Here is a 72089-nt window from a genome sequence, read left to right on the forward strand (position 1 = left end):
ACCTCATAAGGGCGCAGGTTCTAGTCCAGTCATTATTTAAAGTTTGGTTTGACTTGAGACTTTCCAACAGATCAGATCAGTTTCCGATGTCCAATTGTTTTGTCTACACACAGTCCGATCATTTCTCTGTTCAAAAGTTAAGCAGAAGTATTGCCTATGTCTGTGAAGGTCAAAACAGTTACTGGGAGTAATATGTATTAGTCTGTTTATTGGCTACCAGCTGATGTTGGGATAGCCAAGAATACGATTGAGTAACTGGAGCAAAGAGACCAACTACTAGTACACTACTAGTGTATAGTATTCCTATGGGTGTCACATCAAACAGAGAAACAAGACTACAAGTCTATAATTACTAGAATGTGGCATTTACCCGACAAAACATCAGGTGATATCTTTCCTCTTTGTTTTATCAGCATATTAAATCCTTTGGGAATGATTACTTTGGCATGTAATATTTTTTCAGGACAATTGTTCATTACAGATGTGGCGTTATACCACGGGTACGGAGCACGCGCTGGCAATGTTCTGCACCGGCATTTTGTTCATGCCACACTACCCGATGAACGGACTTGCACAAGTCGCTGCTCCTGTGGCCTTGTCTACTGTAACGCCCACGATGCGGCTATATCTCCCACGTGTCGAGGCACGACTTAGAGGCATTACCGCATGGTGTTTTAGTCGCAAGTGGGGTAATCTTCACACAATCCCATGTACTGAATAAGAAAGGGATAAAGAGTTGGCTTACAATCGCCACTTCACACAATACATAAATAATTCATACATCATCCAAATACACTCAAGGAGCGACTACGGTCACATCCGAAAGAAAAGGAAGATAAACCCCAAATTCTAGATCCTCGGTCATCCCAACTGGGCTCCACTACTGATCATCAGGAAAAGAACATAGCAACGACCCAGATCCTCGTCGAACTCCCACTTGAGTTCGGTAGCATCACCTGCACTGGTATCATCGGCACCTGCAACTATTTGGAAGTATCCGTTAGTCACGAGGACTCAGCAATCTCACACCGGCTAGATCAAGACTATTTAAGCTTATGGGTAGGATAAGGTAATGAGGTGCAGCAAGCGCTAAGCAAAAATGGTGTCTAACATATGCAAATAAGAGCGAGAAGAGAAGCAAAGCAATGGTGGAGAAGCTAGAAGTGATCAATAAGTGATCCTGACACTACTTACGTTCAAACATAACACAACACCGTTTTCACTTCCCGGACTCCATCGAGAAGAGACCATCACGGCTACACACGCGGTCGATGTATTTTAATTAAGTCAAGTGTCAAGTTCTCTACAACCGGATACTAAAAAAGTCACATCTGCCACATAACCGCGGTCACGGCTTTCAAAAGTTTATACCCTGCAGGGGTGTCCCAACTTAGCCCATTACAAGCTCCCACGATCAACAAAGGATATTCCTTCTCCCGAAAAGACCCGAACAGTCTCGGAATCCCAGTTACAAGACATTTCGACAATGGTAAAACAAGACCAGCAAGACCGCCCGGCTTTGCCGACAAGTCCCAATAGGAGCTGCACATATCTCATTCTCACGGCACACCGGATGAACACTACGTACGACAACCAAAGATACCCCAAGTTGCCTAGGGGCGGCACCGCAAGTGGCTCTGTTTTGGACCAACACTCAAAGGAGCACTGGCCCGGGGGGTTAAAATAAAGATGCCCCTGGGGCTCGCGAAAACCCAAGGGGAAGTTAAAGGTTGTTCGGCAAATGTAAAACCAAGGATGGGCCTTGCTGGAGGAGTTTTATTCAAAGTGAACTATCAAGGGGGGCCCCATAACCCCAACCGCGTTAGGAACGCAAAATCAAGGAACATAACATCAGTATGGCGGAAACTAGGGCGGCAAGAGTGGAACAAAACACCAGGCAAAAGGCCAAGCCTTCCACCCTTTACCAAGTATATAGATGCATTAATTTAAATAAGGGATAATGTGATATCCCAACATATCCATGTTCCAACATGGAACAAACTTCAACTTCACCTGCAACTAGTAACGCTATAAGAGGGGCTGAGAAAAAGCGGTAACATAGCCAAACAACGATTTGCTAGGAGGGTGGGTTAGAGGCTTTGTATGGCAATATGGGAGGCATGTTAAACAAGTGGTAGGTAGCGCGACATAGCGAGAGAACGAACAACTTGCAAGCAAAGATAGATGTGATATCGAGGGTATGGTCATCTTGCCTAAGATCCCGCAAGGAAGAAGAACGAGTCCATGAAGAAGACAAACGGACGTAGTCGAACAGATCCTCAAAACACCAGAACGAAACAGAAGCTAACGAGAGAAGCAACCCAGAAAGAAGCAAGCAACATAGTAAACACCCATCACATAAACAAGGCATGATGCACAACTAAGTATGATGCATGTCCGGTTTAATGAGGCATGGCATGGTAATATGCACAAACGACACGCCAAGTTAAGTGGAGCTCAATATGCGACGAGTTGCATATTGAAGAAACACCACATTCGATTATTTAGTTCTATCCCGTTTATGTACCCAACAATATTAAATGTTATTAAACATGGCAAGAGGTGAGGCAAAAGTAAACTACACATTTTAGGCAATTTTAAGTCAGGCCGGAAACAACAAATAACCATTCCGGTAAATCCTCACATGACATTAGTAATTTATGCAAACAACAATTTCAAACATTTTAAAGGTTGTTATCATGATGCAGATGACATATGCAAGTGATATGCAATTTTATGAAGATGGTAACATGAGCAAGATAAGAGCATTTGTCGCCATGACGAAATGAAAGGGTGCCACGGCGACGACAACGGGAATGATGCAACGGCAACATTCCGATGATTCGGTAATTCGTGGAAATGCCGGTGCAAAAGAACAAGTGTGCGGATGTGCGGAACATGCTAGAGATGGTGGGGTGATCCCGATTACCGGGTTCCCACAGGATGATGGCACGGAAATGGATAACACGCAAGTGATACATCATGCGCGGCGAGCAACAGATACATGCAACAATCCGATACACACATCACATGCATACGGTCCACGGGTGGTCGTCTTCGCGTTATACCTTCAAAGCGGATCGCGTTCGTAGTGGAAGTAGTGGAAGTAGACGTTCTCACGATGGTAGTGGAAGTAGTGGTACCGTCGGTCCTCGACAGTAGTGGTACACGTTTTTATGTAGATGTTCGGGTCATCGTGGAGGTACTTGGTGCAACACAGGTCCAAATCTGAGATCATAGCCGCGTAGTCGAACTGGTCGAAAAACGGGTCTCGCCGGAGACTTGAAGCATCTGGGTTCTTCGGGTTTGTAGTTGTACTTGGCGTTCGGTGCGGTACTTGGCGTTCCACGGGATCTTTGGGGCTCGAGCGTGTAGGCGAACGACGGTGAGGCTGTTGGTCTTGCATCAACGGCAACCGACAGTGAAAGGCGCACAAAACATGGCGTTCGGTGCGGTACTTGGCGTTCCACGGGATCTTTGGGGCTCGAGCGTGTAGGCGAACGACGGTGAGGCTGTTGGTCTTGCATCAACGGCAACCGACAGTGAAAGGCGCACAAAACAGCACTAGGAGGCTGCAGAGGTGGTCGACCTCAAGCGGTTTAGGGCGCGATCAACGGGGACGGTCGTTCTCTCGATGGAAGCAGAGGAGGCGGCGCCAGGGGTTTGCGACGGGGCCGGCAGGCGCGGGAAACAGCGGGTCGGCGAGGTGGCGAGCGGATCCCGGCGGATCGAGCGGTCGCCGGACCTAGCGTTTCCCGATGGCGGCGATCTCCGGGGTGCTTTGGTGGTTCCCCACGGGGTAGAACAGAGAGAGTGAGAGAGTTAAATGAGAGAGATACAGGAGAAGGAAAAGGAGCAGCGGCGCGTCGATGGGACCTGCTGGCGAGGCGTTCATCTCCTCGAACACGACAAGGAGGATGCGCCTGTAGCTGAAGACGACAGGAGGAGGGCAGGCAGGCATCGTTTCCCCGCAACAGCGGGGCGACGAAGCAAAGAGGAGCTCTAAGGCTAGCGATGGAAGGTGCGCGGCGGGGGGGAGGGGGGTTGCGGTCGTCGGCCTCCTGGCGAGGTGAAGGCGGCGACGCGGGCAGGAGGGAGGCTGCAGGGGCGCCTGGTCGCTGGGGTTACGGCTCGGGATAAGCGGCGATGAGGATGCCGGGGAAGCGGCAGATGACAATGGCGGACCTCCGAGACGAGGCGGCAGCTGCGAGGCGTCGAGGAGGCAAAGGGGAACGGGATGAAGCAGAGCAGCGTGGGGATCGGCCGTGAGGCACGCACTCGTTGTCTCCTGGCGGTGCGAGGGGAAAACGAGAGGGAGGAGGGGATCTTGTAGGGTTAGCTTTAGGTCGGGGACGGCTGGGCCTAAGAGGGCTGGCCTGGCTATGGGCTAAACACATGGGCCTAAATGGCCTAGTGGACTACGCTGGAAGAATGGCCCAGCCTCGGTTAAGAGAAAAAAAAGGTCTCTTCTACTAATTATAGAAAAAGACAGAGAAGCTAATATTTATTTGGGAGAGCCAAATAAATAGGAATTGAACTAACATTTGGCATGTGGTTACTTTGATATATCAAAGCCCCACAACTAGAGGATGAGTATTTGGAGAAGAAGAAGGATTTAAAAGATTTAAAAACAAGAGGGAATTAAGATGCAAGTATGTTATGGTTAATTCCACATCAATGGAATAATTAATAGTAGCTCCCTAAAATATTGGGAAAATATGTTTTAAAGAGAAATCACCATAGTGAATATCCCTCGATTTAAATGAATCAAAGATCCATACAATTTAATTGGTTGAGTTTTTAAAAGGGGTGCAAGTTGACATGATGCAAAGATGAATGCAACAGACAAAACAAATCACCCGACGAAACTCAGAAAATATGGAAGGCATCTGAAGCGTCGGTCTTGAGGCATCACAACTCTCCAGCTCTACAAGAGGATCTCGTCTCGAGATTTAGGATGGCACCGGAGAGAAACGGAAGAGGAAGAGAAGAGGTAAAACTAAATTGCTTCTTTGACAAATGAGTGAAACCAAAGAACCTTGCGAGGTTGAACAAATTGAAAGAAAGAATACAACGAAGATGAACAAAGTTGAATACACTCCGTTAGAAAAGAGGAACAAGGAACATTACTAGAACCTTGTAGGTTGAAAGACATAACAAAAAGGGTTGCAATGGACAAGAAGTACATGTAAGCACTCCCGTTGAAACGAGAAGTACAAGGAATGATATAGATCAATTACGACAACACTCCGGTTGGAAATGGAAGGCAATAATATGAACTTGGCAAAATTAAAGCACATGGATGAGACTCCGGTTAGAAGAGGAATGATAGACACAACACTCCGGTTAAAAGAAGATAAAGAAGTAATAAGAATGATATAATTTGGACAGCACTCTGACTGTAAATAGAAGGAATTGAACATGAACTTGACAAGATGAGAGGATGCTTGATTAAATCAACAACACACTATCTCCGGAACTATTGAAAGAATGGCACAAAGGGTAAGAAAGATTTCAGACAACACTCCGTTGAGAAGGGAGCCAAAACTTGACAAGATGAGAAAACTTAAATGGAGGACAATGAAGAGATGAAAAACTTCTTCACCGAGATGGGAGGGAGAAGATTGGATCATTGATAAGCACCAAAATAGCAACATTCCCAATGGAAGGCTTTAGGTGAAATCTATACCAAGATACTCCAACAAAATAATTAATGGATTTAATTATGTCATTCCTCACAACTTCTGAATCATGAAACATGAAGCAAATTGTCAAGAGTGACATAACACCACCTCAAAAGATAATGTAGGAAGAATTGCACTTCGGTTGCAAATTGAAGAATGCTTAAACTCCTCAAGACAAAACATGTGTTGAGCAACATGTTTATTTTAGAGTATAGCCTGGCGGATCTTAACTCTGAGAGAAAACTTGAAGAATGATTGAAGAATGAAAAGAATCCTTGACGAACCACCATGTAGAGCTTCCATGAAGAACTCCGGTAAGAAAAGATGAAGCATCTCGAACCGAGGAATGTGACATGATGAACAATTGTGGAACCGAGAATTGATATCATGAACGAACTCCAGAAGAAAGGAATTAAATCATCTCGAGGAAAAAAGAATAAGAATTATATCATGCTTACCGTTCATCAACTTAAATTTATAAACAAGCAACGGAATTGGCATGTCACTTATTCTTCTTGAAAGATTAAGGATAGATATAGCGCAAACTTGAGAAGGTCTTGATGAAACCACCGATGGGATTGGAAAGAACGAATGAATTGATATGATAACCAAGGAAGAGAACTCTTGAACAAACCACCATAAGAATTGAAAATGGACAAAGAAAAGTGAACGAATCACCTGGAAGAATTGGAAATAAATGAAAATACTTGAGGGAATTTAGATACATGAGAACGAAGAGATCATATACTGATTAGAGGATGTTTGAATGATGCACCGGCCGGTAGAATTGGGGAATGAGAGCTGAATGTTGAGAACGAATAAATCTTCTGAAATGATGGCCTCCGGAGAATCAAACTGAAAAGACTCATGAATTGCTCCGGATGGGTGAAAGAATTCCTGATGATCGGAATAATTTGAGAGGATGTCATGAAGCTAGAACCATGAATCTTCAAGAGAACGGACCAAGATTTAAGAGAAACTCTTCTTCGGTCTTCAAATGTTGCGAATGATGACGAGAAACACCACCAAAAATTGTTGAAATACTCTGGGAGAATGAAAAGCGAAGACGTTGAGCCAACAATGAATATAACTGGAATCGATCTAGGAAAAGCATCCGACTGATGAAATTCATTCTTACGTCAAACTTCAAAATAATTTGAGAACAACTCCGGAAAAATTAGAAGAGTCAGGTAAGATCCTAGGAAAAGACATGTGGGTTAGGGCCCACTCAAAAGATACACCATTGAACGATTTAAAAGAGAGATTGCACCAGTTGAATTAGATGACTAAAAAGAGATAACACCCTCCAGATAGCTTGAACGGATCTTGAATGAAAAGACGAGCCTTCTGAGATATCTTCAGCACTCCAGAACAAATGAATGGTGAGAAGTGGATGATTAAGAGGTGCATCAGCATGAGAAAACCTTTGAAACGAGTAAAAGATATGATCGACAAAGATTGAATTGAATCCATCGGAGAAGAAAATGAGTGAAGAGTGATGAACTTGAAACTCCCTTAGCATCTTCATAAGAAACACCGTGGAAAGCATTGAAAGAAAAGACTGAAGAGACTTCTCACAAATAAAAGGATACATGATTAAGAAATCTGAATCCTTGAAGAAAAGGGTGGGAGCGTGGGAAAAACAAAGACAACTTGGGACGGATGAAACAAATACCAATGAGAAAACTAAGATTGGATCTTGCAAATGGGAAAATGATAGGATCATCTTGAAGAGAATCGCACCAGTTGGAAATAGAATTGAGATGACAATCTCGATAAATAAGAAGGGTTAGTATTCACATAGGAATATGAGAACACCACTTAGGAAAGGTATGGAATCAACACTTGACATCGAAGCAACTCGAATACCACAACTCAAAACAAAACAAAGGATTGGCTTGCAAACTAAACCGGAAACAAACATATGATGGAGATTTACCCAATCCCATATCATGCATTTGTCCGAAAGATATTCTAGGAGCTACTTGAATTCCCACCTATAAACTCCCGAAACTTTCTGGTTATGCAATCCGGTGTTGGGGATATAGGGGAAGCATAATATCTCACGCAAACTAAAAATCCATACATCCAGCTGTATCCATCCTTCAACACATAACCAAAAACCTTCGGAAATCATGTACCTCAACATTCGAAAAGCATCTGTTATACGAGTTATGACAATACTCCCAAACTCCCGCCCAAGTACTGGGTGGCGTCGAGGTTATCTCACCAACAACTGCATAAAAGAGATTTTCGATGTCGACGAACTCAGGTATTCCAGAACTGCAACGATAAAATTGTGACGACAACACCTCGGAGCTCAACTCCCCGGGACACTGCCACAACCCCTAAATGTCAGGAGGCACTAAGAACAATGTTCTCGTCACAAGAATATCAAAACGATTCCAAGATACCCGCGTGATCTTAAAAACATTTCGTGAAATTTTGAGGAGAGAAAAGTCAAAACTTCTACGTCAAGAGGCCTGACCAGAGCGGCGAAGGGACTGAGGAGTAATAAGAATCCTACTCTCCGATATATATAATCCTAAGACTCAAAGCATTTTTGTTCTAGACTCAACAACGTCAACGGTTCGATCAAGCAGGGGGCTCCTAAGTCGGGGATGGCTCTGATTACCAACTTGTAATGCCCACGATGCGGCTATATCTCCCATGTGTTGAGGCACGACTTAGAGGCATAACCGCATGGTGGTTTTGTCGCAAGTAGGTAATCTTCACACAATCCCATGTACTGAATAAGAAAGGGATAAAGAGTTGGCTTATAATCGCCACTTCACACAATACATAAATAATTCATGCATCATCCAAATACACTGAAAGACCGACTACGGTCGAATCCGACAGAAAAGGAAGATAAACCCCAAATGCTAGATCCCCGATCATCCCAACTGGGCTCCACTACTGATCATCAGGAAAAGAAACATAGCAACGACCCAGATCCTCGTCGAACTCCCACTTGAGTTCGGTGGCATCACATGCACTGGTATCATCGGCACCTGCAACTGTTTGAAAGTATCCATGAGTCACCAGGACTCAGCAATCTCACACCCGCGAGATCAAGACTATTTAAGCTTATGGGTAGGATAAGGTAATGAGGTGGAGCTGCAGCAAGCGCTAAGCAAAAATGGTGGCTAACATACGCAAATAAGAGCAAGAAGAGAAGCAACGCAATGGTCGAGAAGCTACAAGTGATCAAGAGGTGATCCTGAGACTAGTTACGTTCAAACATAACACAAGACTGTGTTCACTTCCCGGACTCCGCCGAGAAGAGACCATCACGGCTACACACGCAGTTGATGTATTTTAATTAAGTCAGGTGCCAAGTTCTCTACAACCGGATATTAACAAATTCCCATCTGCCAGATAACCGTGGGCATGGCTTTCGAAAGATTATACCCTGCAGGGGTGTCCCAACTTAGCCCATTACAAGCTCTCACGATCAACGAAGGATATTCCTTCTCCCGGAAAGACCCGATCAGTCTCGGAATCCTGGTTACAAGACATTTCGACAATGGTAAAACAAGACCAGCAAGACCGCCCGACTGTGCCGACAAATCCCTATAGGAGCTGAACATATCTCATTCTCAGGGCACACCGGATGAACACTACGTACGGCAACCGAAGATACCCCACGTTGCCTAGGGGAGGCACCGCAAGTGGCTCTGTTTTGGACCAACACTCAGAGGAGCACTGTCCCGGGGGGGTTAAAATAAAGATGGCCCTCGGGCTCGCGAAAACCCAAGGGAAAGTTATAGGTTGTTAGGCAAATGTAAAACTAAGGTTGGGCCTTGCTGGAGGAGTTTTACTCAACGCGGACTGTCAAGGGGGCCCCATAACACCAACCGCATTAGGAACGCAAAATCAAGGAACATAACACTGGTATTACGGAAACTAGGGCTGCAAGACTGGAACAAAACACCAGGAAAAAGGCCGAGCCTTCCACCCTTTACCAAGTATATAGATGCATTAATTTAAATAAGAGATAATGTGATAACCCAACATATCCATGTTCCAACATGGAACAAACTTCAACTTCACCTGCAACTAGCAACACTATAAGATGGGCTGAGCAAAAGCGGTAACATAGCCAAACAACGGTTTGCTAGGAGGGTGGGTTAGAGGCTTGGCATGGCAATTTTGGAGGCATGTTAAACAAGTGGTAGGTAGCGCGACATAGTGATAGAACGAACAACTAGCAAGCAAAGATAGAAGTGATATCGAGGGTATGGTCATCTTGCCTGAGATCCCGCAAGGAAGAAGAACGAGTCCATGAAGAAGAGAAACAAACATAGTCGAACGGATCCTCTCAACTCCGGAACGAAACCGAAGCTAACGAGAGAAGCAACCCGGAAAGAAGCAAGCAACATAGTAAACACCCATCACATAAACATGGCATGATGCATGTCCGGTTTAATGAGGCATGGCATGGCAATATACACAAACAACACTACAAGTTAAGTGGAGCTCAATATGCAACGAGTTGCATATTGACAAAACACCACATTTGATTATTTAGTTCTCTCCCGTTTATGTACCCAACAATATTAAATGTTATTAAACATGGCAAGAGGTGAGGCAAAAGTAAACTACACATTTTAGGCAATTTTAAGTGAGGCCGAAAACAACATATAACCATTCTGGTAAATCCAGACATGACATTAGTAATTTAAGCAAACAACAATCAAACATTTTAAATGTTGTTATCATGATGCGGATGACATATGCAAGTGATATCAATTTTATGAAAATGTTAACATGAGCAAGATAAGAGCATTTGTCGCCATGATAAAATGAAAGGGTGCCACAGCGACGACAACGGGAATGATGCAACGGCAACATTCCGATGATCTGGCAATTTGTGGAAATCCCGGTGCAAAAGAACAAGTGTGCGGATGTGCGGAACATGCTAGAGATGGTGGGGTGATCCCCGTTACCGGGTTCCCATGGGATGACGGCACCGAAGCGGATAACGCGCAAGTGATACATCGGGCGCAGTGAGCAACAGATACATCCAACCATCTGATACACACATCACATGCATACAGTCCACAGGTGGTCGTCTTGGCGTTATACCTTCAAAGAGGATCGAGTTTGTAGTGGAAGTAGTGGAAGTAGATGTTCTCGCGACGGTAGTGGAAGTAGTGGTACAATCAGTCCTCGACGGTAGTGGTACACGTTTTTCTGTAGATGTTCGGGTCATCGTGGAGGTAGTTGGCGCAAGACAGTTCCAAATCTGAGGTCATAGCCGCGTAGTCGAACTTGACCAAAAACGGGTCTCGCCGGGGACTTGAAGCATCTGGGTTCTTCGGGTTTGTAGTTGTACTTGGCGTTAGGTGCGGTACTTGGCGTTCCACGGGATCTCCGAGGCTCGGGCGTATAGGCGAACGACGGTGAGGCTGTTGGTCTTGCGTCAACGGCAACCGACGGTGAAAGGCGCACAAAACAGCACTATGATGTAGGGTAGAACCCTAATCGCCCGATCTTTCACGAAAGGAGCGAGATCCCGCAATGAACACGAAGAACACGAGGAGGGAAACGAGGGAAATCACAAGGGGAAACACAAGAGGAACACTCAAACTAACAAGAACAAGTCATAAAGTGCTAGATCCTCGGGTACATAGGGTTCACACGGTACACAGTCAACCAAGGACGACACACGGGTAGCCTGTCTTCTCCGTGAGGAGGTCTTGATGTTCTTCCCTAAAGGGGGGTCTTGAATCCGCTTGAAGGATCTTCTCCGGTGGAGGCTCGAATCTCCATGGAGAAGGTATCCAAGTGGATGGGCGTAGCTCTATCTATCAAATGAGCTAAACCAACGCTAACCCTAACTAGGAGGATGAGAGGGAGTATATATAGTCTAAGCCCACGAAGGGGTAAGTGAGAGGGGGGATACATGGGCCGTTGGCCCGTTCTCTACGCATAGGCAGGGCGGTAGTACCGGAAATCGGGCGGTAGTACCGCTTAAGTGGTAGTGCCGCTTGGACAGGCGGTAGTACCGGGCCCGGGTCATGCGAACACAGGAATTTGTCGGGCTGAGCGGCAGTGGAGCAGGCGTTCGGCGGTAGTACCGCTTGCGGGCCTTCAGCGGTAGTACCGCTTGGTGTGGGCGGTAGTACCGCTCGGGCTGTAGTAGCTGGCTCTCCTTCCCTCGCTCCCGCGCGCACTTGGCCTTGGCCCGTAGGCTCTCCATGATCTCCTCGGAAGGACCTGAGTATGCACAAGGTCCGCGCTTGAGGTAGCATCCGTGTCTTACATGCGGAAAGGGAAGATACGGAAAGGAGCAAGTTCACTTTGTGTCCAATGGCGTATGCTTGAGGTCTCAACATATGGGCACTAGGGGCTTGGGGAGAAGTCGTAGTGTACATGGGGATGATCATAGGATGCTCCGCATCATCTCCCCTCCCTTGGGAAAGATCCGACCTCGGATCGAAAACCTCATCATCGTGGAAACGGTTGTCGTGGACGGACTTGTAGTTGGACGAAGTGGAAGACATGGCGCAATCCAAGTACTCCGAGGTGTCTCCGGAGTGGTACACATGCAAAAAGAGCAAACACAAACGACACTTGGAAATACAATGGTTAGCGCACACAAGGTGTCCATCATGTAAGAATGAGTCTGTGCAACAAGATTGATCATGACAAGGTGCATGATGCCTATCCAAAATATATGGAGAGGTATGCAAAGCATTCATGGGAGCGAAAGCATTCATTATGCACACAATTGTGTTGTGAAAATGATAAATGCAACCACGGTACAAAATGATGTCATAGAGAGATGGTGTATCAAAAGCATGAACATGGTAATTGGTGCTCAGTGTGACTATGTGATCATGCAATTGATGGTGGGCAGTATGATCATGATGTATGAATATGCCTTCAAGAAAGATCACGAGAAATTTGCTAAGGAAATGCACAAGCTCATATATCACGGATGACATCGAAATACAAGATGCAACAAGGCAATCATAATGTGAGACAATCCATGCATAAGATGCAAATTTGTTATGGGTGGTATTGTACCATAGCTCAATGTCGTGGTAGAAGTGTTGGTTCGAAGGTTCATCCAATAAGTCTGAGCGCTCCGCAATGTGAAGGTCCATAGAGCCAATCTCCCATGCCGCTCCTCCGTTTGTGAGATGTATCATGTAGACAACAAGAAGGAGACAACAATGAAAGAGTGACCCATCCAATATGTGTAATTGAGGATGGCTCAACGGGAATGAGTTCACCTTTAGGAGATTTTCATGAATGTTGGTGTTGCACATCGTGTACGCCTTCACATGACCAAATTGTGTCATGACGGTATCTCCTTGTGAATCCTTCAACATGAAAGAACATGACAAACACTCGGAAAAACAAATGAGGTTATCAGAGATGCAAAACCTATCATTCGTGTGGTAAAATACCCAACAAGTGGATGCATCATGCTCATCATAAGAAAGGACAAGGGAGCATTTCATAGTACAGAGGCATATGATGTGAGAACAACCAAATAGAATAAGCGCAATCAAGCAAGCATGCATCACAAGTAAAGTGTCCAAGTCTCCAAGATCAATAATCATAGATGCAACAATTGGAGGCAAGCGACAATGAACAAAATATATCATGTGAGAGGCATGAATATATACGTCATCAACCCAAGAAATCAAGTAATAATGGAACATGGGTGATGCGACAAAGCAAGCAATCATATGAATCAAGGCAAGCAAGCTAGTAGTGCAAAGATGCAACATACTAGAAGGAATCATGTCAAGTATGTCATGTGTGCAAATGGTAGTCATGAATAATGCACAAGACATAGCACAAGCATGAAGGCAAGATATGAGCAAAATAGCATCAATAGCATGAGGCACATGATAAACATGGCAATAGCAACAAGGATCTCCACCAAGCATGCAAATACACATAGGAGTAGCATAATGATGAATCATGGGTAGATGCAAGCAAAGGTCACAATTGCATGGCAAAGGCATAGAAGCAAGCATAGCATGCAAAGTGAACACAGTAAAATAAGCATGAAGCGATAAGAGGTATATAGCCCATAGCCTTGTGAGAGACAAGTAGAATAGATGTGCGTAGTCGTTGTGTGAAGAGAATGGTGGTAAGGATAGTCCACGGGATCCCAAATCGTCGTTGCTCTCAAGAGCTCTTTTCGTCAACTCTTGGGATTGAGAGGTTGACGAGTATACGTGAGTACCTACACAAAACAAAGACAAAGGGAAAATTGTGTGTGCGTGGTATATGTACACATCAGCCATCATGATGCGCACATGCTTGTGTTCGTTAGCACAAAATATCCAATGCTCAAATAAATGAGATGCATGATATAGAAACATGTCATCCATCATGATAGGTTTGTTGTGAAGTATAGCATAATGGAGACTCAAATTGTGTAATGCATCATGGGAAATGTCTAGAGCATTGTTATGCGTGGAATGCATATGGTGCAAGCAATTATGGGAATCATGCCAAGTATGGAATGCACCAAAATCTCCTGATATGTATGAGGAAACTATGGGGGTCTCCTCATGAGCATTAATGGAAACATCACATGGAGAATATTGACAACATCCAAAACAATGCATATTTGGAACAATGTGATCATGGCATGGCATAGTAGATGAATTGCACAAATCATGTAAAGGAAGCATGGCAATATCATCACATGAAAAACAAAAGCCAATGACCATCATCTCGTCATCTATGCCATAAGTGCAAATGGGATTGATTTTAGTGGGGCATGCATAATTACTATGTTGAGATTGAAATGATGCAATATGTGAGATCTCACTCATAGCATATGACAAGTTCAATGGATTGTCAAACATGATGTGACCAATAGAATTTTCACATGATATCCTATGGAGCATAGCATCACAACTAGGCAAATCAACATGCTCATCATCATATTCATCATAAATTGGTAAGTCATGACATGAAGAAGTCGCACTAGCATGAAGCATGGGAATAGGTGGATCAACATCATGCAAGCAATCATTGGTGAGATAGTCCACTAGTGGGACAAGAGAAGCACCATCGCCTATGTTACCTTCGGAGCATCGGTCATGTGTTGTAGGTGAGGTGTCGTAGACCAAGTCATGGTCATCTTCATCGTAATGGAACCATGTGGGTGGTGCAGCTTATTCCACCATGGCCATCGTTGTCTCCATTGGAGGTATGGACTCGTCGAGGATAGGTGTGTCATCATGTAGGAGACCTAGCACCAAAGAAGAAAACACACTCGATGTAGAGGTTAAGTCGTTAGAAATCATAGTGGCCTCAGGTGTCGTGTCAACTACCTCACTCACTAAGTGTTGTGGCTCACTCACTCCCTCTTGGATGCTCTTACTCATATGGTTGGTGGAGTCACTCAAATGGCTCTCAACCTCGCATAGGATGTGTGGCATGCTCTCGTATGTGGGCCTAGTGGTGGTAACACTCATCCTCTCATAAGAAATGCACTCAATGTCACATATGGTGGAGTCACTCATATCACTCATGGTGGGGTGTCTCTCCTCACATGGGAATTGGGGCATCTCGTCATATGTGGGTGTCGGAGAGATGTAGGTGCAAATGTCTCCATGCTCAATCATGTCGTAGTCATAGCCATGGATGAAGGCCGAAGATGGCACATCATCACTCTCCTCTAAGACCAAAGATAAAGTCTCATGTGTGGTCTCGTAGCTTGACTCGGAGTATGAGTCCAATATGGGCGCTGTCTTCATGTTGTTGAAGAGTTTCGTGCTTGTCACCGTGGTCGAAGGGGATGGCCCTTGCTCGACCTTCTTGCCGCCGTCTTGTTATTGTAGGAGGTCCATATGATATGGCACCTCGTAGCTCATCTCCATGACCGAAGGGAATGTCCCATGCTCGGCCATCTTCCTTGGAGGGCTTCCGAAGATGGAAGTGCCTCCCTCGCTCGTAGGTGGTAGCCTCATTGGTGAAGATGCCGATGTAGGAGAACTCATGGGAAGTAGGCGAAGATGCCGTACTTCCGAAGGCGAAGATGTCTTGATGGTACTTGGAGAAGATGCCGAAGTGGTTGTTGTAGCCGCAGCGTGCTCTTGGTGGTGCTTGTCTCGCGGTCTTCTCTTGTGGTCATGGAGTTTGGACTTGGCGTGAAGTAGGGCTTGTTGGGACTTGTAGGTAGGTGCATCTCGAGCATATTCATGTTGATGGTGTCGTTGCCGTGCTTGAGCTCGATGGCGTTCGTCGTTGTCGTGCACATGATGCTTGGAGGTGACATGTGGACGACTTGCGCTTGTGTCGCTTGGGCGCTCCGAAGATGATTGTGCTCGCCGCCGCCTTGAGGATGATGAAGGGGAAGAACGTTTGGCCAACAAAGTTCGAATCTCCTCCATCCTTTCATGTTGCTCCTCCTTGTGCGCGGAAAACTTGTTGTCGATGTAGTCCCGTTTCCTCACTTCGGAGTGGCGAATGTCGATGGAGAGGTTCTCGATGCACTCTCGCAATCTTGATTGTGCGCCTTGCATTTGTCATTGTAGATCGAAGATTGACACTTTGGTGATGTAGTTGTTCACGCCGTCGTTGTTGTCGAAGACCGGAGATGAAATGCCTTGCCTATCCATCACTCCAAGAGAAAAATGTGAGTGGTAGAAAGGAAAGAATGGATACCAAATGTACCCTGACCAAAGTTGAAAGTGGATCAATGATCACTCCAATGTGGACAAGGAAATAGCACAATTGGTACCAATTCTTGTTGGTTTCTCACACCTACACAAATAAGGCTTATGGCGGAGCTCGGTGAGGATATTGGCACAAAAATTTGATGCGAAATGTTAGCTAGAGTCAATAATGTTGAAAGAGATTCACAAATTTGCAAATGAAACAAGTAGACCAATAGCTATATGTGGCACATGGAAACACACACAGATAGATAAATGGGGTCGTGCAACCAAGGAATGAGGTCAAAATGTGGAATCCATGGAAAATGCTCTTGTTGCACAACTCTAGAGAGACGCTAGCATGATTGCTCAATATGCGGATACGACACTTGTGCACAACCTATAGGAGACAAAAATGCAACGAATTCTATCCCAAGTATGCTATGTATATTATGTTCCGGTGGTATGATCCAAGATGATCGGATATGACAATCTTATGCAATGTGGTATGATGCTATGGCACTTTATTACAAGCTCTTTGTTCACTCTTTTTCTTTGCTTAAAAGATTATTCTTTTTTTATATGTATGGCCACTTTGCGAAATGCACAAACCAAGATAGCTATTGTGTATATGCGGGAACAAACTTGAGGCACACGAGATGATATGATACCAATATGATATGGTATGTATGCAATGGAAGGTGTAGACCACTTATGTGCACAAGTAATGTTGCCGGCAATACTCAAATGGCTAGTCTCGATAGGCAAGTGACGCAAAATGGGCTAGGGGTTAACAATGCAATGGCAAGGGAGTATACAATGGAGGGATACCACGATACCAAGATGATATGGAGGTTACCGTCCGAGGCGATGATGAGTGGCGGTGATCTTGATGGAGATACCAAGATGATGGAGACTCGTCCCTAAGTAGCTGAAACACCTTAGGAAACGGAAAACCGCGAACTCAAAATATCAAATGTCAAATGGTGGTAGCGGGATGCGGTGGTGGTTGCGGAAGCTCAATGGGATTGTGGAAATGCAATTATGGGATTTGAGACGCAATGCGTAAGTGGAGGGTAAGGTGGTGGACTATACACGGTGTCGGAGTTGGAAGCACGGTCCCTAAGTAGCCGAAACACCTTAGGAGACACAACTCACAACACAAAGAAAATTGGGGTAAGTTGAGGGTAGCGGGAGTGTATGGTGGGCAAGCCTATGCGGAAGTCGTGGTGGTGGTGGTTGTTGATGAAGAAGCAACCATCCCTAAGTAGCCTAAACACCTTAGGATACTCGAATCACAACTCAAGCAACCACATAAGCGATGGGGAACAAAATTGGTTAGGTTGCGGAAGTCGGTGGTGGTGTAGCGGAGGATGTGGTGGAAGCCCTAGGCAAAGATGCCAAAGTTCCAAAAACTTGATGGAGTCAAATGGTGTTTAAACCTATGTATATGGATGGGGGATGTCAATAGCTACTCAATGAGCTAAAGAACACGAAAATCGGACTCTGGATGTGAAAGTTATGGTCGAAACAGTGAAACTGGGAACGCTGAAACTGGGAGGGGCGGAAGTACCGCTTGGAAGGGCGGTACTACCGCTTGTGGAGCTCAGCGGTAGTGCCGCTTGGTGGGGCGGTAGTACCGCTCATGTCGGGAAAATTCGCAGAACTGGATCGGGGTGAATTTTGGGGCAGAAAAGGATGATTTCGAGGTCAAAATTCGAGCGATTTCGTGGATGGAAAGTGGAGAAAATTGGGGAGATGCTAGATCCACTTGAAACCAAGCAAATCTATGGATCAAATCCAACAAAACTTCGTCAAACCAACAAATCACAAAAAAATTGGGGCTATTTTTGGTGGGGATTTTTGAATTTAGGTAAGAACACAACAAAATTAGGCTAGAAAACGACGAGGGGAGGCTCCGAAATCGTGATCAACGTGGCTCATGATACCAAGATGATGTAGGGTAGAACCCTAATCGCCCGATCTTTCACGAAAGGAGCGAGATCCTGCGATGAACACGAGGGAAATCACAAGGGGAAACACAAGAGGAACACTCAAACTAACAAGAACAAGTCACAAAGTGCTAGATCCACGGGTACATAGGGTTCACACGGTACACAATCAACAAAGGACGATACACGGGTAGCCGGTCTTCTCCGTGAGGAGGTCTTGTTGTTCTTCCCTAAAGAGGGGTCTTGAATCCGCTTGAAAGATCTTCTCTGGTGGAGGCTCGATTCTCCGTGGAGAAGGTATCCAAGTGGATGAGCGTAACTCTATCTCTCAAATGAGCTAAACCAACGCTAACCCTAACTAGGAGGATGAGAGGGAGTATATATAGTCTAAGCCCACGAAGGGGTAAGTGAGAGGGGGATACATGGGCCATTGGCCCATTCTCTGCGCACAGGCAGGGCGGTAGTACCGGACATCGGGCGGTAGTACCGCTTAAGCGGTAGTGCACTTGGAATGGCGGTAGTGGCCCGGGTCGTGCGAACAGGGAATTTGTCGGCTGAGCGGCACTGAGCGGGCGTTCGGCGTTAGTACCGCTTGCGGGCCTTCAGCGGTAGTACCGCTTGGTGTGGGAGTAGTACCGCTCGGGCTATAGCAGCTGGCTATCCTTCCCTCGCTCCCGCTCGCACTTGGCCTTGGCCCGTAGACTCTCCATGATCTCCTCGGATGGACCTGAGTATGCACAAGGTCCGCGCTTGAGGTAGCATCCGTGTCTTACATGCGGAAAGGGAAGATTCGGAAAGGAGCGAGTTCACCTTGTGTACAATGGCGTATGCTTGAGGTCTGAACATATGGGAACTAGGGGCTTGGGGAGAAATCGTAGTGTACATGGGGATGATCATAGAATGCTCCGCATCACACTAGGAGGCTGCAGAGGTGGTCAAGCTCAAGCAGTTTAGGGCGTGGTCAACGGGGACGATCGTTCTCTCGATGGAAGCAGAGGAGTGATGACCCACAAGTATAGGGGATCAATCGTAGTCCTTTCGATAAGTAAGAGTGTCAAACCCAACGAGGAGCAGAAGGAAATGATAAACGGTTTTCAGCAAGGTATTCTTTGCAAGTACTGAAATAAGTGGTAACAGATAGTTTTGTGATGAGATAATTTGTAACGGGCAACAAGTAACAAAAGTAAATAAAGTGCAGCAAGGTGGCCCAATCCTTTTTGTAGCAAAGGACAAGCCTGGACACACTCTTATATAAGGAAAAGCGCTCCCGAGGACACATGGGAATATCGTCAAGCTAATTTTCATCATGTTCATATGATTCGCGTTCGGTACTTTGATAATTTGATATGTGGGTGGACCGGTGCTTGGGTGCTGTTCTTACTTGAACAAGCATCCCACTTATGATTAACCTCTATTGCAAGCATCCGCAACTACAACAAAAGTATTAAGGTAAACCTAACCATAGCATGAAACATATGGATCCAAATCAGCCCCTTACGAAGCAACGCATAAACTAGGGTTTAAGCTTCTGTCACTCTAGCAACCCATCATCTACTTATTACTTCCCAATGCCTTCCTCTAGGCCCAAATAATGATGAAGTGTTATGTAGTCGACGTTCACATAACACCACTAGAGGCTAGACAACATACATCTCATCAAAATATCGAACGAATACCAAATTCACATGACTACTAATAGCAAGACTTCTCCCTTGTCCTCAGGAACAAACATAACTACTCACAAAGCATAAACATGTTCATAATCAGAGGGGTATTAATATGCATAAAGGATCTGAACATATGATCTTCCACCAATTAAACCAACTAGCATCAACTACAAGGAGTAATTAACACTACTAGCAACCTACTAGCACCAATCCCGGACTTGGAGACAAGAATTGGATACAAGAGATGAACTAGGGTTTTGAGATGAGATGGTGCTGATGAAGATGTTGATGGAGATTGCCCTCTCCCGATGAGAGGAGCGTTGGTGATGACGATGGCGATGATTTCCCCCTCCGGGAGGGAAGTTTCCCCGGCAGAACAGCTCTGCCGGAGCTCTAGATTGGATCCGCCAAGGTTCCGCCTCGTGGTGGCGGAGTTTCGTCCCGAAAGGTTGCTTCTTATTTTTTTCTCGACGAAAGACTTCATATAGGAGAAGATGGTCATCGGAGAGCCACCAGGGGGCCCACGAGGTAGGGGGCGCGCCCTGGGGGGGCGCCCCCCACCCTCGTGAGAAGGGTGTGGGCCCCCTGGTCTTCATCTTTGGCGAGGATTTTTCATTATTTATTATAAGGTGTTCCGTGGAGTTTCAGGAATTTTGGAGTTGTGCAGAATAGGTCTCTAATATTTGCTCCTTTTCCAGCCCAGAATTCCAGCTGCCGGCATTCTCCCTCCTTATGTAAACCTTGTAAAAAAGAGAGAATAGCCATAAGTATGGTGACATAATGTGAAATAACAGCCCATAATGCAATAAATATTGATATAAAAGCATAATGCAAAATGGACGTATCAACTGCCCCAAGCTTAGACCTCGCTTGTCCTCAAGCGAAAAGCCGAAATCGAAAAATATGTCCACATGTTTAGAGATGAAGGTGTCGATAAAAATAAAATACGGACATGAGGGCATCATGATCATTCTTATAACAGCAACTTATATAATTTTTGTCATATGATCTCTAATGCTAGAGTAATAATTCAATCACAATATCAAGTATGAATCGTAAACTTCATTGAAAACTAACAAACTACAATCTCGGTCATTGAAGCAATTGCAATTTATCATAACATAGGAAATAGTCAATGTATAAGAGCTCTTCAACAAGTACACATACTCAACTATCATATAATCTTTCACAATTGCTGACACTCACACAATACTTATGGGTGTGGAGTTTTAATCGGACACAGAGAAAGATATGGGCTTATAGTCTTGCCTCCCAACGTTTTACCTCAAGGGTAATGTCAACAGTAATAGTTCATGTAAACTCACATCCAATTAGCCATATATACCAGGATCTTTCCAACATACTGTGCTTGCCAAAGGATAAAGTGTAAAAAGGAAGGGTGAAAATCACCATGACTCTTGCATAAGGTAGAAGGTAATGATAAAAGATAGGCCCTTCGCAGAGGGAAGGAGAGGTTGCCATGCGCTTTTATGGTTGGATGCACAAAATCTTAATGCGAAAGAACATCACTTTATATTGCCCCTTGTGATATGAACCTTTATTATGCAGTCTGTCGCTTTTATTACTTCCACATCACAAGATCGTATAATGCTTATTTCTCCCACACCAATCAATCATATATATTTAGAGAGCAATTTTTATTGCTTTGCACCGATGACAACTTACTTGAAGGATCTTATTCAATCCATAGGTAGATATGGTGGACTCTCATGGCAAAACATGTTGGAAGATCCAAGAAAATATAATTTATCTCAGATGTAAGAAAACATAACCCATTACGTTGTCTTCCTTGTCCAATGTCAACTGTTTAGCATGTCATATTTTAATGAGTGGTCACAATCATAAAATATGTCCAAGATAGTATATCTATATGTGAAGACCTCTCTTTCTTTATTACTTACTATTAAATGCAACGATGACCAAAACTATGCTTGTCAACTCTCAACAACTTTTATTCATCATACTTTTTCTATTTGAGCTCATTACTCTCCATGAGATCCATAGGATCTCTTTGTTTCTTTTTATTTCTTTCTCCTTTCTTTTATTCACTTAGGATCATGGCAAAATAATCAAGCCCTTGAATCAACACTAATCTTTATTATATAGCTCACGGACTCGATTACATAGAAGGATAAAGCAAAACTCACAACTAGATCATGCCAGAAACTTTAATCTACTAGATCAAAATACTACTAATAAGATCGAACTAAGGAAAACGGTAAAGATAAAAGTGATGGTGATACGATACCGGGGCACTCCCCCAAGCTTGGCAGTTGCCAAGTGGAGTGCCCATACCCATGTGATTATGTCTCTCTTTTCGGGGATGGTGATGTGATGTTTTTGGCGATGATGCCCTTCAAAATACGATTCTCCTCCTCAAGCTTGTTGACTTGCTGCTTGAGATCCATTATTTCCTTTCGGAGTTTTCCTGTAACAGCCAAGGCTCCCTACACCCAAGGGTGCTGCATAGCTGCGGGAGAACCAGTGACACTCTTTTTCATATTCTCATAAGAAAGAAATCTAACATTGGAAGGGATAACCGAGTTTGGAATAGCTGAGCTCTGCAGTTCTCCCATTGTGAATCTAGCTTGGAAGCGAGAGGTGACTTCTTCATCCTCCATGGCATCTACCCTCATTAGGTCAGCCTCCATCTCTTCCTCCGTTGCTGGCCCAAAGTGGTCAGGGTCGCTGTTTTCCCTTGGTTCCGGTGTCGGATTAGATACTCGGCTCTCCCCGACTAACTCTTGAGAAGACATCTTGCTCTAATCTGCAGCAGCAACAGCTCAAAACAAAAACAAAGGATTTTGGCATGATACGGGAGTCAAAACCCTCGAGAGATTATATAATGAATTTTTACTGACCAAAATACGTATCGTTCAAGAAAACGGAGTCCGGAAGGCACACGAGGAGCTCACGAGGTAGGGGGCGCGCCCTCCACCCTCGTGAGGCCCTCGTGTCCTTCCCGGACTGTTACTTAATTTTCTATTTTTCTAAATATTCCAAAACGGAGAAATATTGCCTTAAAAATTGTTTTGGAGTCGGTTTACTTACCGTACCACATACCTATTCCTTTTCGGAGTCTTAAATGTTCTGGAAAGTGTCCCTTATGTATTCCTCCGGGGTTACAGTTTCAATAATATTGGTTTCAACATTTATGGGATTACCTGAGATATAATGTTTGATTCTTTGACCGTTTACCACCTTCGGATTTGTGCCTTCGAAGTTGTTGATTTTTATGGCACCGGAACGATAGACCTCCTCGATAACATAGGGGCCTTCCCATTTAGAGAGATGTTTCCCTGCAAAAAATCTTAAACGAGAGTTGTATAGCAATACATAATCACCTACATTAAACTCACGCTTTTGTATCCTTTTGTCATGCCATCTTTTAACCTTTTCTTTAAACAACTTGGCATTTTCGTAAGCTTGGGTTCTCCATTCATCAAGTGAGCTAATACCAAATAACCTCTTTTCACCGACAAGTTTGAAATCATAGTTGAGCTCTTTAATAGCCCAATATGCCTTATGTTCTAGTTCGAGAGGTAAGTGACATGCTTTTCCATATACCATTTTATACGGAGACATACCCATAGGATTTTTATATGCAGTTCTATAGGCCCATAATGCATCATCAAGTTTCTTGGACCAATTCTTTCTAGACCTATTGACAGTCTTTTGCAAAATTAATTTGAGTTCTCTATTAGTCAATTCTACTTGACCACCAGACTGTGGGTGATACGGAGATGCAATTCTATGATTGACGTCATATTTAGCAAGCATTTTACGGAAAGCACCATGAATAAAATGTGAACCACCATCAGTCATTAAATATCTAGGGACTCCAAACCTCGGAAAAATAACTTCTTTAAGCATTTTAATAGAAGTGTTATGATCAGCACTACTAGTTGGAATAGCTTCTACCCACTTAGTAACGTAATCAACAGCAACTAAAATATGTGTATATCCATTAGAGGCAGGAAAAGGTCCCATATAATCAAAGCCCCAAACATCAAACGGTTCAATAACAAGTGAATAATTCATAGGCATTTCTTGACGTCTACTAATATTACCAATTCTTTGACATTCATCACAAGATAGGACAAACTTACGGGCATCCTTGAAGAGAGTAGGCCAATAAAAACCGGATTGCAATACCTTATGTGCAGTTCTATCTCCCGCGTGGTGTCCTCCATAAGTTTCGGAGTGGCACTTGCGTAGGATCTGTTCCTGTTCATGCTCAGGTACACAACGTCTAATAACACCATCTACTCCTTCTTTATAAAGATGTGGGTCATCCCAAAAGTAATGTCTCAAATCATAGAAGAATTTTTTCTTTTGTTGGTATGTGAAGCTAGGTGGTATAAATTTAGCAACTATGTAATTAGCATAATCAGCATACCAAGGGGTACTACGAGAAGTACTTATGACATTTAATTGTTCATCAGGAAAGCTATCATCAATAGGTAGTGGGTCATCAAGAACATTCTCTAACCTAGATAAGTTGTCTGCAACGGGGTTCTCAGCTCCTTTTCTATCAACAATATGCAAATCAAATTCTTGTAGCAAGAGAACCCATCTAATAAGTCTAGGTTTAGCATCTTTCTTCTCCATAAGATATTTAATAGCAGCATGATCAGTGTGGATAGTTACTTTAGAATCAACAATATAAGGTCTGAACTTATCACAAGCAAATACAACTGCTAAAAGTTCTTTTTCAGTAGTAGCATAATTTCTTTGAGCATTGTCTAGAGTCTTACTAGCATAATGGATAACATTTAATTTCTTATCAACTCTTTGCCCTAGAACAACACCTACAGCATAATCACTAGCATCACACATAATTTCAAAGGGTAAATTCCAATCAGGTGGCTGAACAATAGGTGCAGAGACTAATGCTTTCTTAAGTATTTCAAATGCTTCTACACAATCATCATCAAAGACAAATGGTATATCTTTTTGTAATAAATTAGTCAGAGGCCGAGAAATTTTTGAGAAGTCCTTGATGAACCTCCTATAAAATCCGGCGTGACCAAGGAAACTTCTTATACCTTTGATGTCCTTGGGACATGGCATCTTTTCAATAGCATCAACCTTGGCTTTATCAACTTCAATACCTCTTTCAGAAACTTTATGCCCCAAGACAATACCTTCATTAACCATAAAGTGGCACTTTTCCCAATTCAAGACAAGATTAGTTTCTTCACATCTCTGCAAAACTCGATCAAGATTGCTCAAGCAATCATCAAAAGAAGATCCATAGACGGAAAAGTCGTCCATGAAAACCTCACAAATCTTTTCACAAAAGTCAGAGAACATAGCCATCATGCATCTTTGAAAGGTAGCAGGTGCATTACATAAACCAAAAGGCATACGTCTATAAGCAAAAGTACCAAAAGGGCATGTAAAAGTAGTCTTTGATTGATCTTTAGCCGACACAGGTATTTGAGAGAAACCAGAATAACCATCTAGAAAGCAGTAATGTGTATGTTTGCATAATCTTTCTAGCATTTGATCGATAAAAGGTAAGGGGTAATGATCTTTCTTAGTAGCCTTATTTAATTTGTGGAAATCAATTACCATCCTATAACCGGTAATAATTCTTTGTGGAATCAATTCATCTTTATCATTAGGAACAACAGTAATACCTCCCTTCTTAGGGACACAATGAACAGGACTTACCCACTGACTATCAGCAACGGGATAAATTATACCTGCCTCTAGAAGCTTTAGTATTTCTTTTCTTACCACTTCTTTCATTTTAGGATTCAGACGTCGTTGAGGATCACGAACTGGTTTGGCATCTGCTTCCAAATTTATTTTATGTTGACATAGAGTGGGACTAATGCCCTTAAGATCATCAAGAGTATATCCAATAGCAGCACGGTGCTTCTTCAGAGTTTTCAATAATCTTTCTTCTTCATGCTCTGAAAGGTTAGCACTAATAATAACAGGATATATCTTCTTTTCATCAAGATAAGCATATTTAAGATTATCAGGCAACGGTTTAAGCTCAAACACGGGATCACCCTTAGGTGGAGGAGGATCCCCTAGGATTTCAACAGGCAAATTGTGTTTTAGCATAGGTTCTTGTTTAAAGAATACTTCATCTATTTCCCTTCTTTCATTCATAAACATATCATTCTCATGGTCTAGCAAATATTGTTCTAAAGGATCATTAGGAGGTACGGCAATAGAAGCAAGACCAATAATTTCATCCTTACTAGGCAATTCTTCTTCACGGTGTTGTTTACTAAATTTAGAGAAATTAAACTCATGAGTCATATCATCCAAGCCAATAGTAACAACATTCTTTTCGCAGTCTATCCTAGCATTAACTGTATTCAAGAAGGGTCTACCAAATATAATGGGACAAAAGCTATCTTGTGGAGAACTAAGAACAAGAAAATCAGCAGGATATTTAGTTTTCCCGCACAAGACTTCAACATCTCTAACAATTCCCATTGCTGAAATAGTATCTCTATTAGCAAGTTTAATTGTGACATCAATATCTTCTAACTCAGCAGGTGCAATTTCATGCTTGATTTCTTTATACAAGTCATAAGGTATAACACTAGCACTAGCACCCATATCACATAAGCCATGATAACAATGATCTCCTATTTTAACAGAAATAACAGGCACGCCTACCACAGGTCTATGTTTATCTTTAGCACAAGGTTTAGCAATTCTAGCAGTTTCACCGCAGAACTGAATAACATGCCCATCAATATTATCAGACAAGAGCTCTTTAACAATAGCAATATTAGGTTCAACTTTAACTTGCTCAGGAGGTGTATATGTTTTAATATTGCTTTTACGAACCACAGTTGAAGCTTTAGCATGATCCTTTATCCTAACAGGGAAAGGTGGTTTCTCAACATAACAAGTAGGAACAATAGGATCATTATAAGTGACAGTCTTTTCTTCAACTTTAATAGGTGCAGCTACTTTTACTTCTATGGGAGGATGATATTTAAACCACTTCTCCTTAGGGAGATCAACATAAGTAGCAAAAGATTCACAGAAAGAAGCTACTATCTCAGAATCAAGTCCATATTTAGTGCTAAACTTACGGAAAATATCGGTATCCATAAAAGATTTAACACAATCAAACTTAGGTGTCATACCTGACTCCTTACCATTGTCGAGGTCCCAATCTTCAGAGTTGCGTTTAATTCTATCCAATAAATCCCATTTGAATTCAATAGTCTTCATCATAAAAGAGCCAGCACAAGAAGTATCAAGCATGGTGCGATTGTTATCAGAAAGCCGAGCATAAATTTTTTGAAGAATTGTTTCTCTTGGAAGCTCATGATTGGGGCATGAATATAACATTGATTTAAGCCTCCCCCAAGCTTGAGCGATGCTTTCTCCTTCGCGAGGCCAAAAATTATATATATAATTGCGATCACGATGAACAAGATGCATAGGGTAATACTTTTGATGAAATTCCAATTTCAATCTTCTATAGTTCCATGATCCCATATCATCACATAGCCTATACCATGTCAATGCGTCTCCCTTCAAAGATAAAGGGAAGACCTTCTTCTTAGCAACATCATCGGAATACCTGCAAGCTTAAATAATCCACAAACTTCATCCACATATATTAGGTGTTCATCAGGATGCTTTGTTCCATCTCCTGTAAAAGGATTAGCTAGCAGTTTTTCTATTATACTCGAAGGATACTCATAAGGAATTTCATTTTCAATAGGTTCAGTAGGTTGAGGTGCAACTCTTTGCTCTACTGGTCGGGGTGAAGATACCCCAAACAAGCCCCTCAGAGGATTACTTTCCATAATAACAAGTGATAGTACATTTTAGCACACTATATAAATTTTCCTTACCAAATTCCTCCTACCAAAGGCGCTTCACTCCCCAGCAACGGCGCCGGAAAAGAGTCTTGATGACCCACAAGTATAGGGGATCTATCGTAGTCCTTTCGATAAGTAAGATTGTCGAACCCAACGAGGAGCAGAAGGAAATGATAAACGGTTTTCAGCAAGGTATTCTCTGCAAGTGCCGAAATAAGTGGTAACATATAGTTTTGTGATGAGATAATTTGTAATGAGCAACAAGTAACAAAGGTAAATAAAGTGCAGCAAGGTGGACCAATCCTTTTTGTAGCAAAGGACAAGCCTGGACAAACTCTTATATAAGTAAAAGCGCTCCCGAGGACACATGGGAATATCGTCAAGCTAGTTTTCATCACGTTCATATGATTCACGTTCGGTACTTTGATAATTTGATATGTGGGTGGACCGGTGCTTGGGTGCTGTTCTTACTTGAACAAGCATCCCACTTATGATTAACCTCTATTGCAAGTATCCGCAACTACAACAAAAGTATTAAGGTAAACCTAACCATAGCATGAAACATATGGATCCAAATCAGCCCCTTACGAAGCAACGCATAAACTAGGGTTTAAGCTTCTGTCACTCTAGCAACCCATCATCTACTTATTACTTCCCAATGCCTTCCTCTAGGCCCAAATAATGGTGAAGTGTTATGTAGTCGACGTTCACATAACACCACTAGAGGCTAGACAACATACATCTCATCAAAATATCGAACGAATACCAAATTCACATGACTACTAATAGCAAGACTTCTCCCTTGTCCTCAGGAACAAACGTAACTACTCACAAAGCATAAACATGTTCATAATCAGAGGGGTATTAATATGCATAAAGGATCTGAACATATGATCTTCCACCAATTAAACCAACTAGCATCAACTACAAGGAGTAATTAACACTACTAGCAACCTACTAGCACCAATCCCGGACTTGGAGACAAGAATTGGATACAAGAGATGAACTAGGGTTTTGAGATGAGATGGTGCTGATGAAGATGTTGATGGAGATTGCCCTCTCCCGATGAGAGGAGCGTTGGTGATGACGATGGCGATGATTTCCCCCTCCGGGAGGGAAGTTTCCCCGGCAGAACAGCTCTGCCGGAGCTCTAGATTTGATCCGCCAAGGTTCCGCCTCGTGGCGGCGGAGTTTCGTCCCGAAAGGTTGCTTCTTATTTTTTTCTCGACGAAATACTTCATATAGGAGAAGATGGTCATCGGAGAGCCACCAGGGGGCCCACGAGGCAGGGGGCGCGCCCTAGGGGGGCGCCCCCCACCCTCGTGAGAAGGGTGTGGGCCCCCTGGTCTTCATCTTTGGCGAGGATTTTTCATTATTTATTATAAGGTGTTCCATGGAGTTTCAGGACTTTTGGAGTCGTGCAGAATAGGTCTGTAATATTTGCTCCTTTTCCAGCCCAGAATTCCAGCTGCCGGCATTCTCCCTCCTTGTGTAAACCTTGTAAAATAAGAGAGAATAGTTATAAGTATTGTGACATAATGTGAAATAACAGCCCATAATGCAATAAATATTGATATATGCAAAATGGACGTATTAAGGAGCCAGCGCCAGGGGCTCGCGACGGGGCCGGCAGGCGCGGGAAACATCGTGTCAGCGAGGTGGCGAGCAGATCCTGGCGGATTGAGGGGTCGCCGGACCTAGCGTTTCCTGGTGGTGGTGATCTTCGAGGTGCTCTGGTGGTTCCTCACGGGGTAGAACAGAGAGAGTGAGAGAGTTAAATGAGAGAGATGCAGGAGAAGGAAAAGGAGCAGCGGCGCATTGACGGGACCTGCTGGAGAGGCGTTCATCTCCTCGAACACGGCGAGGAGGATGCGCCTGTAGCTGAAGACGACAGGAGGACGGCAGGCGGCCATCGTTTCCTCGCAACAGCGGGGCGACGGAGCATAGAGGAGCTCGAAGGCGAGCGATGGAAGGTGCGCGGGGGGAGGGGGGTTGCAGTCGTTGGCCTCCTGGCGAGGTGAAGGCGTTGACGCGGGCAGGAGGGAGGCTGCAGGTGTGCGTGGTCGTGGGTTGGCGCTTGGGCGAAGCGGCGATGAGGATGTCGGGGAAGCGGCGGACCTGCGAGACGAGGCAGTAGTTGCGAGGCGTCTAGGAGGCAAAGGGGAATAGGATGAAGCAGAGGAGCGTGGGGATCGGGCGTGAGGCACGCGCTCGATGTCTCCTGGTGGCGCGAGGGGAAAATGAGAGGGAGGAGGGGATCGGGTAGGGTTAGCTTTAGGTCGGGGACGGCTGGACCTAAAACGGCTGGCCTGGCTATGGGCTAAACACATGGGCCTAAATGGCCTGGTGGGCTACGCTGGAAGAATGGCCCAGCCTTGGTTAAGAGAAAAAAATGTCTCTTATACTAATTATAGAAAAAGATAGAGAAGCAAATATTTATTTGGGAGAGCCAAATAAATAGGAATTGAACTAACATTTGGCATGTGGCTACTTTGATATATCAAAGCTCGACAACTAGAGGATGAGTATTTGGAGAAGAAGAAGTATTTAAAATATTAAAAAACTAGAGGGGATTAAGATGCAAGTATGTTATGGTTAATTCCACATCAATGGAATAATTGATAGTAGCTCCCTAAAATATAGGGAGAATATGTTTTAAAGAGAAATCACCATAGTGAATATCCCTCAATTAAAATGAATCGAAGATCCATACAATTTAATTGGTTAAGTTTTTAAAAGGGGTGCAAGTAGACATGATGCAAAGATGAATGCAATAGACAAAACAAATCACCCGACAAAACTCGGAAAACATGGAAGGCATCTGAAGCGTCGGTCTTGGGGCGTCACATCTACATCACCTTGCCAGGACCGCGCCTGCAATTGCCTCCCCCGTCCGCGCTGGCTTGTAGCACTGCGACCAGCTCATCTGTCTGCTCGCGCGGCCGACTCGGCCGTGATTGATTTCATCTTCACCATGGTGATCATCAACTCCGTGGTGGATAATTTTTGGCCTGACATATCAGGTGAAATCCATCCAGTATATTTTTATATTACATATTGCTTTCTTTAAAAGAGCAATTACTCTGGCTTGCAAGTTCTGCAATGCAGGACAAGTTGTCTACAACAAAAGGGACTATTATATCACTGAGTTGTTGAATGACTCATAGTGGTTTATATCACGGTCAAATATGGAGAATATCAAGTAAACTCCTCGAGTCGTGGGAAGACTCAGGGGCTACATGGACATGACTCAGTAAATGTTGCAAGTTTGAGCAGATTCAAGAACTCCGGGTCATTGGAGGGAAGATAACCCAGTCCAGGAGGTTATTGTTATATTGTGAAAATTAAAGGGCCATTAGAAAATTTGCGGCTTAAAATGAAGGATCCTGATTTAAAATCTGTCTCAAGAGAAATTGGTCTCGCATAAAGCTTTGAAACTCTCAATATCCGGATTGAAATTCCGGTTCAAAAATAATTCATCTCTCGCAAGTTCGAGTTCTCAAAAAACGTAAAGGTTGCCAAAGAGAGCTTGCTACCATGATGCGCGGTTCAAACATGGGTATCCTACCTTATCAGCTCATCTTATTATCGTCACTTGGGGGCTTCCTGCTCACTGAGCATAGCTATGCTTACCCTCTTTGTGACGCCCGGATAATTAAGCTACATTAAACCCTTCTAATGGTGCCACGTCACCACAGTTAGTGTTGCCAAACTCGCGATGATTCAAATCTAGTTTGAACTCAAATTCAAAATCAAGGCAAACAATAAAAAAATTTCAAACATTAAAACTAAATTGTTCAAAATGTGACAAATAATTCATAAGTACTAATGGTGGAGAAACCAACGTCTTTAAAAGTGTTTAAATGCCCTAAGCTAATTAAGACAGTGGTTGAAACAATAATTTAAATGCTTATCAAATAATAAAAATTCTAAAATAATTTATTTAAATGTTACACTTAATATAACAGTGGCCTAATTATTAGTGCTAACATAGGTACTAACTTTATATCTTATAAACCTAAAACAAATAAAAGGAAATTAGGAAATAGAAAAGAAATAATAAAAGAAACAGAAAACAGAAAGATAAAAATAGGAGAAAGGGGGCCTAAGCTTCTGGTGGGTGACTAAGGCCCAGTCCACCGCGGTCACTCAGAAGCCCAGCCTACCTCTCCACTCATCTCCTTCCTACTACAGGGAGGCAGGGGGAATCGTGCAAGCATCCCGTGGCCATGGCCGCGCCTGGCCACGCGTCGGCCATCCAACGGCCCCCGCGGCGAGGATAAGGCCACCCCGAGGCCGTCCCCAAAACCCTAGCTGCTCTTCCCTCTTGCCCGCACATTTTTTTCCTCTGCCCGTCACCACTTGAGACTGCCCGTGCTCGCCGCCATCGATCCCGCGGCCGCCGTCGTCCCCGCGCCCTGCCGAGGTGTCCAGAAGCTCCATCGACGACTGGTACGTCCTCCTCGACCATGAGCTCAAGCCAGGACCCCCCCTACATCAGCGGGATCGAGCTCTGTCTACTTTGGACCACCGCCGGCGTTCGTCTTCGATCCCGGCGCTGTCGAGCCCTCCCCGAGCCCACTTAGCACCTCTACAGGCTCGCAGTGAGCTTCTCCTCCATATCCCCCTATTTTTCCCTTCGATCTGACACGGTAGAATTCTCGTCCCGTCGTGCCTGAAGCTCCATGCCTGCAGCCATGTTCATTCGCCAATGGTCACACCCCTAGCCGTGTAGGGCCGCGCGCCAGCTCCTTCTTCTCCTTGCACTACTGCTGTTGCACTGTTGTTGCTGCTCAGCTATTGTTGTTGTTGTTTGCTACCGTGCTGCCCTGCTACTACATGCGGCTGCTACTGCCTGCTGCTCACGCCATGCGCCGTGCTCGTGCGCCGTCGCTGGCTGTGACCCAGCCACCCTCGTACAGCTCGCTTCCGGCTACGCCTGCTGGCCAGGGCCGCGCCCCGCTTTTCCCCGCCATGTGCATCGGGCATCAGCCGCCGACGCTCCTTTGGGGGCGGCCGTGCGTGCTCCCAGCCACGATTGGGGCCGGCCAGGCTGATTGGGGATTAGCCCTCCTTTTTTGTTTAGTTTCATTAGTTGTATGGCCCTATGACCAGTGGCCCCCACTACCAATTAATCTAAGTTAATTAAAGTCTAACTAAGTCAAGTCACTAACAAGTAGACCCGAGTCACCCCTTGACCAGTCAACGGTCCTAGTTGACCAGTCAATTGGACCCCGCCTGTCAGCCTCTTTGCATGATGTTGGGTACACTTCTCTATGTACCCATAGCAGTTTAGGTATTTTAATTTTCGAATTAATTTAAACCAGGAAATTCTAGAATATTAACAAAACTTTGAAAAGTAATAAAAAATAAACCGTAGCTTGGATTAAAATAATTTATATATCAAAGTTGCTCAGAACGACGAGACGAATCCGGATACGCAGCCCGTTCGTCCGCCACGCATCCCTAGCATAGCGAACACGCAACTTTCCCTCTCCGGTTCATCTGTCCGAAAACGCGAAACACCGAGGATCTTTTCCCGGATGTTTCCTCCCTTCACCGGTACCACCTCATACCGCGTTAGGGCACCCCTAGCACCGCTACTTGTCATGTCATGCATCGCTATGCATCTGTTTGCTTAATATTTATTGTTTCTTCCCCCTTTTCTCTCACTAGACACCGAGACCGACGCCGTTGCTACCCAGTACGACTACGGTGTTGACGACCCCTCTCTCTTGCCAGAGCAACCAGGCAAGCCCCCCTGATCACCAGATATCGCCTATTCTTCTCTATACTGCTTGCATTAGAGTAGTGTAGCATGTTACTGCTTTTCATTAATCCTATCCTGATGCATAGCCTGTCAATGTTGCTACAACATTTGATACCTTACCTGCAATCCTAAATGCTTAGTATAGGATGCTAGTGTTCCATCAGTGGCCCTACACCCTTGTCCGTCTGCCATGCTATACTACTGGGCCGTGATCACTTCGGGAGGTGATCACGGGCATATGATATATACTTGTACTGTTACATTACTTATGATAATGTTCGGAGATGGGGGCTGAAGGGGCAGGTGGCTCCATCCCGGTAGAGGTGGGCCTGGGTTCTCGACAGTCCCCGGCTATTACTTTGTGGCGAAGCGACATGGCAGGTTGAGACCACCTAGGAGAGAGGTGGGCCTGGCCCTGGTCGGCGTTCGCGGATACATAACATGCTTAACGAGATCTTGGTATTTGATCTGAGTCTGGCCACTGTCCTATAAGCACTAACCATCTACGTGGGGACAGTTATGGGCACTCGACATCGTGGTATCAGCCGAAGCCTTTGTGACGTCAGCGACTGAGCGGCGCACGCCGGGTTGGACTGGAACGCCTACTCTTGTATAAGGGAGGCTAGGTCTGCTCACCGGCCGCGTTCGCAACATGCAGGTGTGTAAAGGGTGATGGGCCCAGACCCCTGCGCCATAGGATTTAGACCGGTGTGCTGACCTCTCTATTGTGCCTAGGTAGGGCTGCGACGTGTTGATCTTCCGAGGCCGGGCATGACCCAGAAAAGTGTGTCCGGACAAAGGGTTTCGAGCGTTTTGCGAAATGTGGTGCACCCCTGCAGGGAAGTTAATCTATTCGAATAGCCGTGATCTTCGGTAACAGGACGACTTGGAGTTGTACCTTGACCTTATGACAACTAGAACCGGATACTTAATAAAACACACCCTTCCAAGTGCCAGATACAACCCGGTGGTCGCTCTCTAACAGGGCGACAAGGAGAGGACCGCCGGGTAGGATTATGCTACACGATACTACTTGGTGAACTTACCATCTACTCTCTTCTACATGCTGCAAGATGCAGTGGCTAGAAGCATAGTCTTCGATAAGGACTAGCTATCCCCCTCTTATTCCGGCATTCTGTAGTTCAGTCCACATATGATACCCTCATTCCATTTGGTACCAATGCATACATATGTAGTGTAGCTCCTTGCTTGCGAGTACTTTGGATGAGTACTCACGGTTGCTTTGCTCCCCCTTTTCCCCCTTTCTATACTCGATTGATGCGACCAGACGTTGGAGCCCAGGAGCTAGATGCCACTGTCGATGACGACTACTACTACTCGAAAGGTGCCTACTACTACGTGCAGCCCGCTGACGATGACCAGGAGTAGTTTAGGAGGATCCCAGGCAGGAGGCCTGCGCCTCTTTCGATCTGTATCCCAGTTTGTGCTAGCCTTCTTAAGGCAAACTTGTTTAACTTATGTCTGTTCTCAGATATTGTTGCTTGCGCTGACACATCTATGATCGAGCTCTTGTATTCGAGCCCTCGAGGCCCATGGCTTGTAATATGATGCTTGTATGACTTATTTTATTTGTAGAGTTGTGTTGTGATATCTTCCCATGAGTCCCTGATCTTGATCGTACACGTTTGTGTGTATGATTAGTGTATGATTGAATCGGGGGCGTCACACTCTTGATCTGGCTTGTATGCCTTGATTACAAATAATATGGGGGCTTCCTGCTCACTGAGCATAGCTATGACTACCCTTTGATCCGTCTTACAGGCTGGGTTGTAAAAATCACTTGGGGGCTTCCTGTTCAAACATAGGTGTATTCACCAAAGAGAACATAGCATCACTACCCTCTTGACTGGCTTGAAACACCAGGTGTATTCACCAAAGTTTCCAGGTTATCTTGTTTAAACATAGGTGTATTCACCACAGAGGACATAACCTTTTTGGCATGGAATGCCAGGTGTATTCACCAAAACTTTCCAGGTTCTCCTGCTTTGCAAAGTCTACCACTCCACCCAGGTAATCCTAGAATGACCCGCGAACTCTTGACAGTCAATCTTATAGACCCTTCACTTGTCAATGTTAAAACGGCGGTTTGTCATGTGAGGCCCGGCTCACAAAGTGTAAAAGGTTAACTCAGTGGCTTTTCGGCCCATGAAAGTACTTGAGATTTAGGATTGGTTGCCTATGAAAGCCTTGTTTTTCTCAATTTGATTTTTTATCTTTTTCTGAGCTTTTCTGGGATTCGTATAATTTAAGACGATTCAGGTCATGAAACCTTAATCTTTCTAGATAATATTTGAACATATTTGTGGTCTTGATTAAACCGTTTTGGCTTTGGACAATAAGTCGCCAGTGTGTGCTGATCATGTGCTTGGAGTTCTGTGCTCTAAGTTTTTGGGCTATTACCCTTACTGCATATGGCGCTGTGAGCCGACAGTATGAACTGATTTCATAGGACATGTAGCCTTGATTATATGACTCATCATTGAGCATCTTTGGGTTTGATAACCCGCCCTGATAGCGGGCTTTAAGTCGCTAGGATATTTTGCCTTGAGCAATCAAAATGATGATATTTCATGACTCCGGGTTGATATTGGCTCCAGATTATAATTATCAAGGCATCACCATGGTATTAATCTACATGTATGTCTTTCAATAATGGTATGAATATCTTGGGTTTGGTAAACCGCCCTTGCTATGGACTTTAAGACGCCGATATACTTTGATTGCGCAATTGGAATTATGCGTTATAAAATCTTTTGATTGCGCCCTGGCTTTAGACGTTAAGTTGCCAGTATATTTTGGATTGTGCCATTGGAATTCATGCGCTTATAAATCATTGGATTGTTACTTTCACTGGGTATGGCAATGTAAGCTAGCAGTATAAACCAATCCTACAGGTATTTTTTCCTGGTTATATGAAAATGCGAGGTTTGATAACTTGCCCTGGTTTTTGACTTTAATTCGCCAGTATATTTTGGCTTCGATGGCCTTAAGTCTAGTCTTTTCCATAATTGCATAAGACTATATTATGTTTGGGTTGTTACCCGCCCTGGCTTTGGACGTTAAGTCGCTAGGGCATATGTTGTTTAAAATTTGTGCAGGACATGCAGAGCTATGGCTTACATAAATGATTAAGTTCAAGCCTATCATCAAAGATTAAAATTGGTGTTTCAAAAGGGTTATCCGTTCTTGATTTTTACAAAGGCTATAAGCCGCCGAGTTACAAAAATCCCGGATTATAATGGATGCGCATTAAGTCGCCATCGGCCAAGAGCCACTTAGTATTTAAACCTCCGGATTTACTCATCAACTGATAAGGTATTCAAATCTTTAATAGCCAAACTTGGCTGGATTGTCATGATGATATTGACTGATTAAGGTTTTCATACCAGATTATATTATTCAAATCTTGAATAGCCAACATGGCTCGATTTTTATTATGGTTATCAATAACCAGTATTATGATTGAAGTTTTCAAAGTCGATTTAGCGCAATGGCCATTATTTTATCAATGGATATGATTTATTCTAAAATGAAAGGAATAGTCCCGAGTCGTTGTAGGCTTACGACCCAGCACTAGGGGGCAACATTATTCAAATGGAGATTACATCAAATATGCAAGTCCCATGTCACTGCCAGCATGCACCATGGCATTTGGGGGCTAATGCAAAGTCATTTTTTGCTCGCCTTATTGAAGACCCGACTCATCACATCGTAATGAGCCGGCCCTTGGGGGCTACTAATTGCTCCTGTCAAAAATTCAAAGTACACAAGCTTTAATCCATTATATTGAAGGGTCCATTTCTCGGTTGGTAGAGCACAAGGCTCTTAACCTTGTGGTTGTGGGTTCAAGCCCGGCGATGGAGGCTACATCATACGATGCTATTTTCAATGAAGTATATGTAAAGTCCCAACTCAGTATTATCTTGTTGAGCCGGCCCTTGGGGGCTACACTGGTTGTAGTTTTTATGAGCTTAAGGGAATTACAACTTCCAGGTTGCTGCAAGAATGACAACCCGACACTTGGGGGCTACATATGTTGAATATTCAGTTTATGACTAGTGACTGAGATGAACAACCTGGATTTCTTCAAGGTTGCGGCATTTATATTCAAGCAAGTCTTAAGCTGTTACTATGCTCCCTTCTTAAGACTTGGGGGCTACAAGTGATATGCATACATGGAGGTAAATTTTTAAGCTTGATGTTAGCAACAATTGTGACCCGGTGCCATCAATATTTAAAAACCGACAATTTTAGCAATGATAGACTGGCAAGTTCTACATCTTCAAGCTGGATGAAAATCAGATGAGTATTTCAAGACCAATATTTCTTGTTAAGCATTGGGAGCTAACAAAAATGAATTATTCTTCACAATATTTTTCTATGAGAAACCAATGTCAACAAATTGATTATGAGGCTGGCCTATTGACCCGGACTTTCTAGAAGAAGGAAATGACAAGGCCTTACGGATGATCAGGTGCCGGCTTACAAGAATTTTTAACCCGGTGCACAACATGTCAAATTTGTTCTTGTGTTTATTTTGCAGGATCTGTTTAACATGGATAAATCCAAATTAAACTGGGGCCTAATGTCGGGGACATACCCCGCGGTATGACCCGACCATAAATATGTCCCGGCCAGACTTGGCGACCCACTAGTGACCCGCCCTGACTTGGCGACTCATTGATGACCCGCCCGGATCTCTCCACTCACTAATGACCCGGCCAAGCCAGGTGACTCATTAGTAACCCGGCGGGCAGGTCGGACGATCGACAAGACCCAACATCCCAGAAGGCGGCTTGTGGGAAAGCTGACTCAGGTTACGATGGGCCGCTTAATAGGAAAAGGCATAAGGAATATTCCCTTACAAAGGAAGCAAGACTAGGATTCCACTTGTAATAGAGTAGTCCTAATCCTACTAGGACTCTTCATGTAAGCCGCTGCTTCAAGTTATATAAGGAGGGGCAGGGCACCCCAAGAGGGACAAGTTTTCACAAGTTCCACGAGTTGGATAGATTAGGGTTAGACAAACAAGTCTATAGCTCTTGCGATAGAGCACCCTTGTATTCATGTTCATCATCAACAATATCAATGAAGTAGGATGTAGGCTACCGTGAGGGGCCGAACCTGGGTAAAAAACCTCGTGTCTCTCGTCCCACTCAACCCCTCTCATGCTACTACATAGATGCGTTGGCCTCACGACTAAGTCCTCAGACTAGGACATCTGCCGTGACAAATCCACGACACCCACCACACGCTCCGCCGCCGCTGCCCGTCGGCAGCTGTTGTCGGCTGCTGTTGCTGCCACACCACCGTCGAAAGCAAGGCCATCTCCCACTCCGCCGCCGAGACCCGGAGGAGGGATGTCATCCTCGTGGCCGCCACCCACCGCCGGCCACCGTGGCCATCACCCGCTCTGCCACCGCAGCCCGAAGGCGGGAGGTGGTGGTCGTGGCCGCCACTCCATCATCGGCCGCCATGGCCACCAGCCCACCATAGACCACCGGGATTATCACCCGCTCCGGCGCCGCGGCCCGAAGGTGGTAGGTGGAGCTGGAGGCCCGCACGTGCGTCAGCGACCTTGCGCGCTACCTTGAGTTCCTGCGGGAGAAGGAGGAGCGCCTCATCGAGCACACAAAGAGCCTTACCGCCGCCGTGGTCGCAACACACGTCGACGCAGAGGCGAGGAATTAGGAGATCTACGAGCATTCTGGCCGCTTTGAGAGGGACCGTCGGGAGCGGCAGTGGGCGTTCGAGCTGGTGAGCATCGCTGAACGTCCAGCAGGGGCAGGCACCATATTGCATTTGTCCAGCTCATCGGTAGGCTCCTCCTCCTCCCTTGCCTCTTACTGAGCGGGTGAGCGCGCTCGGCAGAGGAGGGGCTGCCGAAACTAGCACAAAGCCCCTCCGTGGTAGTAGTAGTATTTAGAGCCTATTTTGTTCAGTTCATCTGACTATAGATGTGTGCTCGAACTGTACAACGTACTTAAAATTAGCTAGTACATATAGTTGAACAAGCTATTTCAGTACATGGTTGGCAACAATTGGGGAGAAGTTTGGTCGGTTTAGCTGTCGAGTTGAACTGTCTATATAAATTAAGAACGACTGCTTTATATATGAATGAAATCTATACTTAATTACTGAATTTTAGTTGCAAAAATTAGATAGTGCTAATGATTTCTAGCTGCATATTTTGATAAATCCCAGTGTTACAAGGATTGACAAATGGCAACATTACTAGATCAACAAATGTAAATCTTTCCAGTTTGACAAATGGCAACATACCCAAAATGACAGATGCAAATCTTATGAAATTGTTTGTACGTGGTTGCACACGGGTCATCCAAAACAACCGTTTGCATTGAAGGGATGCACAAATCCTGCATTGCTCTCACTTAGCATGCAGGTGTTCTATCTAAAACGTTTGCGATCAAGAGCTGCTCAAATCCTGCTCAGCACATTTTCCCTTAGCTTCCTGGGGAAGCTGTCGGTTTGCATATGGGTGTTCTAACTAAAATGTTTGCAATGAGTGATTTATATTTAAAAACCAAATTAAACTGGGGAAATCGAACTAAACCTGGGGAAGTTGGCAAAAAATTTACCACGGCATGTTGATGCCGCTCCTTGATAGCATGCCAAGTTTCATGAATTTCAAACGAGTTTTGGATTTACTAGAATTTAAAAACTAGGTATCTCAATGTTTGCGGCCGAGTGACGGTGGTAGGGTATTTGACATTCATTCTCATTTCTTTCATGGGACCTAAGAATGCACCCAAGGACACATATTTGATTTTTCAACAAGTTTATATGCACTGGAGTATGTGCATGTAGTTCAAATTTGAAATATGCACATAAAATGCCTGGAAAACCCAGTTAATGTATAAAAATGTCCAAACGAACCTCGAATTTTTTTGAAAGCAATAAGAGGCAATGGATATCATCTCGTCCCCAAAGGTGGCATGTTCCCTACCGAAACCATCACGCTTGTTGTGAGAAGCTCTGGTTTGTGAGAAGCTTATACCCAAACCTGCCCCAAATGGGACAATATTTTTACCACGGCATGTTGATGCCTCTCCATGATAGCATGCCAAGTTTCATGAATTTCAGACGAGTGTTGGATTTACTAGAATTTTTTTTAAATCAGACGAGTGTTGGATTTACTAGGTATCTCAATCTTTGCGGCCGAGTGACGGTGGAAGGTTGTTTGAAATTCATTCCCATTTCTTGCATGGGACCTAAGCATGCCGCAAGGACACATATTTGATTTTTCAACCAGTTTATATGCACTTGAGAATGTGCATGTAGTTAAAATTTGAATTATGCACATAAAATGCCTAGAAAACCCACTTAATGTATAGAAATGTCCAAACAAACCTCGAAAAATTCCAAAATTGAACACATCACTCTTGTTGTTGAATGTTGACACTCGAAATTTTTTGAAAGCAATAAGAGGCAACAGATATCGTTTCATCCCCAAATGTGGCACGTTCCCAAGCGAAACCATCACACATGTTGTGAGAAGCTCTGGTTTGTGAGAAGCTTATACCCAAACCTGCCCCAAATGGGACAAAAAATTTCCCACGGCATGTTGATGCCGCTCCATGATAGCATGCTAAGTTTCATGAATTTCAGTGGAGTTTTAGATTTACTAGAATTAAAAAACCAGGTATGTCAATGTTTGCGGCCGAGTGACGGTGGCAGGGTGTTTGAAATTCATTCCCATTTCTTCCATGGGACCTAATCATGCACCCAAGGACACATATTTGTTTTTTCAACTAGTATATATGCACTGGAGAATGTGCATGTAGTTCAAATTTGAATTATGCACATAAAATGCCTTGAAAACCCACTTAATGTTTAAAAATGAGCAAACGAACCCCGAAAAATTACATAATTGAACACAACACTCTTGTTCTTCTATGTTGGCACGTGTAGGATCTAGAAGTAGATTTGTCTAGAGGGGGAGGGGTGATTAGACACCTAGTGCTAAAGTTGCAATTTTTAGGCCTTTTTGGTTTGAGTGGAGTTTTAGGCACAATTTCAACATATCAAGCAAGCATGCAAAGAGTATATGACCAGTGGAATGTAAAGCATGCAACTTGCAAGAATGTAAGGGGAAGGGTTTGGAGAATTCAAACGCAATTGGAGACACGGATGTTTTTCCCGTGGTTCGGATAGGTGGTGCTATCCTACATCCACGTTGATGGAGACTTCAACCCACGAAGGGTAACGGTTGCGCGAGTCCACGGAGGGCTCCACCCACGAAGGGTAACGGTTGCGCGAGTCCACGGAGGGCTCCACCCACGAAGGGTAACGGTTGCGCGAGTCCACGGAGGGCTCCACCCATGAAGGGTCCATGAAGAAGCAACCAGCCACAAAGGGTCCACGAAGAAGCAACCACCCACAAAGGGTCCACGAAGTAGCAACCTTGTCTATCCCACCATGGCCATCGCCCACGAAGGACTTGCCTCACTAGCGGTAGATCTTCACAAAGTAGGCGATCTCCTTGCCCTTACAAACTCCTTGGTTCAACTCCACAATCTTGTCGGAGGCTCCCAAGTGACACCTAGCCAATCTAGGAGACACCACTCTCCAAGAAGTAACAAATGGTGTGTAGGTAATGAACTCCTTGCTCTTGTGCTTCAAATGATAGTCTCCCCAACACTCAACTCTCTCTCATAGGATTTGGATTTCGTGGAAAGAAGATTTGAGTGGAAAGCAACTTGGGGAAGGCTAGAGATCAAGATTCATATGGTAGGAATGGAATATCTTGGTCTCAACACATGAGTAGGTGGTTCTCTCTCAGAACATATGAGTTGGAATTGTGTATGTGTTCTGATGGCTCTCTCCATGAATGAAGAGGAGGTGGAGGGGTATATATAGCCTCCACACAAAATCCAACCGTTACACACAGTTTTCCAATCTCGGTGGGACCGAATCAACAAACTCGGTCGGACCGAAAAGGTAAACCTAGTGACCGTTAGAGATTTTCGGTGGGACTGACATGCAACTCGGTAGGACCGATATGGTTAGGGTTTGGGCATAACGTAATCTCGGTGAGACCGATTACACAAACTCGGTGGGACCGATTTTGGTAATAAGCTAACCAGAGAGTTGGTCAGGCAAACTCGGTGGGACTGATTTGCTCTTTCGGTGAGACCGAAAAGTTACAAAAAGGAAACACTGAATTTACATTGCAATCTCGGTGGGACCGATTCGCTCTTTCGGTGAGACCGAAAAGTTATGAAAGGGAAACAAAGAGTTTGCAATCCCATCTCGGTGAGACCGAGATCCCTATCGGTAGAACCGAATTGCTAGGGTTTGGCAGTGGCTTATGACAAGTGAAACTCGGTGGCGCCGGATAAAAAGAATCGGTAGGACCGAGTTTGGCTTAGGGTTTAGGTCATATGTGGAAGTGGAAAAGTAGTTGAGAGTTTTGGAGCATATCACTAAGCACATGAAGCAAGAGGCTCATTAAGCAACACCTCATCCCTCCTTGATAGTATTGGCTTTTCCTATAGACTCAATGTGATCTTGGATCACTAAAATATAAAATGAAGAGTCTTGAGCTTGAGGCTTTAGCCAATCCTTTGTCCTTAGCATCTTTAAGGAGTTCCCACAACCTTTAGTCCATGCCACTCCATTGTTGAACTTATCTGAAACATGCTAGATAGAAATGTTAGTCCAATAAGAGATATGTTGTCATCAATTATCAAAACCACCTAGGGAGCACTTGTGCTTTCAATCTGCCCCTTTTTGGTAATTGATGGCAACATACATCAAAGCTTTAGATAAAGATATAAAGAACAGCAAGTAAAGCTTTGGAAGGACATGTAACAAGCATAGGCTCCCCCTACATGTATGCACTCATGTAAATATGAAATATAGAGGCATGTGAGAGCATAACCATGACAGAGTAGGCAATGTGTTACATGTATCTTGGCCATATGCATCAGAGCAAAAGATTATTAAGGAGAATACCTTCATGCTTATGAGTCTTTCTTGCAAACAGTATGTACATAAGCAAGAACTCCTCATACTCATGATTTTGATGCATATACTTACCTTGTGGTCTTGAGTTGGCTTAGGATGGAATGAACCTGCACAAACAAAGTTAGATAACACAGGTACATCCACTAGCCAGAGTAAACAAAAGAAACCACAAGAATACCAAGACTGGGATGACATGTAGAGAGTGAGTGCAAGGTACCACATTGGATTCAACATGTCCCCAAGAATAAAGATATGCAATGAATTTGACTGATTTCTTTCCCTTAGGTGTCTTGCTCCCCCTGAATCTTACATGGGATATTGGGAGAAGATAGGGAACAGAAAATCAGAGCTGAAAGATACAAATGGATAGAACTTAATGCAAATAAGCGTATATGAACATGTCTTTCCCCCACAAAGACATGTGACATCTCTCCTCTTGAACATCAAGCATCTGGGATCCTTGAGTATTTTCTCTCCCTGGAAATCTCTCTCTCCCCCTTAATAACATCTGGGAAATCTCTCTCTCCCCCTTAACAACATCTGGGATCCTTGAGACTTTCTCTCCCCCTTGAGCTTTGATGTGCTTTGATGTGATCTCTTTCTCCTGCAAGCTTTGATGTGATCTCTCTCTCCCCCTTTGACATCAATTTCCAAGAAGGGCTTTCTGGAATCCGTCGTATAGGTTTGGTCCTTGAGACTCAGCACAAAGCAAAGGATAAAATTGTGATGCTTGTAGAGGACAAGATTCATTGAGTGGAGCTGGATCAGAAGAAATGTAGAACAAGTGGCAAACTATTTTTCTGATTGCAAAGTCGGTGGCACCGAGTGGCATATTTCGGTGGTACCGAAAAGATTCGGTTGGACCGAAAATTGCAAGTCGGTGAAATCGAGTTTACACAGAGAAAAACACTTGTCACCTCAGCTCACTAGACATGTAGGATCTCACAAAGATTTGCAATGAATTACCTGAAGGATTTGCAAGGAATTAAATGCAGAAAATGCAGAACAAAAACAAAGAGAAAAGAGAAGAAACTGAAAGATCTAGATGGAGTTTTTTTTTGAAAAAGAGAAAGAAACTAAACATGCATGAGACAAATGCAATAACACAGAAAAGAACACAAGAGAACTTCATCTAGAGTTGGGCGGTGACATAGTCACCTATGTTAGAGTATATTGACTTAGGAGTCAAGTGAGAACACTTGATCATAGGTCATACTCATCGTTTAAGCTCAAAATGGGGTTACCATTTTTCGTTTAAGCATCTTGATGTATTCACATCTTGTTGAGTTGCTTTGACTCATGTCTTGGAGTAAAGCTTCTCTAAGATGGAATAACATACCTTGGGTGGTGGTGTGGTTCTTGCTCATGTAGTTGAACTTGTGTGGGTGCTCAAGGTTGATGTAGCTCATCAAGAGTTGGGAGCACCACTTGGAGTTTGAGTTCATATACCTACATGGGTTAGTTCTTGCAAGGAAGAGCACTTGTGTATCCAAAAATGACAATCATGAAGCTCAACATAGAATTTGTCAAAGGATATGTTTGAATGGTTTTGTGCTTCCTTGTCTTCAACCACCATTGTGTAGAGTCTTGGTGATGTAGAGATTGCTCAAGATGTGAGTGAGTCGCAATCTCATGGAATTAGATTCAACCAAGCACCTACATGGGTTAGACAACATGCAAGGTACAAATATATCCAAGACATAAGATAGTCATCATAAGAGATATATCATGGATTAGTCATAAGCTCATGTCTTGCATGTATCCAATGGAGTTTCTACTCCAAGTTCGAAGCATCAATGATGTTCAATTCACCTCTCAACCTGCAAAATACTTTCTCATCAAGAGGTTTAGTAAATATATCCGCTAATTGCTTATCTGTGCGAACGTGCTTAAGATTAATGTCACCCTTAGCAACATGGTCTCGAATGAAATGATGACGAACTTCAATATGCTTAGTTCGAGAATGTTGTACATGATTATGACCAATTTTGATAGCACTTTCATTGTCACAAAGCAGTGGAACATGTTTCACATAAATCCCATAATCTTTAGGAGTTTGGGTCATCCAAAGTAATTGAGCACAACATGAACCAACGGCAATGTATTCCGCTTCGGCGGTGGATAAGGATACCGAGTTTTGTTTCTTCGAAGACCAAGACACAAGAGATCTACCAAGAAATTGACAAGTACCCGAAGTGGACTTTCTATCAACCTTGTCTCCGGCATAATCCGAGTCGGAATAGCCAACAAGATCAAAAGAAGACCTCTTAGGATACCAAATGCCAAAATTTGGTGTGTGGATTAAATATCTCACTATCCTTTTCACAGCCTTAAGATGACATTCTTTAGGAGCAGCTTGATATCGTGCACACATGCACACGCTTAGCATAATATCGGGACGTGAAGCACATAGGTATAACAATGAACCAATCATAGAGCGATAAACCTTTTGATCAACCGGTTCACCATCTTTGGTCAAATCATTATGTCCACTAGTAGGCATGGGTGTAGACATACCTTTGCATTCTTGCATATTGAACTTCTTGAATAAGTCCTTGGTGTACTTTGTTTGAGAGACAAATGTACCTTCCTTAGTTTGCTTGATTTGCAAACCGAGAAAGAATTTGAGTTCACTCATCATAGACATCTCAAACTTCTCTGACATAAGCTTTCCAAACTTTTCACTAAAGAGAGGGTTAGTTGAACCAAATATGATATCATCAACATAAATTTGGCATACAAATAGTTCTCCATTAACCCTTTTAGTAAAAAGAGTAGAATCAATTTTACCAATTTCAAAACCACTTGTAATAAGGAACTTGGTCAAGCATTTATACCATGCTCTAGGAGCTTGTTTAAGACCATAAAGAGCTTTGTGAAGTTTGTAAACATGATTTGGTTTCTTAGGATTGATAAAGCCGGGAGGTTGTTTGACATAAACTTCCTCCTCTATTTCACCATTTAGAAAAGAACTTTTAATGTCCATTTGGTACAAGGTGATATTATGGTGATTAGCATAGGCAAGTAATATGCGAACGGACTCAAGTCTAGCAATGGGAGCATATGTCTCACCATAGTCCATACCTTCGACTTGTGTGTACCCTTGGGTGACGAGACATGCTTTGTTGCGAACCACTTGTCCATCTTCATCTTGCTTGTTGCGAAACACCCATTTTGTACCAATGATGTTGTGGTTGTTGTCGGGCTTCTCAACCAATGTCCAAACTTGGTTTCTCTCAAAGTTGTGTAGCTCTTCATGCATAGCGTTTATCCAATCCGGATCTTCCAATGCTTCTTCAACCTTCATAGGTTCAATGCTAGAGATGAATGAATAGTTTTCACAAAAGTTAGCTAAACGAGTTTTTGAGTGAGTGATTCTCTCGGTTTGTATATCATTGAGGATTTGCTCGACGGGATGATCTTTGGCAATTCTTGCTCGAACTCGTGAGAGCTTTTGCTTGGGTCTTCGTTGAACATCTTCTTCATCTTGTTCTTCTTCTTGGCCTTCTTCATTGTTGACGTCATCGTTCTCTTGTCGTGGTGGAGAAGGAGGTTGTTGATGTTCGTCTTGATGCATTTCCTCGTTTTCTTCATCTTGGTGTGTCCCACTTGTGGATGCTTCCGTGTCAATTCTTGGTTCACCTTGTCGTGAAGTAGAAGCTTCCACTTGGACGGATGAAGTACTCTCCTTCACCTCCGTTGGACGAATTTTGCCAATGGACAAGTCTTGGATTGCTTCTGAAGGGTCTTTGTCTCCTACATCAATTGGCAATTGCTCTACTTGCGAGCCATTAGATTCATCAAACTTCACATCTACTGTCTCTTCAACCTTTCGGGTGAAATTGTTGTAGACACGGTAAGTGTGAGAGTTTGAGCCATAACCAAGTAGAAAACCTTCATGAGATTTAGGAGCAAACTTTGAACAACGATGCTTATCAAGAATGTAGCACTTTGAGCCGAATACTCGAAAGTATCCAACTTGGGGTTTGTTACCGGTGAGAAGCTCGTATGCCGTCTTGCCGAGTAGCTTGTGAAGATATAAGCGATTTGTTGCGTGACAAGCTGTCTCAACCGCTTCTGCCCAAAAGTGCTTCGGCGTCTTGTATTCATCAAGCATCGTTCTTGCCATTTCGATGAGCGTCCGGTTCTTCCTCTCAACGACTCCATTTTGTTGAGGTGTGTACGTAGCCGAGAACTCGTGTGAAATCCCTTCTTCGTCAAGAAAGGTGTCCACATTTGCGTTCTTGAACTCCGTTCCGTTGTCACTCCGAACCTTCTTGATCTTCACGTCAAACTGATTTTGGGCCTTCCTAGCGAAGTTTTTGAAGATCTTCTGGACCTGCGACTTGTCATTAAGAAAGAACACCCACGTAAATCTTGAAAAATCATCAACTATAACTAGACCAAAAGAATTTCCACCGAGACTCTTGTAGGCATTGGGACCAAAAAGATCCATATGAAGTAGCTCGAGTGGCCTCCTTGTGGTCATGATGTTCTTCACGGGATGTCTTCCTCCAACTTGTTTACCTGCTTGACAAGCACTGCAAAGTCTACCTTATCAAATATGACATTGTTAACTCCAAGGATATGGTTTCCTTTAATAAGCTTATCAAGGTTTCTCATGCCAAACGTGACCTAGTTGTCTATGCCACAACCAACCTTTTGAGGATTTAGCAATAAAGCAAGTTTTAGGTTGTGCCTTTTTAGAGAAATCGACAATGTAAAGATCACCTCTACGCATACCGGTAAAGACCATTTTATGATGGTCTCGACGAAATACTTGGCACTCTACCTCAGTAAATAGGACATTCAAACCGAAATCAGCAAGTCTAGATACTAAAAGTAAGTTGTAGCCAAGAGATTCAACGAGCATGACATTTTGAATGGAACTATCATGTGAGATGGCCACCTTACCAAGGCCAACCACTTTACCCTTTGAATTATCACCAAAGGTGACATATTTTCGAGGGCCGTCATTTTCAGCAAGCTCACGAAACATCTCTTCATCTCCGGTCATATGATCAGTACATCCACTATCAAGAACCCATTCCTTTCCTCCTGATTCATATCCCCGAAGATTTGCCATAAGACCAAAATGTCTCATTGCATCATCAAGATCGAAGTCACTATCATCATCATCATCATAGTATCCATGTTCATCATGATCTTGTGACTCATCATTTCCTAGAGAGGGTAATTCATTAGATAAATGATCATCAAAGTGGTCACTTTTATGAATTCTTATAGCTTCGAATATGATATCACTAATGATTCCAACATCTCCTTTAGCATGCTTAAGATTGGTAAGTTCAAATAGACAATTACCAAAACTAGGATCACTAGAGTTCATCTTACTCAAGGCAATAGATTTATGGAGAATTTCATCCAAATTTTTCAAGGAATGATCGGGAAATCGTTCCTCAAGAAATTTCCATATAGTATAGGCACAATTAAGAGTAGGCAAACTAGCAATCAAATTTTTGGGCAATCCTCTAATGATGAGCTCAATAGTTCTAAGATTGCGAATCATGTCAATATCTTCATCTAGGGTAGGATGCAAAGGATCAATATGAGGTGCACAAGGGCTAGCAATATACTTGTTCAAATGATATTGATTGAAAATTACAAGCATCTCATTTTTCCACTCATGAAAATACTCTCCATCAAGAATAGGCACTCTATGTCTAAGACTCCCTAAGGTAGACACATCCATCTTCCTCCAATGGTGATTAAACCAAGGCAATGGAGACCAAAGCTCTGATACCACTTGTAGGATCTAGAAGTAGATGTGTCTAGAGGGGGGGTGATTAGACACCTAGTGCTAAAGTTGCAATTTTTAGGCCTTTTTGGTTTGAGTGGAGTTTTAGGCACAATTTCAACATATCAAGCAAGCATGCAAAGAGTATATGAGCAGCGGAATGTAAAGCATGTAACTTGCAAGAATGTAAGGGGAAGGGTTTGGAGAATTCAAACGCAATTGGAGACACGGATGTTTTTCCCGTGGTTCGGATAGGTGGTGCTATCCTACATCCACGTTGATGGAGACTTCAACTCACGAAGGGTAACGGTTGCGCGAGTCCACGAAGGGCTCCACCCACGAAGGGTAACGGTTGCGCGAGTCCACGGAGGGCTCCACCCACGAAGGGTAACGGTTGCGCGAGTCCACGGAGGGCTCCACCCATGAAGGGTCCATGAAGAAGCAACCACCCACAAAGGGTCCACGAAGTAGCAACCTTGTCTATCCCACCATGGCCATCGCCCACGAAGGACTTGCCTCACTAGCGGTAGATCTTCACAAAGTAGGCGATCTCCTTGCCCTTACAAACTCCTTGGTTCAACTCCACAATCTTGTCGGAGGCTCCCAAGTGACACCTAGCCAATCTAGGAGACACAACTCTCCAAGAAGTAACAAATGGTGTGTAGGTAATAAACTCCTTGCTCTTGTGCTTCAAATGATAGTCTCCCCAACACTCAACTCTCTCTCATAGGATTTGGATCTGGTGGAAAGAAGATTTGAGTGGAAAGCAACTTGGGGAAGGCTAGAGATCAAGATTCATATGGTAGGAATGGAATATCTTGGTCTCAACACATGAGTAGGTGGTTCTCTCTCAGAACATATGAGTTGGAATTGTGTATGTGTTCCGATGGCTCTCTCCATGAATGAAGAGGAGGTGGAGGGGTATATATAGCCCCCACACAAAATCCAACTATTACACATAGTTTTCCAATCTCGGTGGGACCGAATCAACAAACTCGGTCGGACCGAAAAGGTAAACCTAGTGACCGTTAGAGATTTTCGGTGGGACTGACATGCAACTCGGTAGGACCGATATGGTTAGGGTTTGGGCATAACGTAATCTCGATGAGACCGATTACACAAACTCGGTGGGACCGATTTTGGTAATAAGCTAACCAGAGAGTTGGTCAGGCAAACTCGGTGGGACCGATTTGCTCTTTCGGTGAGACCGAAAAGTTACAAAAAGGAAACACTGAATTTACATTGCAATCTCGGTGGGACCGATTCGCTCTTTCGGTGAGACCGAAAAGTTACGAAAGGGAAACAGAGAGTTTGCAATCCCATCTCGGTGAGACCGAGATCCCTATCGGTAGAACCGAATTGCTAGGGTTTGGCAGTGGCTTATGACAAGTGAAACTCGGTGGCGCCGGATAGAAAGAATCGGTAGGACCGAGTTTGGCTTAGGGTTTAGGTCATATGTGGAAGTGGGAAAGTAGTTGAGAGTTTTGGAGCATATCACTAAGCACATGAAGCAAGAGGCTCATTAAGCAACACCTCATCCCTCCTTGATAGTATTGGCTTTTCCTATAGACTCAATGTGATCTTGGATCACTAAAATGTAAAATGAAGAGTCTTGAGCTTGAGGCTTTAGCCAATCCTTTGTCCTTAGCATCTTGAAGGAGTTCCCACAACCTTTAGTCCATGCCACTCCATTGTTGAACTTATCTGAAACATGCTAGATAGAAATGTTAGTCCAACAAGAGATATGTTGTCATCAATTATCAAAAGCACCTAGGGAGCACTTGTGCTTTCAGCACTCGATTTTTTTTGAAAGCAATAAGAGGCAACGAATATCGTTTCGTCCCCAAAGGTGGCACATTCCCTACCGGTACCATCACGTTTGTTGTGAGAAGCTCTAGTTTGTGAGAAGCTTATACCCAAACCTGCCCCAAATGGGACAATTTTTTTACCACGGCATGTTGATGCCGCTCCATGATAGCATGTCAAGTTTCATGAATTTCAGATGAGTTTTGGATTTACTAGAATTTAAAAACCAGGTATCTCAATGCTTGCGGCCGAGTGACAGTGGCAGGGTGTTTGAAATTCATTCCCATTTCTTGCATGGGACCTAAGCATGCAACGAAGGACACATATTTGATTTTTCAACCAGTTTATATGCACTGGAGCATGTGCATGTAGTTCAAATTTGAATTGTGCGCATAAAATGCCTATACAACCCGGTTAATGTATACAAATGTCCAAACGAACCCTGAATAATTCCATTTTTTTGACGACACACCTATAGTTGCATGTTCACTAAAGATAAAAGTTCTAACAATTCAAACACCATCCTTTGTAGCTGTGACCCCATTACGTAATTCAAATCAAGATGATAAATCAAGTAGATCCCACACAGTTTATTATCACCAACCGTGTGAGATGCAGCACAAAATATCTTGGAGCACCGTCGGAGTATAGTACGCATACGGCTTATGTGAGAAGGTGAAACGACTACAGTCCACAGCCTGCTCTGAATAAGGGACCATGTTTGATGACACTTTGCGCGCCCGTTTTTTGGCTGAAGCGATTCCAAATTTTCGGCTTCCGCAGAAATATCTACCTCCCCGCCCCTCCCCCTTACCAAAGCCACATTTCCCCTGTTTCCGCCTTCCTTTCCAAGTTTAAACCTTCACTCCTTGATTGCAGCACCGCCGCCTCCTCGCCGGCGACCCTCCTTCATGCTACTCGCCCTCGCCTATCCAGGCAGGTAATCCACACCCGACCCCCATCCTCCTCCTCCTTCCACATCCCACATGCCCTGACTGCCGACGCGAGCGCGACACCTTCCACCCAAATCACCGACCCCTCCACCAAATAAGCGCCACCCTAAGCCATGGTGCACAGAGTATAGATAGGATCTCAAGGAGCATTTGGCAGCGGAGAAGAAAATCGCGGCCGCATGCGCGGATGAGGTCGCGATTTCTGCCATTTGTGCCGACCCCCAAATCTTGAAGGAGCACCTTGCCATTTGCTAGCTACGCCGGTTAAGCATGCTCGGTTTACCCGTTGCGTGTGCTGCTCCTGGCTTTCCATCACACATGCTGCACCTTTCCATTTGTGCTCTCAATTGTGCTATCTAATTTTACCATAGAATCTGTTGCGCTAGTGTATATTTTCTATATGTCGTGCAGTGTGGTGCTCACTTATTAACTATTTGGTTAATTGGTTGTCGTCTTCAGCTAACTGTTTGGTTCAATTCTACAAATGCGATGTTCAACTCTTTAGGCTACAATTTTGTATTGTCTTCCATGTGAGAAATAAATCGAATTTATCTTTACAAAATATATGAGAAACGAATACAATTGCTATATTTCCAAGTTGTCAAGCATGCTTTGTTTGGTTATACATTGTGCAATGTGGGGCTCAGTTAACATTTGGTTCATTTGTGTTGTGGTGTTTAGTTAACTGTTTGGTTCAATTCTGCAATGCGATGTTTACTAGTTGTGGGTGCCTTCTATTATTGTATACCATGTGAGGAATAAATTGAATTTGGTTGTAGTAAATACATGAGAAACAAATACAATTTGCTACAATTGGCTATAGTTAACTGTTTGGTTAACTGTATGATCTTCTATTAGGAGTATGTTATATTGTGCAATGTGGTGCTCAGTTAATGTTGGTTCATTTGTTGTGGTGTTTAGTTAACTACTTGGTTCAATTATGCAACGCGATGTCCAATTATCGTGGGTAGAATTTTGTATTGTTGTGCATGTGAGGAATAAATCGAATTTGGCTGCACTTAATATATGTGAAACATATACAAGTGCTATATTTCCTAGTCCTTAATCATGCTTGGTTTGGATAAATGGGTTTTCCGTGAGTCTTGAATTAATCTGATGAATCCGCAATGTGTTTATTTTTCATCAACATATTTTACTGATAGCATGCGAACCCTTACTTAACCTGATGACTAACTACATTATATGTGTTTCAGGGAAACAATGGGAAGCACTGAGGTTTGCAATCGAGGTTAGCACGTGCATGGCCCGTTGTCTAATAGCACATTATTGTGCAATTGCAGGAACCATTCTAATATTTAGGTTTTTAACAATTTGGTCTTTCACAAGTAGGTCCTGTTGTGAGAGATTTTGACCCACTGTTCGACCCTTTTTGCATATGGGGAAATGAGTTGTCCATGAAAATCAGTCCAGTCAAGAAACTCAGAAAGATTGCTAGGATAAAGAAATTAGCGACAAAAAACAACAAGATCTTTGTCTGCACAATGAAGAAGACATCAGTTCACTACAGGATGGTACTAACTATTATACCTTGCCTTTTTTATTCCGTTGCCCCATTTCCAATACAGAGAAGATATTTATGCACATCCTTGTTTCCAGGCCTGTCCAAAGCAGTTCACGGATGATTACCTCCCAAACCACCGGGATAGTCAGGAGGCGAGGAAGGTATTCATACAACACCAACGGTTCAATGTTGAAGTGTTCACGAAGAGGACGAACGATGGACGGTCAATCATCCACAGGCACTGGCCTAAAGTTACAAAGACCTTCAACATCAATGAAGGCTCAACATTCGCCTTTGATGACCCACAAGTATAGGGGATCTATCATAGTCCTTTTGATAAGTAAGAGTGTCGAACCCAACGAGGAGCAGAAGGAAATGATAAGCGGTTTTCAGCAAGGTATTGTCTGCAAGCACTGAAATTATAGGTAACAGATAGTTTTGTGATAAGATAATTTGTAACGAGCAAGTAACAAAAGTAAATAAAGTGCAGCAAGGTGGCCCAATCCTTTTTGTAGCAAAGTACAAGCCTGGACAAATTCTTATATAGAGAAAAGCACTCCCGAGGACACATGGGAATTATAGTCAAGCAAGGTTTCATCACGATCATATGATTTGCGTTCGGTACTTTGATAATCTGATATATGGGTGGACTGGTGCTTGGGTGCTGTCCTTACTTGGACAAGCATCCCACTTATGATTAACCTCTATTGCAAGCATCCGCAACCACAACAAAAGTATTAAGGTAAACCTAACCATAGCATGAAAAATGCGGATCCAAATCAGCCCCTTACGAAGCAACGCATAAACTAGGGTTTAAGCTTCTGTCACTCTAGCAACCCATCATCTACTTATTACTTCCCAATGCCTTCCTCTAGGCCCAAATAATGGTGAAGTGCCATGTAGTCGACGTTCACATAACACCACTAGAGGAGAGACAACATACATCTCATCAAAATATCGAACGAATACCAAATTCACATGACTACTAATAGCAAGACTTCTCCCATGTCCTCAGGAACAAACATAACTACTCACAAAGCATATTCATGTTAATAATCAAAGGGGTATTAATATGCATATAGGATCTGAACATATGATCTTCCACCAAATAAACCAACTAGCATCAACTATAAGGCGTAATCAACACTACTAGCATCCCACAGGTACCAGTCCCAGACTTAGAGACAAGAATTGGATACAAGAGGTGAACTAGGGTTCGAGAGGAGATGGTGTTGGTGAATATGTTGATGGATATTGACCCCCTCCCGATGAGAGGATCGTTGGTGATGACGATGGCGATGATTTCCCCCTCCCGGAGGGAAGTGTCCGCCGGAGCCCTAGATTGGTTCCACCAAGGTTCCGCCTCATGGCGGCGGAGTCTCATCCCGAAAGCTTGCTTATGAATTTTTTCTCATCGAAGGACTCCATATAGCAGAAGATGGGCATTGGAGGGCCACCAGGGGGCCCACGAGGCAGGGGGCGTGCCGAGGGGGGTAGGGCGCGCCCCCACCCTCATGGCCAGGGTGTGGCCCCCCTCTGGAACTTCTTGCGCTTAGTATTTTTTATATATTCTAAAAATGACTTACGTGAAGTTTCCGGACTTTTGGACCTGTGCAGAATAGGTCTCTAATATTTGCTCCTTTTCCAGCCTAGAATCCCAGCTGTCGGCATTCTCCCTCTTTATGCAAACCTTGTAAAATAAGAAAGAATATGCATAAGTATTGTGACATAATGTGTAATAACAGCCCATAATGCAATAAATATCGATATAAAAGCATGATGCAAAATGGACGTATCAACTCAACCAAGCTTAGACCTCGCTCATCCTCAAGCGAAAGTCGAAATCGAAAAATATGTCCACATGTTTAGAGATAGAGGTGTCGATAAAAATAAAATACGGACATCAGGGCATCATGATCATTCTTAGAACAATAACTTATATAATTCTTGTCATATGATCTCTTATGCTAGAGTAACAATTCAATCACAAGTTCAAGTATGAATCACTAGCTTCATTGAAAACTAACAAACTATAATCTCAGTCATTGGAGCAATTGCAATTTATCATAACATAGGAAAGAGTCTATATAAGAGCTTTTCAGCAAGTCCACATACTCAACTATCATATAGTCTTTCACAATTGCAAACACTCACGCAATACTTATGGGTATGGAGTTTTAGTCGGACACAGAGAAAGATAGGAGCTTATAGTTTTGCCTCCTAACGTTTTACCTCAAGGGTAATGTCAACAATAATAGTTCATGAAAAACTCACATCCAATTAGCCATATATACCAGGATCTTTCCAACATGTTGTGCTTGCCAAAAGATAAAATGTAAAAAGGAAGGGTGAAGATCACCATGACTCTTATGCAAGGTAGGAGTTAAAAGTAAAAGATAGGCACTTCGCAGAGGGAAGCAGAGGTTGTCAATTTGTCATGCGCTTTTATGGTTGGATGCACAAAATCTTAGTGCAAAAGAACGTCACTTTATATTGCCACTTGTGATATGGACCTTTATTATGCAGTCCATCGCTTTTATTTCTTTCGTATCACACGATCGTATAAAGCTTATTTTCTCCCACATTAATAAGTCATACATATTTAGAGGGCAATTTTTATTGCTTGCACCGATGACAACTTACTTGAGGGATCTTACTCAATCCATAGGTAGGTATGGTGGACTCTCATGGCAAAACTGGTTTAAGGGTGTTTGGAAGCACAAGTAGTATCTCTACTTGGTGCAAAGAATTTGGCTAGCATGAGCGGGAAAGGCAAGCTCAATCATGTTGGATGATCCATGACAATATAATTTATCTCAGATGTAAGAAAACATAACCCATTACATTGTCTTCCTTGTCCAACATCAACTCTTTAGCATGTCATATTTTAATGAGTGCTCACAATCATAAAAGATGTCCAAGATAGTGTATTTATATGTGAAGACCTCTCTTTCTTTATTACTTCCTATTAATAGCAACGATGATCAAAACTACGTTTGTCAACTCTCAACAACTTTTATTCATCATACTCTTTTTATGTGAGCTCATTACTCTTCATAATACCCATATGGTCTCTTCTGTTTTCTTTTTATTCTTTCTCTTTTCTTTTATTCACTCAAGATTGTGGCAAAATAATCAAGCCCTTAACTCAACACTAATCTTTATTATATATAGCTCACGGACTCGATTACATAGAAGGATCATAAAGCAAAACTCACAGCTAGATCATACTAAAACTTTATGCTACTAGATTAAGATATTACTAAAAGGATCGAACTAAGAAAAAAGGTAAAGATAGAAGTGATGGTGATACGATACCGGGGCACTCCCCAAGCTTGGAAGTTGCCAAGGGGAGTGCCCATACCCTTATGATTATGTTTCTTTTTTGGGGATGGTAATGTCACTACACCACAACCTCTAATTAGGGGCAATTAACTGCCGGGAGAAATACGTTATTAGGGGCAGATAATCTGCCGGAGATCGTGCTACTGCTAGCACAAGTACTTAGAGTCAGTGTAACTGCCGGCAGAAGTCACACAACCGGGGCACATGCACTGCCAGTAATCATTGCTCACGTCTAGGGTCACGTAATCTGTCGGCACAACTAAACAGGGGCATATTATCTGTCGGTGCTGTTTGTGGGCCCACATAAGGCCCAGACGCGCGCTGGCGCGGGAGGAGAAGCCGAAGTGCGCGGGAGGCTGAAAATTTCCTGTCCAAAATAACAAAGGGGTCCTCCCAAATTCACCTAGCCTCTAGAACAGAAGAACCCCCAAATCTCCCAGACCTAAGCCTCCGCCGCCGCCGCCGAGGCTGACCACCCTAGTCACCGGCTCACCGCGGTGCCGCCTTCCTCCCCGACCACCGTCCGCCGCCCTTCACCGCAGCAGCATCTTCGTCCCTGACCAGGCGGCCAAGCGCACCACCGTCTTCGAGCACGAACCTCCGTCGCAGAGCATCCTTCGCCGGTTCCTCCCCGACCCCCTAGCTCTGGCCGCCGACTCTAAGCCCCCTCCCCAAGCTCCCCGACCAACACCATGGCTGAGCACACCCCGCCCCGCCGACCACCCTCCCCTGTGCCTGTGTGTCCCCAAGCAGCGCCGCCTCCCCACGCGGGGTTCTCCCGCGACCTAGATCTACCGCCGTCCTCCACCATCCCTCTTCCTCAGGCAGCCGCTTCAACCTCCTAGAGCTCGCCCCCCTGGAAGCACCTTCTCCACGATGCTCCCCTACACACTAGGGTTAGCTATCTTTTTTTTCTGAACTTATCAAATGAGGACTTGTGTTGTGACACCGAAACTGGATTGTAGGATGTGATTGTGTTGATGTATTTTGCCTCGGTATAGTTCTTTATCTTTTTTAGTCTAATAATCTGAAATCCTTTGAGTGCGTATAAGGTGGATGTGGCCATGGATGGGTGTTGCTCCAAGCATTGCTCCTGCAATAAGTGTACACTCTTCAATTTGTAGGAGCCCTTGTGTCTTCTATTATTTGTTCATTGCATCACCCTCAGCTCAGTATGCTTGATATTGACAAGTTGTAATTTGTGACTACAACTTTGATCTCTATTATTATTTGTTCATCGCATCACCCCCAGCTCAGTAGGCAGACGGTGCACATGATTAACACTTGTCGGCAGTATATGTATCACTAGCAAATTGATTGCCCTTGATTCAGGAATTATAATGCCTTGTTTGGTTAAACTTGTTATTGCTTATTCTTGGTACAGATTGCCCGAGACATTTAATCTTCATTCGGGGAGGAGCACACACCTTTTGCTTCATGTATTGAAGACTGATGTTGAATTTGTTTATTTGTCAAAGGTTAGATCATGCTTTATTTCGGCAACTGATAATCTGTTTATAATTTAGTACCATGTGTGTTTATGATATTGTGAGTATCCTTCTATGGATATTATTGTATTAATTAAGTTAGTGAATGTCAGGATCAACCAACGTAGGTGAGTTATGAAATAATCAAACAAATCATCAGTAAATCTGTGGTAAAACCTTCCCCATAATGCACTTCTTAAAGTATTGACACTTGCGGATTATTGATTGTACCTTCTCATTCTTAATCACCATATATATTCGATTGTCCTCTGGTTTTTTGAGTAATGAAAATTTAGGTGTACGATCGCCCTCAACCAACATACATGATGTTAACTAACATGCCATTTTAACAAATGATCGAACAACCATATCAAAAATGTGATACCATGGAGATAGGATTTTGGAATGCTATGGTATATGAATTGTCTTCTTGACAAATGTTTCCTTGGCTGAACTTCTTTTTACTACTACTGATCTACTATCCCTAGGTTTGCATGTCACAATTCTTCTAACATTGCTATATACAGTTTTAAACTATAAGTTTGCTACATTCTAAAATTAATTGAGATAGAGTCAGAGCCAGGCCAGCTATTTTGAAGGCATGGCTTCATAAGCTGTTAGTGTCTATGGTGCACCTATGTTCACTAGCTTCAACTATTTAACCATCTGCAAGGCATGTCGTATGTACTCCTTTCCCCCAAGAAAACTAAGAGATTATCAGAACTATTTTCTCCCGCCATTTGTGTGGTCAAGGAAAGAATATAGATCACTGTATCTAAAGTTATATATTGTATTTTCACAGAACAAGTTCATGTTATTCATTATTATTAGTTAAACCCCATAATGTTGATTTTGAAGAATTCCCATTACAGGCCACTAGCAAGATAATATATGTTTTGGTGAAGCCAGAAGGGGAAGAGGAGTAGGCTGTGAGCAAAGCTGGGTCAAAGATGATTGGGGGAAGGTTGATGTTGAGCAAAAAAATCATATGTGGACAACCTTAAAGGTATACTTGATGGCTGGTATTATAACATGCCCTCTTATCTAATACATTATCCTTGCAACACAAAAAATATGTGTATTAATTGCTGCAGTTCTGCTCTGATTTACAGTTTTTTGAAAAATTATTCTATGAATCAGAAACGAGAGCTCAATTTTGAATTTCCAATCTGTTGCAGGTTTCTCAAAGATGCACGAGTTGATTGAGGTCTGGAAGATCTGCAAGTTGCTGAAGTGATGATATATATGTGTTGTTAGTTGAACTTGGGAGACATTGGCAAGTTTCATTCTGTCCATTTTGGTGGTTTATTTTGGCACATTTAGCCACAGTATACTCATTTTGGTGTGGCGCAATTTATTTACGTAGAAAGATATGTACTGTGCCTTCTGTGGTACAATGTCCTTAATATATGATCGTTTCATGCATGTACCTTGAAACATATGTAACCTACATGTTATGTAATTTCGAGAGAAGCCCTACATGCAACTTTGAGCGAAGTGTATCTATGAGCTGAATGATCTGTCGTGACTGCTTGAAACATAGTGATTTGATATTACCCAGAATAGCTTAGGTTGCTTGTGAAACAACACGTCCTGGCATATTACCTGCCGGGTAAATGTGTTTGTGCAGGCAGAAAAACTGTCGGCAAGTAAATTCTTTGGGGCACACAAACTGCCAGGAGAAGTTATCTGCCGGGAGAAGTAATCGCCGGCAGCCGTTCTTGTGGCAGTTCTATCTGCCGGGAGAAATTCTCTCCCGGCAGTTTAGCTGCCCCCTTAAGTGTGTTCTCCCGGCAGTTTACCTGCTCTTAGATCCGTGTTGTGGTGTAGTGTGTGATATTCTTGGCGATGATGCCCCTCGGGATACGATTCTCCTCCTCAAGTGTATTAACTTCTGCTTGAGGTCCATTATTTCCTTTTGAAGCTTTCCTGTAATAGCCAAAGCTCCTTCACCCAAGGGTGTTGCATAGCTGTGGGAGAACAAGTGACACTCTTTTTCTATTTTCATAAGAAAGAAATCTAACACTAGAAGGGATAACCGAGTTTGGGATAGCCGAGCTCTGTAGTTCCCCCATTGTGAATCCAGCTCGGAAGCGAGAAATGACTTCTTGATCCTCCTCCATGGCATCTATCCTCTTCAAATCAGCCTCCATCTCTTCCTCTGTTGCTGGCCCAAAGTGGTCATCATTGCTGTTTGTCATTGATCTCGATGCCGGATGAGACACCCAGCTCTCCCCGACTGACTCTTGCGAAGACATCTTGCTCTAATCTGCAGCAGCAACAACTCGAAACACAAACTGAGGATAATTGCGTGTTACAGGACTCATAACCGGGAGATTATATAATGAATTTTTACCGACCAAAATATGTAACGTGTAAGAAAACGGATCCCGGAGAGCCCACGAGGTGCCCACGAGGTAGGGGGCACGGCCAGGGGGTAGGGCACGCCCTCCACCCTCGTGTCCTTCCCGGCCTGCCCCTTATTTTTCTATTTTTCTAAATATTCCAAAATGGAGAAAAATTGCCATTAGAACTGTTTTGGAGTCGGTTTACTTACCGTACCACGTACCTATTCCTATTCGGAGTCTGAAACGTTCCAGAAAGTGTCCCTTATGTATTCCTCCGGGGTTACGGTTTCAATAACATTGGTTTCAACATTTATAGGATTACCTGAGATATAATGTTTGATTCTTTGACCGTTCACCACCTTCGGGTTTGGGCCTCCGAAGTTGTTGATTTTTATGGCACCGGAACGATTGACCTCCTCGATAACGTAAGGACCTTCCCATTTACAGAGAAGCTTTCCTGCAAAAACTCTTAAACGAGAGTTGTATTCTTTTGCCATGCCATCTTTTAACTTTTTCTTTAAACAATTTGGCATTCTCATAGGCTTGGGTTCTCCATTCATCAAGTGAGCTAATGTCAAATAACCTCTTCTCACCGACAAGTTTCAAATCATAGTTGAGCTCTTTAATAGCCCAATATGCCTTATGTTCTAGTTCGAGAGGTAAGTGACATGCTTTTCCATAAACCATTTTATACGGAGACATACCCATAGGATTTTTATATGCAGTTCTATAGGCCCATAATGCATCATCAAGTTTCTTGGACCAATTCTTTCTAGATCTATTAACAGTCTTTTGCAAAATTAATTTGTGTTCTCTGTTACTCAATTCTACTTGACCACTAGATTGTAGGTGATAAGGAGATGCAATTCTATGATTAACATCATACTTAGCAAGCATTTTACGGAAAGCACCATGAATGAAATGTGAACCACCATCAGTCATTAAATATCTAGGGACTACAAACCTCGGAAAAATAACTTCTTTAAGCATCTTAACAGAGGTGTTATGATCAGCACTACTAGTTGGAATAGCTTCTACCCACTTAGTAACGTAATCAACAACAACTAAAATATGTGTATATCCATTAGAGGCAGGAAAAGGTCCCATATAATCAAAGCCCCAAACATCAAATGGTTCAATAACAAGTGAATAATTCATAGGCATTTCTTGACGTCTACCAATATTACCAATTCTTTGACATTCATCACAAGATAAGACAAACTTAAGGGCATCCTTGAAGAGAGTAGGCCAATAAAAACCGGATTGCAATACCTTATCTGCAGTTCTATCTCCAGCATGGTGTCCTCCATAAGCCTCGGAGTGGCACTTGCGTAGGATCTGTTCCTGTTCATGCTCAGGTACACAACGTCTAATAATACCATCTACTGCTTCTTTATAAAGATGTGGGTCATCCCAAAAGTAATGTCTCAAATCATAGAAGAACTTTTTCTTTTGCTGGTATGTGAAACTAGGTGGTATAAACTTAGCAAAAATGTAATTAGCATAATCAACATACCATGGAGCAGTGTGAGAAGCATTTACAACATTGAATTGTTCATCAGGATAGCTATCATCAATAGTTAGTGGGTCATCAAGAACGTTTTCTAACCTAGACAAGTTGTCTGCAACAGGGTTCTCAGCTCCCTTTCTATCAATAATATGCAAATCCAATTCTTGTAGCAAGAGAACCCATCTAATAAGTCTAGGTTTAGCATATTTCTTTTTCATAAGATATTTAATAGCAACATGATTAGTGTGAATAGTTACTTTAGAATCAACAATATAAGGTCTAAACTTATCGCAAGCAAATACAAGTGCTAAAAATTCTTTTTCGGTAGTAGCATAATCTCTCTGAGCATTGTCTAGAGTTTTACTAGCATATTGAATAACATTTAGTTTCTTATCAACTCTTTCCCCTAGAACAGCACCTACATCATAATCACTAGCATCGCACATAATTTCAAAAGGTAAATTCCAATCAGGTGGCTGAACGATTGGTGCAGAGATTAATGCTTTCTTAAGTATTTCAAATGCTTCTACACAATCATCATCAAAGACGAATGGTATATCTTTTTGTAATAAATTAGTCAAAGGCCGAGAAATTTTTGAGAAGTCCTTAATGAACCTCCTATAAAAGCCGGCATGACCAAGGAAACTTCTTATACCTTTGATGTCCTCGGGACACGACATCTTTTCAACAGCTTTATCAACTTCAATGCCCCTTTCAGAAATTTTGTGCCCCAAGACAATACCTTCATTAACCATAAAGTGGCATTTCTCCCAATTCAAGACAAGTTAGTTTCTTCACATCTCTGCAAAACTTGATCAAGGTTGCTTAAGCAATCATCAAAAGAGGATGCATAAACGGAGAAATCATCCATGAATATGTCACATATCTTTTCACAAAAATCAGAAAATATAGCCATCATGCATCTTTGAAAGGTAGCAGGTGCATTACATAAACCAAAAGGCATACATCTATAAGCAAAAGTACCGAAAGGGTAGGTAAAAGTGGCCTTAGAATGATCATCAACTGATATAGGTATTTGAGAGAAACCAGAATAACCATCCAGAAAGCAAAAATGTGTATGTTTGGATAATCTTTCTAGCATTTGATCAATCAAAGGTAAGGGGTAATGATCCTTTTTAGTGGCCTTATTTAATTTGCGGAAATCAGTTACCATCCTATAACCTGTAATAATTCTTTGCGGAATCAATTTCTTTATCATTAGGAACGACAGTAATACCTCCCTTCTTAGGAACACAATGGACAGGACTTACCCACTGACTATCAGCACGGGATAAATTATACCTGCCTCAAGGAGCTTTAGTATTTCTTTTGTTACCACTTCTTTCATCTTAGGATTCAATCGTTGTTGGTGATCAATAACTAGTTTGGCATATTTTTCCAAATTTATTTTGTGTTGACATAGAGTGGGACTAATGACCTTAAGATCATCAAGAGTATATCCAATAGTAGCACGGTGCTTCTTCAGAGTTTCAATAATTTTTCTTCCTCCTTCTCTAAAAGGTTAGCACTAATAATAACATGATATATCTTCTTTTCATCAAGATAAGCATATTTAAGAGTATCAGGCAATGGTTTAAGCTCAAACACGGGATCACCCTTAGGTGGAGGAGGATCCCCTAAGATTTCAACAGGCAAGTTGTGTTTGAGAATAGGTCCCTGTTTAAAGAATGCTTCATCTATTTCCCTTCTTTCATTCATAAACATATCATTTTGATGGTCTAGCAAATATTGTTCTAAAGGATCACTAGGAGGTACGGCAATAGAAGCAAGACCAATAATTTCATCTTTACTAGGCAATTCTTCTTCATGGTGTTGTCTACGAAATTTAGAAAAGTTGAACTCATAAGACATATCACCTAAACCAATAGTAATAACATCCTTTTTGCAGTCTATCCTAGCATTAACAGTGTTTAAGAAGGGTCTACCAAATATAATGGGGCAAAAGCTATCTTGTGGGAACCAAGAACAAGAAAATCAGCAGGATATTTAGTTTTCCCACACAAGACTACAACATATCTAACAATTCCCATTGGTGAAATAGTATCTCTATTGGCAAGTTTAATGGTGACATCAATTTCTTCTAACTCAGCAGGTGCAATATCATGCATAATTTCTTTGTATAAGTCAATAGGTATTGCACTAGCACTAGCACCCATATCACACAAGCCATGATAACAATGATCTCCTATTTTAACAAAAATAACAGGCATGCCTACCACAGGTCTATGTTTATCTTTAGCACAAGGTTTAGAAATTCTAGCAGTTTCATCATAGAAATAAATAACATGCCCACCAATATTATCAGCCAAGAGATCCTTAACAATAGCAATATTAGGTTCAACTTTAACTTGCTCAGGAGGTGTATAGGTTCTAATATTGCTTTTACAAACCATAGTTGAAGCTTTAGCATGATCTTTTATCCTAACAGGAAAAGGCGGTTTCTCAACATAAGCAGTAGGAATAATAGGATCATTATAAGTGACAGTCTTTTCTTTAACATTAATAGGTGCAGCTACTTTTACTTCAATGGGGGATGATATTTAAAACACTTCTCCTTAGGGAGATCAACATGAATAGAAAAAGATTCACAAAAAGAAGCTACTATCTCAGAGTCAAGTCCATATTTAGTGCTAAATTTACGGAAAACATCGGTATCCATAAAAGATTTAACACAATCAAACTTCGGTGTCATACCTGACTCCTTACCTTCGTCAAGATCCCAATCTTTAGAGTTGCGCTTAATTCTTTCCAATAAATCCCATTTGAATTCAATAGTCTTCATCATAAAAGAGCCAGCACAAGAAGTATCGAGCATGGTGCGATTGTTATCAGAAGCCGAGCATATTTTTTTTGAATAATCATTTCTCTTGAGATCTCATGATTGGGGCATGAATATAACATTGACTTAAGCCTCCTCCAAGCTTGAGCGATGCTTTCTCCTTCGCGAGGCTAAAAATTATATATATAATTATGATCACGATGAACAAGATGCATAGGATAAAACTTCTGATGAAATTCCAATTTCAATCGTTTGTAGTTCCATGATCCCATATCATCACATAGCCTATACCATGTCAATGCGTTTCCCTCCAAAGATAAAGGGAAGACCTTCTTCTTGATAACATCATCGGGCATACCTGCAAGCTTAAATCCACAAACTTCATCCACATATATTAGGTGCCCATCAGGATGTAATGCTCCATCTCCTGCAAAAGGATTAGCTAGCAGTTTTTCTATCATACTAGAAGGAATTTCAAACAAGACATTTTCATTTTCAGTAGGTTCAGTAGGTTGAGGAGCAACTCAATGCTCTACTGGTCGGGGCGAAGATACCCCGATCAGAGGATTACTTTCCATAGTAACAAGTGACAGTAAATTTCAGCACACTATATAAATTTTTCCTTACAAAATTCCACCTACCAAAGGCGCTTCACTCCCCGGCAACGGCACCAAAAAAGAGTCTTGATGACCCGCAAGTATAGGGGATCTATCGTAGTCCTTTCGATAAGTAAGAGTGTCGAACCCAACAAGGAGCAGAAGGAAAATATAAGCGGTTTTCAGCAAGGTATTCTCTGCAAGCACTGAAATTATAGGCAACAGATAGTTTTGTGATAAGATAATTTGTAACGAGCAACAAGTAACAAAAGTAAATAAAGTGCAGCAAGGTGGCCCAATCCTTTTTGTAGCAAAGGACAAGCCTGGAAAAATTCTTATATAGAAAAAAGCACTCCCAAGGACACATGGGAATTATCGTCAAGCTAGATTTCATCATGATCATATGATTCGCGTTCGGTACTTTGATAATCTGATATGTTGATAGAGGCGAAGGTGTCCCGATGTTTCGATGAGATGGTGGCTATTGTTTTCTGTGGGAGTTGACCTTGACGATCCGACTACGAACGTGCAAGACGTCGCGCCTTAGCAATCGCTAAACCAACTTCGGAGGGGTTATTGACCACGCCGGAGCACGATCAACCTGACCATGAGGGTCTGTTTCCTGCGAGCAAACGAAGAACAAGCAAGAAACTGACATTGCAATCTGGATATTGCGAATATAAGATGAAAGCTTTATTGATCAAGGTGGGGTTCTGTGACGCCTTGGTCTGGTCGTTGAACACAAACGAAGTACGTGAAGTTGCAGCTATGCCGAACTTTTAATCTAAACAAATCCCAAAGTCTAAACGATGCCCTAAGGGCTGTATATATGGAGGAGAGGGGGGGGGGGGAATTTCGTGGCCCTTGGTGGAGGGGTCCGAACCAACCCTAACTCTTGTTTCCCCACACATATGGACTCTAAAGACAGCCTATACTTAAGTACTTCGAAAATACATGGGCCTGGCCCAATAATAAGGTGACGTAGCAGCTAGAATAGTCTCTGGACAAAATTTATGAAGTGGCATTTTGTATATTTTGTCCAAATCTTTATGCACTCATTATGGTTGCTTCAAAGTGCTGGAATCATCACTTGTAACTCCGTTCTTGTTCCCCTTGCGCATGCCATCATCTCCATGCTTGAACTTGCTCCAAGGTTCATCTTTCTTGTCCAAGCTAGGCCCTTCATTTGTAAGCAAAACAAATGTATCCAATTTAGGCAGCATCATATTCTTATGAACATTAAAATCGTTACCAAGAAACGAAAGTACCTGATAATTCAATTGGCGTGCGCGAGCTCTAGTAATTGGTCCAGTATGTATAACAGCAGGGGCTATGGGTGTAACAATGGTATTGATGTCCTCATCATCCTCCCCTTCTTGAAATGAGGTCGTCCTCGATGAAAGCTCATCTTCCTCACCAAAATAAGGCTTCAAATCTGCAATGTTAAAAGTGGGACTAACCCCAAAATCTGCAGGCAGCTCAAGTTTATATGCATTATCATTTATTTTCTCTAACACCTTAAAAGGACCATCAGCACGTGGCATTAGCTTTGATTTGCGCAAATTAGAAAATCTATCCTTACGGAAATGTAACCAAACAAGATCTCCAGGTGCAAACACACCATGTTTTCTACCCTTACCTCCAGCATGTTTATATTTAGCATTCATACGCTCAATGTTTTCCTTAGTTAACTCATGCATTTTTAAAATCAATTCAGCACGTTCTTTAGCATCGAAATTAACCTTCTCCGAAGATGGAAGAGACAACAAATTAATAGGTGCACGAGGTAGGAAACCATACACAATTTCAAAAGGGCACATCTTAGTAGTAGAATGCAATGAACGATTATAAGCAAATTCAATATGAGGCAAGCATTCTTCCCACATTTTCTTATTATTCTTCAAAACAGCCCTAAGCATAGTAGACAATGTTCTATTGACTACTTCAGTTTGTCCATCAGTTTGGGGGTGACAAGTAGTACTAAAAAGCAGTTTAGTCCCCAACTTAGCCCATAAACATCTCCAAAAGTGGCTAAGAGATTTAGTATCACGATCTGAAACAATAGTATTTGGCACACCATGCAAGCGAATAATTTCACGAAAGAACAAATAAGCAACATTAACAACATCATCGCTTTTATGACATGGTATAAAGTGTGCCATTTTTGAGAACCTATCCACGACAACAAATATGCTATCCCTCCCCTTCTACGTTCGAGGTAAACCTAAAACAAAGTCCATAGATATATCCTTCCAAGGAACACTAGGTACAGGCAAAGGCATATATAAACCATGAGGATTGAGTCGTGACTTAGCTTTTTGACATGTAGTGCAGCGAGCAACAAAACGCTCTACATCCTGTCTCATCTTTGGCCAAAAGAAATGTGTAGCAAGTATATCCTCCGTCTTCTTGACGCCAAAGTGTCCCATTAATCCTCCTCCATGCGCCTCCTGCAACAACAAAAGACGAACGGAGCTAGCTGGAATGCATAGCTTGTTAGCACGAAACACAAATCCATCGTTTAGAACGAACTTGTTCCAAGTTCTCCCTTCCTTACAATTCTGCAAAATGTCTTTAAATTCAGCATCATGCACATATTGATCTTTGATGGTCTCCAAACCAAATATTTTAAAGTCAAGTTGTGAAAGCATAGTATAACAACGAGACAATGCATCAGCAATAACATTTTCTTTACCCTTCTTGTGTTTAATCACATATGGGAAAGTCTCAATGAATTTAACCCATTTAGCATGTCTACATTCAGTTTTGCTTGACTTTTAATGTGTTTCAAAGATTCATGATCAGAATGTATATGAAATTCCTTGGGCCATAAATAATGTTGCCATGTTTCTAAGGTCCGAACAACAGCATATAATTCTTTATCATATGTAGAATAGTTCAGACTAGGCCCACTCAATTTTTTTTGAAAAGTATGCAACTGGTTTGCCATCTTGTAATAACACACCTCCTAATCTAATTCCACTAGCATCACATTCAAGCTCAAAAGTCTTATTAAAATCAGGAAGTTGGAGTAAAGGAGCATGTGTCAACTTATCTTTCAATATCATGAAGGCTTCTTCCTGTGCGGTACCCCAAACAAAAGGCACATCCTTGTTTGTAAGATCGTTGAGAGGTGCAGCAATGGTGCTGAAATCTCTCACAAAACGCCTATAGAATCCAGCGAGGCCAAGGAAACTCCGCACTTGTGTGACCGTTTTGGGTTGCGGCCAACTCTCAGTAGCTTCAATCTTGGCTTTATCAACTTCAATTCCCTGCGGAGTAACAACATAGCCAAGAAAAGATACTCGGTCGGTGCAAAAGGTGCACTTTCCAAGGTTACTAAACAAATGTGCATCACGTAGAGCAATAAAAACAACACGTAAATGTTCCAAATGTTCCTCCAAAGATTTGCTATAAATCAATATGTCATCAAAGTAAACTACCACAAATCGTCCAATGAAAGCACGTAAAACTTCGTTGATTAATCTCATGAAAGTACTAGGTGCATTAGTTAACCCAAAAGGCATGACTAACCACTCATATAATCCAAACTTAGTTTTAAATGTTGTTTTCCATTCATCTCCCAATTTCATACGAATTTGATGGTATCCACTATGCAAATCAACTTTGGAGAATATTGTAGAGCCACTCAATTCATCAAGCATATCATCTAGCTTAGGAATACGATGACAATAACGAATAGTAATATTATTAATGCCTCTACAATCAACGCACATACGTGACGTACCATCCTTTTTCGGCACTAAAATGATAGGAACAACACAAGGACTAAGGGATTCGCGTATATAACTTTTGTCGAGCAGTTCTTGTACTTGACGCATAATCTCCTTCGTCTCCTCTGGATTGGTACGGTATGGTGCACGGTTGGGTAATGATGCATCAGGAATTAATTCAATTTGATGCTCACTCCCTCGAATAGGTGATAATCCCGGTGGCACGTCTCGTGGAAAGACGTCAATGAACTCCTGTAAAATGTTAGTGACAGCAGGAGGCAAAGAGGATGGCATGTCCTCGAATGAAAATAATGCCTCTTTGCACACAAAAGCATAGCAAACAGATTTGCCGAAATCTAGCTCATCAATATCAGATTTTGTGGCAAGTAAACATGCACTTTTCAATTTAATTTCAGAAGCAACACTAGATGGTTTATTATTAGGTTTCATTTGTTGCTCAAATTCTTTTGCCACAATCTGAATTTCACTCTTATTTTTCTCCTGTTTTGCTTTATTAGCTCTATTAATATCATCTTCCAAAATGGATTCAAGAGTCATAGGAAGCAAAGTAATATTTTTATCCTTATGAACAAGAGTATACTGATTGTTTCTACCATGGTGTACAGAATTTTTATCAAATTGCCATGGTCTACCAAGTAATAAGGAACATGCTTGCATAGGTACCACATCACAATCAACATAATCGGCATATGTAGAGATACTAAAATGCACACAAACAATACGTGTTACCTTAACCTTACCGCTGTTGTTGAACCATTGGATGTAGTAAGCATGTGGATGTGGTCTTGTGGTGAGAGATAGCTTCTCCACCATCTCCATGCTAGCCAATTTACTGCAGCTCCCTCCATCTATGATGACCCGAGCAGAAGGTTCCTTCACAACTCCCTTTGTATGGAACAAATTATGCATCTGATTTTTCTCAGCTTGTGTAACCTGCACACTCAAAACACGTTGAGCAACTAAACATTCATACCTGTTAGCATCTTCAGCAGCCATGTATTGCGTCTCATGATCAGAATCCTCTCCACCGTGTTCTTCATGTGTAATAAGAACCAAAGTCTCCTCATCATAGTCACTAGCAGACTCATACCCACCATCCTCAGTAGCAATCATCACATGCTGAGATTGGCATTCTCTCGCAAAATGTCCTCTTCCCTTACAACGACGACAAATAATATCACTTGTGTGCCCTGTTGATGCCATGGAAGAAGAAGAGCTCTGCGCAGGCCCGACAGGTGTGCTCTTGGCAGATAGTGGTGGTTGTGCATGCTTTCTTGTATCACGGCTGGAGGTGGCACCTGATGGAGGTGCTGGTGGAGTGGAAGTAGAGGATGCACGTGGTGTCCATCATGAAGATCGACCTGCAGAAAAGTTAGTTCGCGCCAATGCCTGTCGATCCTGCACTTCATGTTTAGCTTTACAAGCAAGATGGGATAAACGAGTGATATTAGTATACTCCTTATACTCTAGAATGGTCTGAATCTCTCTATTTAATCCACCCATAAAACGTGCAAGCATCGCTTCATTCTCCTCAACAATACCACATCTAATCATGCCAGTTTGTAATTTCTGATAATATTCTTCTACAAAAAAAATTTCCTTTTCTTAAATGCTGCATTTTTTAAGTAATTCACGTTGATAATATGGTGGAACCCAACGAGTATGCATAGCAGTTTTCAAAGCAGCCCAAGTAGCTGGAATAGGATATAATCTACAATGTTTAGACCACCAAACACATGCAAAGCTAGTGAAAGCACAAACAGCAGCAGGAACACGTCTCTCCTCAGGATATTGTAAACATGTAAATCGTTGTTCAGTTTCTAACTCCCAAGTAAGATATATATCAGGAACATATCTACCCTCAAATGGTGAAATATTCAATTTTAGTTTAGGAAGATGGTCATGTACCTCAGGTGGTGGTGCAGCCCTACCGTTGCGATGATATGCATGAGGACGACCTGGTGGTGGTGGTGCTGGTGGTTGCACGTAGTTCTGATTTTGGTCAACCTCATCTTCGTAGTGGTCCTCCACCTTTGCAGTAGCAGCAGGAGCGGCAGAAGCATCAACAGCGGCACCAGAATTTTGCCCAGGGTCAATGGGAACGCGCTGTGCTCGTCCCACTTGATTTGGAAAGTGACGTTGTTGTTGTTGTTGTTGTAGAGGTGCATTAGGGGCAGCCGGTGGTGGTGGTGGAAGACGCGCGAGCAATTCATTAAACTGGTTATCGAGCTTTGTTCGAACGCCTTCTCCATGCCATCTATCTTCTCCATGGCCTCTTCAAATCTGTTTAGCACATCTTGCACCTGTGCACTCATCATTTGCTGAAATTTATCATGCAACTCCTTATTCATCATGTTCTCCCAGTCAGTCTCGTTGGCTTGTGATCCTGCCATGGTTAGCAGCAATAGAAACACACAAGAATATGATCCTACAGACTACTAACAAGAGGTGGTGGTGCATGTCACAAATCCGTCAAGCAAATCTCAAATTCTTACCAGTTCTTACCCAGCAGCAGGCGGTGATCGGCAACCGTCGTAGTCAAAACTCTCAAAGCTTGGATAGAGCGATTACCAGGGAGAGTCAAACGCACGACGTAGATGTATGTGGAGCTGGGAAAGCTTATAATATGGTAGCAAAAAGGGTCAGC

At 42.9% G+C, this 72089-nt stretch overlaps 1 long non-coding RNA gene across 1 annotated transcript; it reads left to right on the plus strand.

Annotated features, from left to right (window-relative positions):
* The first annotated feature begins 57310 nt into the window (after positions 1-57310).
* Positions 57311-59925, plus strand: LOC123061218 (uncharacterized). The gene is made up of 3 exons (XR_006428782.1): positions 57311-58424; positions 59306-59439; positions 59612-59925. It is a non-coding gene; the product is annotated as an uncharacterized lncRNA (long non-coding RNA).
* The last annotated feature ends 12164 nt before the right edge of the window (positions 59926-72089 follow it).

Source organism: Triticum aestivum, chromosome 3A (assembly GCF_018294505.1).
Source record: "Triticum aestivum cultivar Chinese Spring chromosome 3A, IWGSC CS RefSeq v2.1, whole genome shotgun sequence".
Classification (NCBI taxonomy): domain Eukaryota; kingdom Viridiplantae; phylum Streptophyta; class Magnoliopsida; order Poales; family Poaceae; genus Triticum; species Triticum aestivum.